General features: G+C 46.3%; 1 protein-coding gene across 1 annotated transcript; it reads right to left on the bottom strand.

The window, feature by feature from the left end:
* Window positions 1–31,356: 31,356 nt before the first annotated feature.
* On the bottom strand, window positions 31,357–71,384 carry TXNDC16 (thioredoxin domain containing 16). Its single transcript, XM_081859964.1, has 20 exons — window positions 71,258–71,384; window positions 65,450–65,650; window positions 63,390–63,472; window positions 60,571–60,644; window positions 58,884–58,958; window positions 57,087–57,208; window positions 56,451–56,538; window positions 55,466–55,622; window positions 53,258–53,424; window positions 51,044–51,104; window positions 50,729–50,879; window positions 47,395–47,541; window positions 46,442–46,501; window positions 42,884–43,052; window positions 42,221–42,333; window positions 40,043–40,127; window positions 38,806–38,938; window positions 36,872–37,032; window positions 35,937–36,130; window positions 31,357–33,790 (listed from the first exon to the last, which is right to left on the bottom strand). The coding sequence occupies exons 2-20, from the start codon at window positions 65,610–65,612 to the stop codon at window positions 33,489–33,491; spliced, it is 2,505 nt and encodes an 834-aa protein (XP_081716090.1). The 5' UTR covers window positions 65,613–65,650; window positions 71,258–71,384; the 3' UTR covers window positions 31,357–33,488.
* Window positions 71,385–71,742: the final 358 nt, after the last annotated feature.

Raw genomic sequence — 71,742 nt, 5'->3', positions numbered from 1 at the left:
CCCAGCAAGCCAGGGGTGATGGGAGTTGTCGTTCTGGAAGGCCAAAGCTTCCTCACACCTGGTTTGGTGGTTTAATAAACTTTGCGGATGGTGTTATCTGCCCAGCAACTTAACTATGGTTTGTTTATTGCCAACAAACTCTGCTCTGAAGCCATGTTTTGTTGTTGTCTCTCATCTGTCAGACAACTTCTTTTAGCTTGCTGCTTATTAAACAAACTGTGGTTTAAGCAAACCATGGTTTAGTGTTACGTGTAAATCAGGACATTATTCAGGAGGGGCACCCAACAGGCTGCTGAAATGCAGGTGGCTGAAATCACAGAATTATAGAGATGGAAGGGACCCAAAGGGCCATCTAGTCTAACCCCTGGCAATGCTAATGCTGTGAGGGGATGGGAACTTTTCAATTCATTAAACTCCTTGCCAATCAAAGCTATTGTTTTAAGATGATGCTGCATAACCTGTATTGCTGTAACACCACTCCGGGGACTTTTAACGGCAAAGGGGAGTGTAAGAAACCTTATAAATGAAATAATTTTGACAGGATGCCATGGTTTGTTCCTTTTGAGATTCTGTTTCAGAAATATTTAAGTAAGAGGTGCAAAATAAAACTTTGTTTCCTCTTGGGTCTTTTGTGGTTTTTTGCTCTTCCTCGTGTTTCCTCCGCATTTCTCTGCTGCTCCCCGTGGCTTTTCGGAAGATAAAAATAGTGCCGCCCTGAAATCTGCCCTCCCAGTTTCTAAAAAGCTCTCTTCCTCTGAGCAAGGGGCCGCCTCACTGATATTATAACTTGAGAATTCATTTGGGGGTCTTGAGTTTACTCCTTAGAGAAAGATTTTTTTCCCCTGGGCGAATTGGGAGGGTGAGGCATAAGGAATAAACTGTTATATAAAAGCCGCCTGGTGTTTTTCAACAACGAAAGTAATCCTGCTAGGATTTCAAGGCGGGACAGAAACAATCCTCTATAAATGCTTCCCGCTTTATAGTGGCATAGCTCCTAGGTTACAGGAATCCAGTTGGGCTGGAAGTTTAGAAATATTACTGCTGCAAAAGGAAACCATCCAACATCTGATGACTCTTAATGGCAAGACTAAGGTCTCCTTTTCTTTAAACAGCTTTCCGCTAAGTGATGTTTTCCAGCTGCTTCGGACTACAGCTCACACAAGCTGATGGGAATTGTGGTCCAACACAGCTGGAGGCCTAGGATGGGAGAGAAATTCAATTCGGTCCACATTTAAAGGCAAACTATACTGCATTTATAAGGGATGCGGGTGGCGCTGTGGGTTAAACCACAGAGCCTAGGACTTGCCAATCAGAAGGTCGGCGGTTTGAATCCCCACGACGGGGTGAGCTCCCGTTGTTCGGTCCCTGCTCCTGCCAACCTAGCAGTTCGAAAGCAGGTCAAAGTGCAAGTAGATAAATAGGTACCACTCCGGCGGGAAGGTAAACGGCATTTCCGTGTGCTGCTCTGGTTCGCCAGAAGTGGTTTAATCATGCTGGCCACATGACCCGGAAGCTGTATGCCAGCTCCCTCGGCCAATAAAGCGAGATGAGCACTGCAACCCCAGAGTCAGTCACGACTGGACCTAATGGTCAAGGGTCCCTTTACCCTTTACCTTTATACCCCATTTATAAGAACCTGATTGTTTAATGTGACAGAGCCAACACTTTGGAACCCCATGCCTATTGAGATCAAGAAGGCGCCTTCGCTGTGCTCTTTTCGGCGCCTGCTAAAAACATTCTTGTTTATTAGACAAGCCTGTGCAGATGCTTAGACAATCAAGGTAATTTTAATCTGTTTTTAGTATTTAACTTTTGTATGCTTGTGAGTTTTCCTTGGTTTTGCTGTTTTATCTTTTGTAAACCGCTTTGAGGTGTTTCTTTTTACAATCAAGGGCTTTATAAATTTTATGAAATAAAAAAATGATTGGTTTGCACTTTCAGAAAGAACAAGGGAAGCAAAACAGCCATCCTTCAAAATTCACACTTCTCTGAACTTTGCAGTGCAGTTTTCCAGCCAAGTATTGTACACAGAAATACATTTCCTGCAGCAACGTGAACATAAAATGCATCTATTTTTGCAGTTCTTGAACACTGTACCCCAGAAGATGCATTACATTAAGGAAAATATTGTATGCAAAACACTGCATACGAAAATTGTATATCTGGAGAATTTTTCCACTAAAATGGTGAAGAATTTTCATGAGGACAAACTGGTGTGGAAATGGAGAGAACAGATTTTAAGATTACAGTGGTACCTTGGTTCTCAAACTTAATCTGTTCCGGAAGTCTGTTCCAAAACCAAAGCGTTCCAAAACCAAGGCGCGCTTTCCCCTAGAAACTAATGCAAAATTGATTCATCCATTACAGACTTTTAAAAACAACCCCTGAAACAGCAGTTTAACATGAATTTTACTATCTAACGAGACCATGGATCCATAAAATGAAAGCAATAAACAATGTACTGCGGTCACACAATCAATCAATCAGTAGCTGAACTGGGTTCCACACAGTCACACACAAAAAGAGCCACAAAAACAAAACGCAAAATAAATAGCAAAAACAGACAGACCTCGGTATAACACTCAAAACAGAAGTGTGGCACTCAAATCAGGAACATAATACTCAAAACTGAGCACGTTCGGCTTCCGGAAAAAGTTCGCAAACCAGAACATTTCCGGGTTTGCAGTGTTTAGGTTCCAAGTTGTTTTGAGTACCAAGGCGTTTGAGAACCAAAGTACCACTGTAGAGAAATGAGAACCTGAAATGGGCAGATTCCTCCCTCCGGCGGTCACCAGGCTGAGGGAAGCCACTTCAAATCATTTTTTGGCGCGACTTACTTACACACGCAGGTGGCGCTGTGGGTTAAACCACAGAGCCTAGGACTTGCCGATCAGAAGGTCGGCGGTTCGAATCCCCGTGATGGGGTGAGTTCGGTCCCAGCTCCTGCCAACCTAGCAGTTCGAAAGCACGTCAAAGTGCAAGTAGATAAATAGGTACCGCTCCGATGGGAAGGTAAACGGAGTTCCCGTGCGCTGCTCTGGTTCGCCAGAAGCGGCTTAGTCATGCTGGCCACATGACCCGGAAGCTGTACGCCGGCTCCCTCGGCCAATAAAGCGAGATGAGCGCCACATCCCCAGAGTCAGTCACGACTGGACCTAATGTGTCAGGGATCCCTTTACCTTTACCTTACTTGGGAGTAAGCCCCAATGATCTCAGTAGGCCTTATCTCCGAGCAAACGCACATAGGCTTACACTGTGAGAAACCGCAATGCCATTTGGAAAAGAAACACTACCAGACACAGGTTGTTCATTTCTGTGCACTGTAAAAATATTTACATCTGTGTGAGCTCTGGCTACCATTAACCTCCAAGGAGGTTGCGACTCCCAAGGGAGACGGTTAATTGAATACACGAAAGCAACGGGCCTTATTGGGAGAGTGCTTTGGCCTCAAGCCAATATCTACAGGATGTACTCTGTAAACGTGGGTGGGCAGGAATCTTGAGTAACCAACGGAGCTTTCTCTTGACTGATTTAATCATAAATGGTTGCTTTAAACTGCGATAAGGGAGAACGAAGTGATCCTCGTGATGTCAGTTTCTTTTTTTTACTATAATTTCATCAGTGGTAGGTCCTGACTCAATCCAGTGACCTTTAGCTGGTGCCTATCTTTATGAGGTTGGGAGAAAGGCTGTACAATATTCATCACAGAAATCCCCAAGGGAAGCTGCCCAGTCCAATAATAATAATAATAATAATAATAATAATAATAATAATAATAATAATTTATTATTTATACCCCGCCCATCTGGCTGGGCTTCCCCAGCCACTCTGGGCAGCTTCCAACAGAATATTAAAATGCAATAATCTATTAAACATTAAAAGCTTCCCTAAACAGGGCTGCCTTCAGATGTCTTCTAAAGGTCTGGTAGTTGTTTTTCTCTTTGACATCTGATATACATTGATATACAGTAATACTAAACCACAGTTGGTTTGTTTTTATGAAATACCTCCCTGAGGACAAAGCTTTGTTATAAGTTGGTGAGTGCTTGTTGTTGTTGTTTTGTTTTTTAGTTGTGTTCGGCTCTTCGTGACCCCATGGACCAGAGCATGCCGGGCACCTCTGTCTTCCACTGAGTGCTAGATACCCAAAATTCCTGGGTCTAATACAGGCATAGGCAACTCAGCCCTCCAGGTGTTTTGGGACTACAACTCCCATCGTCCCTGACCACTGGTTCTGTTAGCTAGGGATGATGGGAGTTGTAGTCCCAAAACATCTGGAGGGCCGAGTTTGCCTATGCCTGGTCTAATAGATGTAAGAATTTAATCCATGCTTGGAGTGTTCAAAGCAGGATACAGCCAGACCCTGGGCGATATCTGGTTTTCAACTTTGTGATATATCACCGTCGCAATATAACTGAGATATCACAATGTCAGAAATAAGGTTGGACCTATGTATTGGCTGGCTTCAGTTTTTCCCTCCTTGCGATTTTTGCATAGTGCTCACTCACTCACACACACACACACACACACACACACCTGGTCAAAAATTATGAAACCAATATCATGGACTTCAAACTGGTTTCGGATGACATATCAATATATCGCCCAGCCCCACCCTGCTTATTAGACTCATGTGTGTGTTTGGCCAGACCTTTTAATTTTTTAATTTATTTTGACTGCGTCAGACCAACACGGCTGCCTAGCTGAAGGCCACACCTGTATGTAATAAGCTGTGTGCTAGACAATGCTAATCCTGTGAAATCAGCATGTGTTAAGGGCAAATTAAGCCAGGCTGGCCTCCTGTGTGAACCTTGGGAGGTGCCATTTGGAGGACACAAGGCAGGAGAGGGAAGACTGTGCAAGGCGGCAAAAGGAGCAGGGCCTTTCACGCCACTGATGAAGCAATGCCAGTGTGGTGTAGAGAGCCAGTGTGGTGTAGCGGTTAACAGTGGTAGAATCGTAATCTGGTGAACTGGGTTCGATTCCCTGATCCTCCACATGCAGCTGCTGGTGTGATGGCCTGGGAATCCGATTCAGAGGCTGAACCGGAGGAATCCCAGCCTGCACAGGAGTCCCCGCCTCCAGGGCCAGCTGAACTGGGGCAGGGCCTTGATTCTGAAGCGCCTGCACCTGTGCCGGATCCTCAGGAGCAGGCACCAGGTGAATCCACTCTGGCTCCAGAGGTGGTTGAGGACTCAGTGCCTACAGGTGAGTCTCCCCCTGGGCCCAGTAACCCTTCAGCCTCTCCTGAACTGCAGAGGCTCAGGGCAGAGAGGCGAAGGGAACTGGTTTCTCCCAGGAGGAGTGCTCGCCTTAAGGCCAGGAGAGGCGGGTCTCCTGGGGGCTGGGACCGCCCCTGGCCTCAGAGAAGATAAAGGCCAGTCAGCCCGGTCCCAGGTTGCGGGAGCAACGTTGTTGATGAGCTGTTTCGGCCAGCATCCAGTCCTGTTTCCCCCAGAGTTCCTGTCCTTGCCCGGCTTCCCTCTGTGGACCCCGCTTCGCCCGAGGAGGACTGTCTGCCGACCCTCAACTCAGGTCCTGGACCTCGCCCCATGGTAACCTCCCCCCTGGACCAGCACAGCTGGGTGACCTTGGGCCAGTCACACTTCTCTGAAGTCTCTCAGCCCCACTCACCTCACAGAGTGTTTGTTGTGGGGCAGGAAGGGAAAGGAGAATGTTAGCCGCTTTGAGACTCCTTCGGGATAAAAGCGGAATATCAAATCCAAACTCTTCTTCTTCTTCTTCAATGCGAGTGAGAAACTTGGGGAGGAGTTCTGTGGTGGGGAAGCGGAAAGGCAGAGGCGAGGCGTCTCTGTGGACCCTAAGTTGCACCCATGGGGCAAGCAAGACGCTATTGGGCTGTAATGCTTGCGTGTTTCCCACAGGCATCTCTTGGGTCCCTGTGAGAACGGGATGCTGGCCTTCGTTGGTGGTTGGCCAGACCCATCAATCTCTTCTTATGTTTGCATGTCTCTGCAATCAGGGCTTTCCTTGACACAGGCCCAGATCCTGCCCCATCCGTAACCCACTTGGCTGACCCTGTTCTAACAACCAGCCTTGGATTTACTTGGCTGGCCCCCTCCGCCTGGTGCTGTGATTTCCTCTCTTCATTTCCTCTCTTTCTATTACTTCCTCCATAAAGCGGCCGCCACCTTTGTACAGCCTTCTGGATATCTCCCTGAGGACTCTTCAGCATCCATCCTGTTTGGGCTATTTACAAGGGGGGGGGTTTGCATCCGCGTCGCGGCTTTGTAACACCTACAGCAGCAGCAAGCACACAGAAAGGCCACGCGAAGACAGGAAAGCCAAGTTGTTCTGGGGCAAAGGGAACGTTACCTGGTGAATAATAATATTTATTATTTTCAGTAAATGAACATAGTAAAAAAAAAGAAAAAAATAACAATAATAAAGACACACAAAGAATAAAAGAAAAAGAAAAAAGAAAAAAAATACATACATCATCTTACCACTTAATTAATTAAAATTAAGTACCATCCATTTTCATAAACATAGTATTTGACTTCCTCAAATCTCTTCCATCTGAATTTATTAGTAATTATATGTAGCAGTTTCCAATATCAGTGTTTCAAAAGACCATATCATAGTCCTAATCATTTTACATAACTTTCCTTATCGTACATTTTCTTATTTATAAATTTAATTCCATTTTTATCCCAGGCCTAATTGTTTCTTTCAAGTGATTACATATCTTTAATCTTACAATATTTGTTCAAGTAGTCTTTAAATTTATTCCAGTCTTCTTGATGTTCCTCTTCTTTCTGGTCGCGGATTCTCCCGGTGAGATCAGCCAGCTCCATAAATTCCATCATCTTCATCTGCCATTCTTCTACCATTGGTAGTTCTTGGGTTTTCCATTTTTGGCTCTGACTCTTCTTGGCTACAGATGGCGGAGAGATTTGGTTCGCCTAACCTAATTCACCCCTTCTGAAACAATATGAAACACGTTCTCCGAAATTCGCTCTTCCCTGAATTTTTCGATATTTCTTTGTTGTTTATTTTTTTACATATCTATGCCACCTTTCCTCCAAAGGAGCTCAAGGTGGCTTATATGGTTTTCCCGCTCCCCATTTAATCCCCCATTTAATCTTAAGAGAGATTGACAGGCCCAAGGTCACCCAGTGAGGTTCATGGCCAAGTGGAGATTCCAACCCTGGCCTCTTGTGTCCTAGTCCGACACTCTAACCACTACACACCGATCAGACTTTCAGTGAAATCCTACACTGGTCTACTTAGAAGTCAATCCCATTGAGTTCACTGGGACTTACTTCCGGGTAAGTAGGCTTTGGTTTGCAACGTGTGTGTTTTTTAAATAAATTTAATAAATTTCAACAAATTATCAAAACAAATCAACTTCATTATTTCCCCCCTTTTCTGCCCTCCCCCCCAACAAACCCTCCCTCCCCCAAAGACTTCCTTCAGTGCCTCTCTGATTTCTCAACTCATGTTGTTCTCTGCATATTGTAAAATTGTATACATCCTTGTATTATCTATCTACTATCTTAACCCTCAATAAATTTGTGTATGTTTATTCAAAACCTGCCAAGGAGTCCAGTTCATCTTGTTGTGGCTTTGGTTTACAACGTTAATCCTTTTTGGTTTGATTTGTTTTTGCTCTCCGCAAAGAAAATGAAAAATGAAATTAATGGATGCTGCACAATAGTGTTCTGGCACATTCATTCCTATGGCCTTGAGCAACAGAACAATTCTCTACATCCATTATATCTCCGAGCGATCAGATCTCTTTGCTTCCTACCTGAGGCCCTCAGGATCTACTGAAGGGCTGGGGAACCTCAGGATAGGTGGAAATATATGGCCACTTTAACCGGCCCATAAGACTGGCCCTAGCCCCGCCCTCTCTCAATAGGCCACGCCCCCTCAGTGGCCCTGCCCTGAACCCTCCTAGAGTGTTTTTGCCTGCCTGGAATGTGTCCTTCAACTCTGATAATGACTCCTGTTTGCCTGAATGAAGGACAGAGAGGTTCGAGTGGCTGTCTAGAAACTACGAAGGTAACATTTCATTAATTTCTCCCCCCACATTTGCTTCTGTCCCTGCCAGAACTAGCATGTGGCCCCCATAGAGTCATGCAGAAGGTAATGCGGCCCTCAAGTTGAGGCGGATTCCCTGTTGCAGGAGATACAGCCGTACCTTGGATCTTGAACGCCTTGGCTCACAAACAAATCGGCTCACGAACGTCCCAAACCCGGAAGTGAGTGTTCCAGTTTTTGAACGTTCTTTTGGAAGCCAAACGTCCGATGGGGCTTCTGCGGCTTCTGATTGGCTGCAGGCACTTCCTGCAGCCAATCAGAAGTCTCTCTTTGGTTTTCAAATGTTTTGGAAGTCAAACAGACTTCTGGAACGGATTCCGTTTGACTTCCAAGGTACAACTGTACCTTACTTTTCCTGCTGACAGGGCTGAATCTTGGAGAAGCTCAAACGAGCAGGAAAACACACTCTTTAACCCACTTACCATACGAATAAGCATTCAGTGAGCCTTGGAACATTTACCAGTAGAATAATTGAATTCCAGAGTTAGATGGACTCCAGAGTCATCTAGTCCAACTCCTTGGAATTCAGGAGAATCCCTGAAACAGCAACAGATTTTTTCTGCATTTCCATCTCCCCTCGTATCCACAGGAAAATCAGATTTGCTAGTGGATAATTTTAACAATCCATATCCACCCAAGCTTCTACTGGCTCTTGGGCCCTTGTGAAATAGCAGATTTTTAAGAGAAGTAGTTGATCACGTAGATGCCTTTGCGTCAGTTTCCTCCATTACGAGTTGCAAACCCAGACCGGAATGTATGATTCCTCCATCGTCGCGGCAGATTAGATCAAACCCAGAGCTCTTCAACCGAAGCTGGGGAGAAGTTTAATGGGGCTTTAAACCCCCCAAGCTAGCCCATTAATGTCAAAGGAGCTTTATTGATTTATGACCCACTGTCTGAGCCAAAACAAGAGTTGAAGAAGATCTCGGAATTAGAGCTAGTGAGAGACTAGAAGGTGGGAGAGTCTGACCCCCATCGATCAGACCGCACTTTCATTCTGAAATCACTGGAGATTGAGAACCTGTGTTTGTTCATTTCCTACGCAGCCCTCCACACAGAGTCTGCATTCCTCCGCACTCCGCGAAAAGTGATTTTTGAGAAACTGGTTTCATTCTGAAAATGAAATGTGGACAACTCAATTTAGATTGGCAAAATGAGAAACTGGCAAATTTGCCCATCGGCCTACTCTCCTTTACAAAGAGAATTTGCCAGGACCTTTAAAAGTCCAAGGCTCTGACCATTTGTGGCTCAAGTACCCTAAATCTATACTGATGAAAAACCAATTGACAGAAATCTCAGAATCACGGACCCCTGAGGAGCAAGAGACCCCGAGAGATCATCCACTACCACCCCCCCCATAAACAAATCCTCACTCTGCCGTGACACTCACTGGATAATCTTGACCAAATGGGCTCTCACAGCCTCACCTACCTTGGGCAATGATGGCCGCCAACTGAGAAGGCTTTAAAAGTAGATTAGACACAGGCCCGTCTTACCCACAGAGGTTAGTGGCGTGGGGCGCCAAGTTCTTTAGGGCGCCAGAAGAGAGTCCAAGGAACAGCGAATGAACGCGCTGAGTGAGCGAGGGTGCATGCGCCGCTCCCGCTGAGCGTCATCTCGGTTTTTTCCCTTTTAGCCTCCAGGCGCCGAATTCTGCAAGGCTCCAGAAGGCTAAAAGGGAAAAAACCGAGCCAACGCTCAGCGGGAGTGGCGCATGCGCCCCCACTCGCTCGGTGTGCTGCCTGCCATGGCCACCGTGGCACAAAGCGGCCAGCCTCCGCCTCTTCCCTGCCAGAGGAGCCGCCCTCCAGCCTCTGCCCGCTTCCTCCAGCCCTAAAAAAAAGTCCAGGCAACACGATGACCATATGTATATGTAATAGACAATCTTTATAGAATTCCTTCAAATCACAAAAAGTTCAAAATGAAATCTTTAGTATCAAAGTCTCTGAAAATCTTTGAATGAAGCAAGGTACCAAACTTTGTACGGTAGAATTCTTTTTTTTTTTTTAATAATATTTATTAAAATTTCAAGAATTACAAAAAGAAAAAAATGAACATACCACGTTAAACAAAAACCAAGCAACACACCACAATATATAAAATAAAAAGGGGAAAAAACAGAAAAATAAAACCCATTAACCAAGAACAAAATTAGGGGGGGAAAGCATCAAATCTCCTTTCTGTTCTTTCATTAGCTTATTTCCTTGACCTCCTCACACCTCCCTTTTTTGTGTTCTAGGTCGACTGTCTGTTTCAGCAAATCCTTTCCCTCTTTTACAATTTTTGTCCTGTAAATTGTCTTAATATAATGTAATTTTACTTTTCCTCCTTTCACCAATTAACAGTCAGTTATTCCCAAATCCTTTATATCCTTCCTGCTAAAATCATATAATATTATTCCAACATCCTTCTAACAAATATTAATTTTACAATGTTTCTGTACGGTAGAATTCTTTGTCGGCGTGGTGGGTGGATATAGAATGCTTCATAAACCCATCTTATCTTGCATGAATGTATATAAATGAAAATATCAAATGCTGTGGAACAGTGCTCATGTAATAATGTAGTCACTGCTGTGAAGCATTCTATATCCACCCGCCACGCTGACGAAGAATTCTACGAAACAGTAGTCAATATCCGGAATTACTGTTCAGTGTTGGACATCCTGTTGAATACAGAAAGCAGAAAGCTTCACAGCTTGTCTTCCACCGTACAAAGTGTTGGTCTGCACAAATCATGTTCTTGCAAAGAAAGAGTTAATGCCTATTTGCACAGTGTGATTTACTGCTGACCGGCTCCTGACAGCCACCCAGGGAGGGAGCAGAAAGGGAAACCCACAATGTGGCCCTGTGAATAATGATCATCCATTGCTTTAACTGGAAGCTGTGATAGCAGAACTTCTATTCTGGCATGCCCAAGCCCCCTTATCTCTTCAGCTACAGATGCCAAAAGTGTTTCCAGAACTCCACTTTCCCTGGTGGTGAAGTTATTCTGGGGTCTCTGCCAGTTAACAAAGCTTTTCTCACGAATTCCCACTCGCAGAACCTGAAAGAGGAACAGAAATCTGGGCAGGGTTGGCATTTTTATAGCTATGAACCTGCCTCGCCTCAAAAAGGATATTGTCGAGTTGGAGAAGGTTGAGAAAAGGCAACCAAAATGATAGAAGGGATGGAGCCACTCTCCCCATGAAGAAAAGTTGCAGCGTTTGGTATTTTTTTAGTTTGGAGAAAAGGGGAGTTAGAAAATAGAAGCTTATTTTTAAAAAAAATTCATGGCATGGAGAAATTGAATAGAGAAAAGCATTTATCTTTCTCTCTCTAACAGCAGAACTTGTGGACATCCAAGGAAGATAAATGCTGGAAGATTTAGGACAGATAAAAGAAAGTTGGACCATGGAACTCCCTGCCACAGTGAGAGCCAAAAACCTCTAAAAGAGCAATAGACAAATTCATGGAGACAGATTAGACAAATCCATTCTTGTTCATTTCGCTTTCTACAACCAATTTGGGCAATTTTGTTTAAAATCCCCAGGTCCCCGGAGACCTTCTCGAGGCTTGCAAAGTGGAGTAAGATTATTTCAAAATGCCATTGTCGCCTAAAGCTTTCATGGCCCTGCGGGCATGGCGCACTTGGATTCAAGCTGCCCTTGTGCTCAGTCATGAGCCACACTTTTCACTGACAAAAAACAATGCCAAAGCAGTTCACAACATAATAGAAATAATATGTAGTTTTAGGGAGGGGACCACACTCTGTAAATGTGTACATGGGACTGCAGTTGTGATGAAAGAGAAGAGCTCTAAGCAAGAATGTGACGCTATACACATGGGGTGAGATCCAACGTTAGACAGGCTCGGAGCAGACCCACCAAAACCAGGTGACATCCACTGATGTGACTGGGTCTACTCTGACCTAGAAGTAAGCATAGTGGAGGCTGATCGATGAGGATTAATGGGACACTGCCAGGCTATGTCATTTTAGAGGGTGAAGCTTAACTTTTGTAAATTACTTCAGTGGCAGGTCTTAAAAATACATTTTTTTTAGTGTGAGGAATTCAAATCTGCTACTATTATTGTGCTTGGACTACATTTCTCTTGGTAAGTCTACGTTTGATGAAGAGGTGCAAAAACTGCTTTCGGAAAGCCAAAGAATTTTAATTTTACCTTCTGAAAATGTCAGGTAATGCTTAATAATAATAGTAATATATTTATATGCCGCCCATCTGAATGGGTTGTCCCAGCTACTTGGGGCATTTCCCAACAAATTAGAAACATTAAGCACCATAAAGCATCAAAGATTAAAAGCTTCCCTAAATAAACAACAACAACAACAACAACAACAACAACAACAACAACAACTGCAAGTACTTGGTAACCATTCTTGATGAATCATAGAATCATAGAATCATAGAAGAGACCACAAGGGCCATTGAGTCCAACCCCCTGCCAAGCAGGAAACACCATCAGAGCACTCCTGACATATGGTTGTCAAGCCTCTGCTTGAAGACCTCCAAAGAAGGAGACTCCACCACACTCCTTGGCAGCAAATTCCACTGTCGAACAGCTCTTACTGTCAGGAAGTTCTTCCTAATGTTTAGGTGGAATCTTCTTTCTTGTAGTTTGGATCCATTGCTCCGTGTCCGCTTCTCTGGAGCAGCAGAAAACAACCTTTCTCCCTCCTCTATGTGACATCCTTTTATATATTTGAACATGGCTATCATATCACCCCTTAACCTCCTCTTCTCCAGGCTAAACATGCCCAGCTCCCTTAGCCTTAGCATATGATTTATATGCCATTTTACACACGTTTTACTTCCCAAGCAAAACTAAATTGGATTTTGATGAGAAAACAGGCCCAGGATTGTACCGCCAAAGCGTTGTGCATTGCCACTGCCAAACGAAACATAGCAATCGCCTTTTCAAATGGATGTGGAAGAAATGAAGTCTGGTCATTTTCAAAGTCACAAAACTTTCAGGCCTCTGCCTTAAAATATATACTTAAAATAAAAATAAACAACCCATCTCCCTTCCACTTGCTGCTTAATAAAATAATGTTGACGTTTTAAATGGCAGACATTTCCCCCCTCTGTGTGAGAAAAAATGCTTGAAGGACACAGTGGAAACGCAAGTTCACTCCAAGATCCAGCATTTGGCTTCCAAGAAACCACTGTTTATTTATGTAGAATTATGCAAACACTTTCCATTCATGAGGTTGCAGTGTTATCAGTCGGAGGCTTCAAAACGGGAGATAAAGAAGCTCAAATCACTCCCTTCAACAACCTCCCTCCATCCACCCACGGAAATTGCTTTCAAAAAGTGCATATTAGACAGTGAACAACAATGCACATCTCAAGATAAGTGCATGCAAAAGGCAGAGGGGTCCCCCCCCCCCCCGCAGACTTCTTAAAAATGTGAACTGATGCAGGAATGGGGCGAATGGAAACAGCAAATAGTTAAATTATGGAACTTGCTTCCACAGGAGGCAGTGATGCTCAGCGGTTTGGATGGCTTTAGAAGTGGATTAGATAAATTCATGGATGACAAAGCTGTGCTCTTCCTCCATGGTCAAAGGGAGCAACGTTTCTGGGGGTTTTTATGATAATCTTTATTAGTTTTTTAGTTACATACTATACATACACATGTAGGGACGCGGGTGGAGCTGTGGGTTAAACCACAGAGCCTAGGACTTGCCGATCAGAAGGTCGGTGGTTCGAATCCCCGCGACGGGTTGCTCGGTCCCTGCTCCTGCCAACCTAGTAGTTCAAAAGCACATCAAAGTGCAAGTAGATAAATAGGTACCACTCCAGCGGGAAGGTAAACGGCGTTTCCGTGCGCTGCTCTGGTTCGCCAGAAGCGGTTTAGTCATGCTGGCCACATGACCCGGAAGTTGTATGCCGGCTCCCTCGGCCAGTAAAGCGAGATGAGCGCCGCAACCCCAGAGCTGGCTACGACTGGACCTAATGGTCAGGGGTCCCTTTACCTTTTTATACATACATACACATATTACATTACATTTTACATTTGTACTTGCTCCTAAGAGCTGAATTCCCTCCTTCCTCCTTCTGGCTTTTTTTATGTTGTCTCTAATTTTCTCATTGTCTTTATCCATTTTGTATATAATTGTTCTTCTTCCGCTTTTGTCCATAAGATGTCTGTAAACAAATAAATATTCTATATATACAATTCTTATTGTTTGCTTTCTTATTGTCTGTCTATATTCATTTACAATACTGTTAGTTACATTGGTCACATTATACATTTTTTACTTCTTATTGTTATTATTGTCCAATAGATTTCTTTGTATTTTCCCATTATGGGGTTTATTTCATTTCTACTGGTTTCACTATTTCACCTTATCTTTCCTGTACATGACATAAATTTTTCCCATTCTTTTTGGAATGTTTCATCGCCCTGTTGTCGTGGAGGGAGCAACGCTTCTGAGTACCAGTTGCTAGAGAGGGAGAGTGGGTTCTTGTGCTCACGTTCTGCTAAAAAAAGCTCCTCTGGTTGGCCACAGTGAGAACAGGACGCTGGACTGGATGGGCTCTTCTTATGTTCTTAGGAAATCGCGGCTGGAAAAATGAGAGATGAGTCCCAATAATGCTTCCCTGTTGATTACATTTACATTGGCCTTTACCAATCGGCCTTTCAGAGACTGTTGGACTACAACTCCCATCATCCACCGTGGTGCGATGGCAGTGGACGATGGGAATTGTAGTTCAACAACCTCCGGAGGGACAGCAGCTTAGCGAGGGCTGGTTTATGCCAAGGGTCTGAAACAGCCGTTGCTTCCTCCAGAAGCAACAAAGAAGCTCGGGCTAGGTGGCCAAGTGAAACTGGAGGTCAGGGTCTGAAAAATAATTGAATCCCAGAATGGCAGAGTTGGAAGGAACCCTGAAATATACTTGGAGTCGAGTGTGAATTTCATGCTCTTTATTCAGCTCATAGTAGCGATGAATGGAACTTTCCCCAAAATTTCTAGCTATATATACATTATTTACACAATGGGCCCCGCATGATTGGCTAATTCGAGGGCTTCTCCTGCAGGCCAATCAGGTTGCTGATTCACCTCACCCAGGAGCCTGTTGGCTGCTCCTGCAGGCCAATCAGGTTGCTGATTCACTTCCACCTGGAGCTGGATTGGCTGGCTCCTGCGGACCAATCAGACTGCTGCATTCTGAATCCTATTGTTCTAGGATGTAGCTCAGTACATAACAAACCGCCAAGGGCCATCTAGTCCAAACCCCTGCAATGCTAGGAATATGTAAGAATCCCTGACAGATGGCCACCCCACCTCTGTTTAAAAACCTCCAACAAAGGAGAATCCACCACCTGAGGTGATCCGTTCCACCACTGAACATCTCTTACTGTCAGAAAGATCTTCCTATTGTTTAGCTGAATCTCATTTCTTTTCATCTGAGTCCTTTGGTTTGGGTCTTCTCCAGGTGGGAGCAGCAGAAAACAAGCTTATTCCATCAAAGATCTGAATGCCTATGATATCATCTAGATCAAGGGAAGTAATAGTGCCACTGTATTCTGCTCTGGTCAGACCTCACCTGGAGTACTGTGTCCAGTTCTGGGCACCACAGTTCAAGAAGGACACTGACAAACTGGAACATGTCCAGAGGAGGGCAACCAAAATGGTCAAAGGCCTGGAAACGATGCCTTATGAGGAACGGCTAAGGGAGCTGGGCATGTTTAGCCTGGAGAAGAGGAGGTTAAGGGGTGATATGATAGCCATGTTCAAATATATAAAAGGATGTCACATAGAGGAGGGAGAAAGGTTGTTTTCTGCTGCTCCAGAGAAGCGGACACGGAGCAATGGTTCCAAACTACAAGAAAGAAGATTCCACCTAAACATTAGGAAGAACTTCCTGACAGTAGGAGCTGTTTGACAGTGGAATTTGCTGCCAAGGAGTGTGGTGGAGTCTCCTTCTTTGGAGGTCTTTAAGCAGAGGCTTGACAACCATATGTCAGGAGTGCTCTGATGGCGTTTCCTGCTTGGCAGGGGGTTGGACTCGATGGCCCTTGTGGTCTTTTCCAGCTCTATGATTCTATGATTCTATATCACTTGTCATTCATCTCTTCTCCAGGCTAAACATACCCAGTTCCCTCAGCCGTTCCTCCTAAGGCCTGGTTCCCAGATCCTTACCATCTTGGTCGAGGACAGAGGAGACTTCAGCACAACGCTTGGTGGATTGGGCCCACGCAAGGGGAGGGGAGGGAGCAAATGGGCAGCAGTAAAGAGAACAGTTTGTTCGAGGGAACTCCAGAATGTGGAAGCACCACTGGCCGGGTGCCTGCCTAAATAATGTATTCCCCCCCGCCCTTTCCAGCTGAATCTCTAATTCATGGAGGAGGTGAAGCACGTTCCCTATCCAAATAAGGCTGAAATTCCTCTCTGGAGATTTGGGGGATGACTTCTTCATGAGGTCTCCCATTGCAAGCCAGTTCGGCCAGAGGTCTCGCCAGCACTACAGGGAATTATTGCCTTGGTCTCTGCAGCAACATCCTTTGCAAACAGTTTTGCTCCCCACCACCTCCCCCTCTGAGATTTCTCATCCTCTGGAGTCCATGTCCGGTCCATCAGCCGAGAGCTGCTTATGGTCTAATTATCCCTCCTCTCTGGAAGCTGGCAGGGAGAGGCACGAATTAGCAAGGATGTTTGTCAACCAAAGCATGGCCCTAATGACATTAAAAGGCTTCTGCAACAGCGGCTGGTGGGCAGCGATGAGAGATAATGATGCCATCAAGGCCGTGGGTAGATGAAAGGGCCGCTTTGCTGGGAATGTGCCAGCCAGCTGGACAGATGGTCCCTGCCTGGCTCCTGCAACTGGGAGCCACTGGCTTAAAAGCAGCTGTGCTTTCAGGGAGTGGGAAGCCAGAATGGAGAATATCCACCATCAGGCATCAGGAATTGGGGAGCAAGCGAAGGAGATGATTCATTAGCACTCCCTGCTGCACTCATTCCTTGCATTTGTTGTTGTTGTTGTTTAGTTGTTTAGTCGTATCCAACTCTTCGTGACCCCCTGGACCAGAGCACGCCAGGCAATCCTGTCTTCCACTGCCTCCCACAGTTTGGTCAAACTCATGCTGGTAGCTTCGAGAACACTGTCCAACCATCTCGTCCTATGTCGTCCCCTTCTCCTTGTGCCCTCCATCTTTCCCAACATCAGGGTCTTTTCCAGGGAGTCTTCTCTTCTCATGAGGTGGCCAAAGTACTGGAGCCTCAGCTTCAGGATCTGTCCTTCCAGTGAGCACTCAGGGCTGATTTCCTTCAGAATGGATCGGTTTGATCTTCTTGCAGTCCATGGGATTCTCAAGAGTCTCCTCCAGCACCATAATTCAAAAGCATCAATTCTTCGGCGATCATCAATTCTTCGGCGATCATCCTTGCATTTATATTCATTTAATTCATGAAATTTACTTTTATTGTAGAAAAAGCCTCAAAGCGGTTTACGAAAAAGATGAAAGTTGTCACTTAAAGATGGACATCCATAATTTAAAACGTACGGAAGCCTATATATATATATATATATATATATATATATATATATGTTTTTTAACATATCATTTCCAACATTCATATAACATAACTTATCTTATACAATATTTTTGACTTCCGTCAACACCTCTGATGATTTTCCGTTCTTTATCACTTATTCTGCATTTCTTTATTTCTCTTTTACCCTTAATTATCCCTAATAATTCTTCTCTTAGTCTTTCTTGTAATATTTCACATAATCCTCCATACAAAACTTCTTGCAATCTTACTAGCGTAATCTGTTCAGTACTATTACTTTTCAAATAATTCATATATTTACTCCAGTCTTCTAAGAATCTCTGGTCCCACAGGTTTCGAATCCTTCCTGTTAATTTATCTAATTCTGCATAGTCCATTAAAACATACGGAAGGTTTAAAGCACAATAGAATAGATTAAAACCAATTGAAACTCCTACAAACTTTCTAAACATCTGGGAAGGCTTGACTTTAGTAGGTGCTGAAAATAATGCAGCAGAGGAACATACCGACTTGGACTTGCCGATCGGAAGGTCGGCAGTTCAAATCCCCACAACAGAGTGAGCTCCCATCGCTCTGTCCCAGGTCCTGCCAACCTAACAGTTCGAAAGCATCCCAGTGCAAGTAGATAAATAGGTACCACTGCAGCGGGAAGGTAAACGGCGTTTCCATGAGCTCTGGTTTCCGTCACGGTGTTCTGTTGTGCCAGAAGTGGTTTAGTCCTGCTGGCCACATGACCCGAAAACTGTCTGTGGACAAACGCCGGCTCCCTCGGCCTGAAAGCGAGATGAGCGCTGCAACCCCATAGTCACCTTTGACTGGACAATTATCCAGGGGTCCTTTACCTTTATACCTATATCAATAGGCAGGGAGTTCCAAAGTGTCAGTTCTGCCACACTGAATGATTGAATACCCAAAGGTACAGTGCAGGTCTTATGTGACACTTGTTGCAGGTAGGTAGCCATGTTGGTCTGCCGTAGTTCATAGAATCATAGAATCATAGAATCATAGAGTTGGAAGAGACCACAAGGGCCATCGAGTCCAACCCCCTGCCAAGCAGGAAACACCATCAGAGCACTCCTGACATATGGTTGTCAAGCCTCTGCTTAAAGACCTCCAAAGAAGGAGACTCCACCACACTCCTTGGCAGCAAATTCCACTGTCGAACAGCTCTTACTGTCAGGACGTTCTTCCTAATGTTTAGGTGGAACCTTCTTTCTTGTAGCTTGGAACCATTGCTCCGTGTCCGCTTCTCTGGAGCAGCAGAAAACAACCTTTCTCCCTCCTCTATGTGACATTCTTTTATATATTTGAGCATGGCTATCATATCACCCCTTAACCCCCTCTTCTCCAGGCTAAACATGCCCAGTTCCTTAGCCATTCCTCATAAGGCATCATTTCCAGGCCTTTGACCATTTTGGTTGCCCTCCTCTGGACACGTTCCAGTTTGTCAGTGTCCTTCTTGAACTGTGGTGCCCACAGTTGAAACAAAAAAAAAAAAATTCCTTCCAGTAGCACCTTTAGAGACCAACTAAGTTTGTTATTGGTATGAGCTTTTGTGTGCATGCACACTTCTTCAGGTACATCACATGACCTTAAGAACTGTGCATGCACACGGAAGCTTTTCGGGATCTCTTTACCAACGATGCTTAACAAAAATGCTTCTGGCTTTAAAAAAAATGTTGTTCCAAAGATTTTTTTTCAGCTCATCATAGACAAGGCCGCAGAATTCTCTTATTTTCCTACACGTCCACCACATGCAGTACATGTCTCCATTACTTTCCCCACACCTCCAACAGATACTCGCGATATTTTTAGACATCCTACAAAGCCTTGACGGGGTAAGATACCATCTATACTCCAACTTTAGCATGTTCTCTTTAATATTGTAACACGCCGTAAAATTCATAATTGTTTTCCCCAAAGGTTTTCCCATTCTGCCAACATTATAGGACGACCAATGTCTTGTGCCCATCTGATCGTAACTGCCTTGACCTCCTCCTCCTTGACTTCCCAGTCAAGGAGGAGTCGGTACATTCTTGAAATAGTCCTAGCTTTATTATTTAGTCATTGCTAATCAAATTTCGAGGGCTCGTTGTCAAATCCGTTCTTTTTATCCAGTTTATATGTCTCATAAATTTGATGGTATTCCAGCCAACCTGAGAGCTGCTTTGAGCAGAATCAGTGTTATGAGATCACCAGGCGAGTTCATGTCTGGGAGATCTTCCAAGTTCTGCAGTCATAGGAAGCTGCCATATTCTCAGACCATGGGAGTCAATTCCTGGTGGGGCCAAGGTCCCTTTGCCCCCTCCCCAATAAAATATTGGCTCCATCTCCTTTTTTTTTCCAGACTAACTTCCTCTGCTGTTCCTCATAAGGTTTGGTTTCAGGGCAGATAAAAGAAAATACCGTATTTTTTGCTCTATAAGACTCACTTTTTCCCTACTAAAAAGTAAGGGAAAATGTGAGTGTGTGTGTTATGGAGCGAATGCAGGCTGTGCAGCTATCCCAGAAGCCAGAACAGCAAGAGGGATTGCTGCTTTCACTGCGCAGCAATCCCTCTTGCTGTTCTGGCTTCAGAGATTCAGAATATTTTTTTTCTTGTTTTCATCCTCCAAAAACTAGGTGCGTCTTGTAGTCTGGTGCGTCTTATAGAGCGAAAAATATGGTATTTATTCACGCAATGCATAGTTGAAACTGTGGAACTCCCTATCACAGACCACCTACCTAAAGGTAAAGGTAAAGGGACCCCTGACCATTAGGTCCAGTCGTGGCCGACTCTGGGGTTGCGACGCTCATCTCGCTTTATTGGCCGAGGGAGCCGGCATACAGCTTCTGGGTCATGTGGCCAGCATGACTAAGCCACTTCTGGCGAACCACAGCAGCACACGGAAACGCCACTTACCTTCCTGCCGGAGTGGTACCTATTTATCTACTTGCACTTTGACGTGCTTTCGAACTGCCAGGTAGGCAGGAGCAGGGACCGAGAAACGGGAGCTCACCCCGTCACGGGGATTCGAACCGCCGACCTTCTGATTGGCAAGCCCTAGGCTCTGTAGTTTAACCCAGGTGGCTTTAAAAGAGTTTGAAGAAAAGAGCTATCGAGGGCTGCTAGCTTTGATGGCTATGATCTCACCCCCACAGTTGGATACAGCAATGCTTTTGAATACCAGTTGCTTGAAGCCGTAGGAGATGAGAGAGCTCTTGTGCTCGGATCCTGCTTGCGGGTTTTCCAACAGAGGCATCTTGTTGGCCACTGTGAAAATAGGGTGCTGGACTACAGTAGATTTGCCATTGGCCTGATCTAGGAAGCTACCGTATTTTTCGCTCTATAAGACGCATTTTTCCCCTTCTAAAAAGTAAGGGGAAATGTGTGTGCGTTTTATGGAGCGAATGCAGGCTGCGTGGCTAAGCCAGAAGCCAGAACAGCAAGAGGGAAGGCTGTGCAGCGCTCCGTCTCGCTGTTCTAGCTTCTGGCTTAGCTGCACAAAGCCTCCGCAGGGCAGTGGGATGAAGGCACCCCACTGCCCTCTGGAGGCTTCACAGGCTGTCCCAGAAGCCAGAACAGTGAGACAGAGCGATGCGCAACGCTCCGTCTCGCTGTTCTAGCTTCAGGGTTAGCGGCGCAAAGCCTCCGCAGGGCAGCGGGGTGCCTTCATCCCGCTGTCCTCCGGAGGCTTAGCGGGCTGTCCCAGAAGCCTCCGAAGGGCACGGGGATGAAGGCTCCCCGTGCCCTGCGGAGGCTTCGCGCAAAGCTAGACCAGCTATCCCAGCAGCTATCCCAGAAGCCAGAACAGCAAGAGGCTATCCCAGAAGCCAGATCCCCCTGGCTGTTCTGGCTTCTGGGATTCAGAAATTTTTTCGCCTTATTTCCTCCCCCCCCCCCCAAACTAGGTGCGTCCTATCATCTGGTGCGTCCTATAAAGCGAAAAATACAATTTTCTTGTGTCCTTCTTTCCGTCTGTCAAAGCTGACGTGACGTCACTGAGTCCTAATGCAGGGAGATCCGAGGGAAATCAACAAAGCTCTGATAGTTTACAGCAGCGTCCGATTATAAATCGTGTTTCCAAAGATTTCTTTATACATATATATAGCAACGATGGGAACAAGTGGGAGCTTTGCTAGGCAGAGCCTGGGAACCGGTCATGTGATGTTTTTAAAAGTGTAACCTTGGGGGTCCCGGAATGAGAAAAGGAAAACTGGGGGAAAGTCATCGGAGTTGAGCCTCTTTAACTTTTCACACGACTCGAAAAGGAGATTGCAGAGCTGGAGAAAGCCTAGAAATCGGGAACCGAAATGATCAAGCTGCTCTCCGCTGAGGGAAGCTTGCAACATCTTTTGCTCAGAGAAAAAGGCAATCTTGTTGGCCACAGTGAGAAACTCCATCACAAAGGACATTTGTGGAATATTTGAAGGGCTCTAAGGAACTCAGACTTTACCAGCTGCATAGCTCAGTTGGTTAGAGGGTGGTGCTGGCAAGGTCAAGGTTGCAGGTTCAATTGGCTATAAAGTACACCTGCATATTCCTGAATTGCAGCGGGTTGGACTACATGACCCTCAGGGTACCTTCCAACTCTATGATTATATGATGGTTACCTTAACCAGGCAAGAGGGAACCAGGCAGAAGGCCTTCTTGGTAGTGGCGCCCGCCCTGTGGAACGCCCTCCCATCACGTCAAGGCAATCAGCAACTATCTTTCTTTTAGAAGACATCATCATCTTGAAAGACCTACATTGGCTCCCAGTATGTTTCCGAGCACAATTCAGAGTGTTGGTGCTGACATTGAAAACCCTAAACGGCCTCAGCCCAGCCCAGGATACCTGAAGAAGCGTCTCCACCCCCATCGTTCAGCCTGGACACTGAGACCCAGCGCTGAGGGCCTTCTGGCGGTTCCCTCACTGTGAGAAGCCAAGTTACAGGGGGGAAAGTCAGAGGGCCTTCTCGGTAGTGGCGCCCTCCCTGTGGAATGCCCTCCCACCAGATGTCAAGGCAATCAGCAACTATCTTTATTTTAAAAGACATCTGAAGGCAGCCCTGTTTAGGGAAGTTTTTAATATTTAATGTTCTATCGTGTTTTTAATGTTCATTTGGGAGCCACCCAGAGTGGCTGGGGAAACTCAGTCAGATGGGCAGGGTATAAATTATGATTATGATTATCATTATGATTATTAACTGTAAAGGACCCATCACCCAAAACATTGTTCAGCTTGCAACAGATTCCCTGGACTCTGCCACAACTGTGCCACTGCAGGAGATTAAGCTGTCATTTCCCGCCCCATTTCATTTCTCTTCTCATGAGGTGGCCAGAGTACTGGAGTCTCAGCTTCAGGATCTGTCCTTCCAGGGAGCACTCAGGGCTGATTTCCTTAAGAATGGATCGGTTTGTTCTTCTTGCAGTCCATGGGACTCTCAAGAGTCTCCTCCAGCACCATAATTCAAAAGAATCAATTCTTCGGCAATCAGCCTTCTTGATGGTCCAGCTCTCACTTCCATACATCACTACTGAGAAAACCATAGCTTTTACTATACGGACCTTTGTTGGCAAGGTGATGTCTCTGCTTTTTAAGATGCTGTCTAGGTTTGTCATTGCTTTTCTCCCAAGAAGCAGGCGTCTCAGCTATTGGGTACTTTGGTAACCTCTACAACTCAGAACAACTGTATTTCTGTACTGGCACTTCAAGCTGCATAACTAGTTCGCTCGCTGCCTGGCAATTTGTGTAAATAAGCATTTTTAATTCCTTTATGATGACATCTGTTGATGTTTCTATACTGGCAGTGCAATAAGCAGCACGGCACATGATGCTTTTGTGATCACACTTGAAGGATGTCAGGGTTACTTGTAAATGCATGAGCAGATTCTTAAAATTCTTTGCCCTCCATTTAAAAAGTTTTAGTGAGTAAGAGGGCGAAACCTAAAGCAAACACACCAGCCCGCTAGTGGGTTCTGGCGCTGTTCACCAGGTGGTGGCTGGCTTTTGTTCAAAAACAAGACTAAACAGTGTTGAGTTAATGTCAACCATTAAGGTTTTACTTTAAATAAAAATTGCACAAGCGACCTGATTTAGATATTGCGCAGGGCTTTGCGAGAGCACTTTGGAAATCACTGTTTAGGTTGGCAGCTGCCAAGGGACCAGCAACATGTGCTGGAAGAAAGGGCTAAAAGGATTTCAGGAGAGAGAGAGAGAGAGAGAGAGAGAGAGAGAGAGAGAGAGAGAGAAAGTAAGACGTAAACACAAGCCAGGAACTGAGTAGCTAGTCTGCCATGCTGAACAAAGCGGGAAATCCAGCTGTCCTCTGATGGGAATCGTAGTCCAAAACATCTGCAAGGCACCATATTCACATATTCCTGACATGGTTTCATTCTTTGGAAACTACAGCAGCAAAACATTTGGGATTATTTTCCTTAGCAGAGAAATCTGAGGGCTCCCTTGGACAAAAAAACAAGGACACCAGCTAGGAATACCAGAACAAAGCAGCAGCCAGTAGGCTTGGTCTTTATTGAAGACTGTCGCGACAGGACTCCCACCTGCCACAAGGTGGAACAAGATGGAAGCCCCAAACAGAAGAGCCCCCAAACTTTTATTAGCTGCTAATCCCCATGTTACACCCTCCCCAAACTACATCACTCAAACATCATTTTTACATCATGAAAGGGGAGGTCTGGTGGCAGTAATCTGAGCATCCTGGACCCTGCCCCATGGTTCTCCTTGCCCTCCACCAAACATCCATCAAGTGTAACAAAAGAGATATTCACATTTCCCTGTTTCCCAGCCAAATTCATCACACACTTTGGTCTTCATCTGGGTTTGTTATTTCTGGAAGGGCTACCTGTCTGGCACTCAGGTATCAGGAGGCCAGGGATTATCCCTCAGGCAGAGGGGCTGCTGAGTAGCTGAGCTCACATGTCTATATGAATTTCTGAAGTTTTCCCAGTGAGCCAGTACATAGATACATTTATCAGTGAATTCTTACATTTGGTATCGTGCAGCAAAGGCCCTTTGAATAGATAGGAAGAAACTGTGATGAAGTGTTTTGTGGGAATAAATCACAAAAGTCACAATAGTGATTGTGATGATTTTGGTAGTGAGCTGCATGTGCATGGTGTCTGCTGGAGGGGCAACCCCACCCCCCAACCTATGCAAAAATTCCTGCAACATTTTAAAAGATGCAGGAGGAAATGTTTAACAACAGGACCCACAAAGGGGTGGAGAGAGGTCCAGGAGATTCCTTGTGTAGTCATCGCACGGGCTATCCACACACACCCCACCAGTCCTCCAGACACCAGCAGGACCTGGGATAGTTACGCTAGGTGTTGCAAGTCACAAGCCAAACGGTCAAAGCTACTGCCACTTCCTTTCCCTGTGCAACCCTCGAATGGGGCTCAAGGAGGAGAACGCCCCTTCGATATTTACTAGGCTGCACAGCCCTGTGTCACTATACCATGACGCAGACAGAAATCCAACAGGTAGGTGTACCAAATGGGTCAGGCACCAGTTTAGCTTCTCCGGGCAAAGGGCACAGAATACAAAAAGGCAAAAGTCCTTGTCCAAATTTATTGAAAAAGCCACTCAGAAAGTAAAAGCTTGCACATTTCTTAAGAGGTTACAAACAAGAAAATAAAAATGTTGTACAGTATAGCTAAACAGGGATGCGGCTGGCGCTGTGGGTTAAACCACAGAGCCTAGGACTTGCAGATCAGAAGGTCGGTGGTTCAAATCCCCGCGACGGGGTGAGCTCCCGTTGCTCGGTCCCTGCTCCTGCCAACCTAGCAGTTCGAAAGTCCCCCTTAATTCACAAACGGATACAGAAGTGTGGAAAACTCAACCGAAGACGGGGAAAATGAACATGAAAACAATCCATCTCTACTAGGGCTGGGCAAGAAATCAATATGGCGTTTGGGGGGGGAATTGTCATTGCGCCACTCCTTGCAGTGTGGAGTGCCTCAGGGTGCGATACTCTCCCCGATGCTTTTTAACATCTTTATGCGCCCCCTCGCCCAGCTTGTCCAGAGTTTTGGGCTGGGCTGCCATCAGTATGCTGATGACACCCAACTCTATCTGTTAATGGATGGCCATCCTGACTCGGCCCCAGACACACTGATCAGATGTCTGGAAGCTGTGGCTGGATGGTTACGTGGGAGCCGGTTGAAGTTAAATCCTTCGAAGACAGAGGTCCTCTGGCTGGGACGGGGCGATATGGGATTGAGGGGGCAACTCCCATCTCTTGCGGGGGCGCAATTAGTGCCAGCACCGTCCGTTAAGAGTTTGGGTGTAATCTTCGATACCTCCCTCTCTATGGAGACGCAGATTACAGCTATAACAAAGGCAGCATTTTTTCATCTCCGCCAAGCTAAGCAGTTGGCTCCTTACCTCTCTCGCCCTGACCTAGCCACTGTGATCCACGTGACGGTCACCTCCAGACTGGATTATTGTAACTCGCTCTACGTGGGGCTGCCCTTGAGACTGACCCAGAAACTCCAGCGGGTGCAGAATGCCGCAGCGAGACTCCTTACGGGGTCTTCGAGACTCCTTACGGGGTCTTCGCTGCGAGATCACATTCACCCGGTGCTATACCAGCTGCACTGGCTCACGGTGGTTTACAGGATCAGGTTTAAGGTGCTGGTTTTAACCTTTAAAGCCCTATACGGCCTAGGACCCTCGTACCTAAGGGACTGCCTCTCCTGGTATGTCCCACAGAGGAACCTACGGTCTGCAAATAAAAACATCCTGAAGGTCCCAGGCCACAGAGAGGTTAAGCTGGCCTCAACTAGAGCCAGGGCTTTTTCGGCTGCGGCTCCAATCTGGTGGAACACTCTGTCACAAGAGACTAGTGCCCTGCAGGACTTGACATCCTTCTGCAGGGCCTGCAAGACAGAGCTGTTCCACCAGGCCTTTGGTCAGGGCGCAGCCTGACTCCCTCCTCTGGCAATCTGCACAGAATTTTGCTTAACAGTTGCCATCAATTTGATTTTAATTAATTTTTATAATGAAATGTTTTTAGAATGTTGGATTATTTGATTGTTGTTAGCCGCCCTGAGCCCAGCTTCGGCTGGGGAGGGCGGGATATAAATACAATTTATTATTATTATTATTAACATATTGTCCAAAACTGCTTTGAAGTCCGTATCATGACATCAGTTTCATAATTGTGGACCTGGCAACATATCACGAATCATGATGTGTGTGTGTGTGTGTGTGTGTGTGTGTGCTGTGCAAAAAAAACAGAATGTGGGGAAAACCATGAAGCCAGTCAATGCCTCCATTCTTATTTCAGCCATTGTGATATATCAGTATATTGCGATGTTTAGCTGGTGATTTTTCACCATGTTAAAAACCAGATATCGCCCTAATGCCTACCCGACTCACAGGATCCATCCCTCGTGGGTTGGATCCTGCCACAAGCCTCAAAGCCTGGCCCAACATACACGAGGAAGTCTAATTTGACCAAAGGAGGCTGCTTCCTCTGAAGCTTGAGAACATCTACAATCTACATGCAGTTTATGTTGGCTGCTGACCCGCTTACATATCCAGCCATTTCAGTTTATTTTGGCCGAGCCCTCCTCTCCTCGAGGATAGATTTGCGTCTCTCTCTCATCCATCCCTATGGTTCCTCCATCAGCAGAAAGGAAAATGTATTGGGCTGAGCGAGATCCCCAGAGCAGATCGAAGGGTGTGCGGAATCAAAGCAGTGTTCCCACGCTAATTAAGTGAAATTCCTCTTTGGTCCTGACATTTGTGCTCCCTGCTTATTTACTTAAGTTTCCGCCTCTGGTTTCCCCCTAATCTTAGTACATCTCCTCCCTCCCCAGCAGATGAACACTTTTGGACTTCCACTTTCTGTGAGTGGTGCGAAGTTCAAGGCCAGCTTTTGCAGAGGAAAGAACGCTGAGGATTTATGGCTCCTTTGGAGCGAACGGCTCTATTTACAAATGTACAGGTTGAGCAGGAATCGTGCGTGTGGGGCTGGGCTGGGGGGAAACAGAGCAAATATATACACCCAGGCAGGATGCTCAAGGTCTGCATCGACGCCCGTCCCAAAGCGGTCCTTGAAACTTGACTTTTCTGCAAAAATCAGCAGGTTCGTTTTTTTAAAAAAATGTTATTTTCAAATTGGCCAGGCTCAGCTTCACAGACCTTGCAGGGAATCTTATAAATGGATCTACAGTGGTACCTTGGTTCTCAAACTTAATACGTTCCAGAAGTCCGTTCCAAAACCAAAGCGTTCCAAAACCAAGGCACGCTTTCCCATAGGAACTAATGCAAAACGGATTAATCCGTTCCAGACTTTAAAAAACAACCCCTAAAACAGCAATTTAACATGAATTTTGCTATCTAATGAGACCATTGATCCATAAATTGAAAGCAATAAACAATATGCTGCAGTCACACAATCAATCAATCAATCAATCAATCAGTAGCTGAACTGGGTTCCACACAGACACAAAAACGAACAAAAAGAACTGCAAAAACAAAAACGCAAAATAAATAGCAAAAACAGACCTCAGCGTAACACTCAAAATGGAAGTGTGGCACTCAAATCAGAAGTGTATCACTCAAAACGGAGCACGTTCAGCTTCCGAAAAAAGTTCGCAAACCGGAACACTTACTTCCGGGTTTGCAGTGTTTGGGTTCCAAGCTGTTTGAGTACCAAGGCGTTTGAGAACCAAGGTACCACTGTACTGTTTTGCTCAGCCATTCACTACCTCCATGTCTTGTTGCTGATGAATCTAAAAGACTGCCAGAGCTGAAAGAGAGGTGGATACCAGGGCAGTCTTGTGCACAAGAAGATATATTGGCTAGAATCTTAAAATTTGACGATTATACACATACACAAGGGGGGAGGAGAGAGAGAGACCCACTCTAGCTGGGCCTGTGTTTTTAATGCTGTGATTTATATTGATGCAAGCCATCCTGGGACTGTCTGGTGTAGGGCAGAGAATGAACATAATAACAAGTGGCATTCAACATCACACTACAGTGGTACCTCAGGTTACAGACGCTTCAGGTTACAGACTCCACTAACCCAGAAATATTACCTCGGGTTAAGAACTTTGCTTCAGGATGAGAAGAGAAATCGTGTTCTGGCGTCGCGGCGGCAGCGGGAGGCCCCATGAGCTAAAGTGGTGCTTCAGGTTAAGAACAGTTTCAGGTTAAGAATGGACCTCCGGAACGAATTAAGTTCTTAACCCGAGGTACCACCGTATATGATAGACAAAGCAATGATACGTACAATTTTATAACATGCAGAGTATAACACGTATAAACAAATCAGAGAGAGAAGCTGAGGGAAGTCTCTGGGGGGTGGGAGAGGGAGGGAGGGAGGGAGGGGGGAAAGGGGGAAATGTAATTGGTTATATTGATTTATAATCCGATTTGTTGAATTTGTTCAATAAAAAAAAAATAAAAAAAAAAAATCAGTTGGATTTGATTGCATTTCTATGCTGCTTTTCATTCAAATGAATCCGAAAGCACCATACAAACAGTAATTAGCAATAACCTGTGGGTTAAACCACAGAGCCTAGGACTTGCCGATCAGAAGGTCGGCGGTTCGAATCCCGCGACGGGGTGAGCTCCCGTTGCTCGGTCCCTGCTCCTGCCAACCTAGCAGTTCAAAAGCACGTTCAATTGCAAGTAGATAAATAGGTAGCACTCTGGCAGGAAGGTAAACGGTGTTTCCGTGCGCTGCTCTGGTTCGCCAGAAGCGGCTTAGTCATGCTGGCCACATGACCCGGAAGCTGTACGCCGGCTCCCTCGGCCAATAAAACGAGATGAGCGCCGCAACCCCAGAGTCGGCCACAACTGGACCTAATGGTCAGGGGTCCCTTTACCTTTACCTTAACAGAATATTACGAGTGCAGCATAAACCATATAAAATAATCAACAAAAACCACAGTCTCCACCAGGGTTAGTCGCCATTCATAGCCACTGTGACTTTCTCTAATCTTTTCAGTACCACTGTATTACAAAGCCCAAAGAGAAGATATGAGTAAGTTTATCCCATCTTCTCCCTGCAGTTCTCCTGCCCACAATGTTCAGTACAGTGGTGCCTTGCAAGACGAAATTAATCCGTTCCGCGAGTCTCTTCGTCTTGCGTTTTTTTCGTCTTGCGAAACACGGCTATTAGCGGCTTAGCGGATTAGCGCTATTAGCGGTTTAGCGGCTTAGCAGCTATTAGCGGCTATTAGCAGCTTAGAAAAAGGGGGGGAGGGAAAAAACTCGCAAGAACTCACAAGACGTTTCGTCTTGCGAAGGAAGCCCATAGGGAAATTCGTCTTGCGAAGCACCTCAAAAGACGGAAAACTCTTTCGTCTAGCGAGTTTTTCGTCTTGCGAGGCATTCGTCTTGCAGGGCACCACTGTAGCAATCTGCCTTCTACTGAGCCCAGACCACGGGACCACCAAGCTCGGCGCTGTCAAAAGCAGTGGCTCTCCAGGACTTCAGGAGGGTCTCCTGACACTCTGGAGAGGCATTTAGGGGACCGCAGGTGGGCCGGGACTCCAGGCACACGCCCTCCTTGATCTTAGGACCGTGGCCAGTTTAAAAGCAATAACAAATGCACTGTTTGCCTACGGCTGCTGCTCACCTTCCCCTGAGCTCTTACAGCCTCCATTCAAGGTGGCATAAAGCACAGCCATATGTATAATGTCGTTCCCCAAGATAAAAATTAATGCCTAGTGGACCAGCGTTCCCCATGAGCTCGTAAAAGCTTTCAGGGCCCCTCTTAGCAAGCTTTATTATTCACGAGCGTCACTTTTACAGGTCCGAGCTCCAGCTGGGCCGGATAACAAGAGCTCCATTAAAACTGCCCACCTATCAGACCCATCTGGAAGCCATCATCTTGCATTTGGTCACGTGAAGAATGAATGCCAGCCAGCGGTGGCTCTTTTACGAGGTGGCAGAATTGTGAAAGCCGCTCTGGCATCACACCCCTGGGCACCCCCCACGGGGAGGGGATTTTACCCATCAAGCAATTCCGCTCTGCTTTCCCCCCAGAGCGCTTTCAATAGGGCCTGATTTCATCATACAGTCGTACCTAGGAAGTCGAACACAATCCGTTCCGGAAGTCGATTTGACTTCTAAAACGTTTGGAAACCAAGGAGCGACTTCCGATTGGCTGCAGGAAGCTCCTGCAGCCAATCGGAAGCCGCGGAAGTCGAGTCGGGATGTTCGGCTTCCAAAGAACGTTTGCCAACAGGAAAAGTCACTTCCAGGTTTGCAGCACTGGGGAGCCAAAATGTCCGAGTACCAAGGCATTCGGGATCCAAGGTATGACTATAAATACCGTATTTTCCGCTCTATAGGATGCACTTTTCCCCCTTCAAAAATGAAGGGGAAACGTGTGTGCGTCTTATGGAGTGAATGCAGGCTCCTTGGCTTCAGCGACAGCAACGTGAAGCCTCCGAAGCGCAGAGGGAGAGCTCCCCCTGTGCTCCGAAGGCTTCGCATTGCTTTCGCTGAAGCTGCCTGAAGCCCCCAGAGCGCAGGGAACGCCCACTGCGCTCCGGGGGCTTCAGGCAGCCATCCGCAAGCCTTCAGAGCACAGCAGGAGTTACCACTGCACTTGTGGATAGCCGCCTGAAGCTTGGAGAGCGAGAGGGGTCTGTGCACACCGATCCCTCTTGCTCTTCTGGCTTCGCTTCGCTGGAGAGGCGCTGCAGTTTTCCCTCTCTGCGCAGCGTCCCTTCAGTGAAGCGGGAGGAGAAATGGAAGGGGCTCCGTTTCTCCTGCTGCTTCGCTGAAGGGGCACTGAGCAGAGAGAGGGAGAATTTCCCCCCCTGTTCTCCCCCTCCTATGGTCCAGTGCGTCCTATAGCGTGAAAAATATGATAACTACGTTCTGCAACAGGAGCAGCATGCTGCTATTTTGGGGCTGGCAAGGGGACAGGGAAAGCACTGCAAAGGGTGGGTGGGTGCTTAATGGGAAGCCATAGAAACACCGAGGAAGCAAATCAAGAAGAATGCTCATTGTAGTGTAGCCACTTTGCAAACAAATCTGAACAAATGCCCGATAAAGACTGGATAAAGGTTGCTTCTGGCTGACTTGCTCATTGAGCATTCGTCCTGATTTGTTTGGAGGGAGATTAGATAACATTGGCTATTTAATGAGCGCTCATACTGGCTTGTTTGCAGGGACGTTAGGGCGAAGTTGCGTCAAAGCAACTGTGATCCCACAGACTTTCCAGCGCATTTTTCCACTACAGTCATACCTCGGGTTGAATGTGCCTCAGGTTGAGCATGTTCGAGTTGCGCTCCGCAGCAACCCGGAAGCAACAGAGCACGTTACTTCCGGGTTTCGCTGCTCGCGCATGCGCAGACGCTCAAAATGACGTGCGCACGCGCGGAAGTGGCAAAACGCGACCCGCGCACGCGTAGGCGCTCCGTCGCTTGTTATGTTCGCTTCAGGATGCGAACGGGGCTCTGGAACAGATCCCATTTGCATCCCGAGGTACCACTGTACTTCCTTTCACACACAAACACACATCTTTTGGAATATTAGGAAGCTGCCTTAAACTGAATCAGACCACTGGGTCCATCTAGTTCAGTATTGTCTACACTGGCAGGCAGCACCTCTCCAGGGTTTCAGGAAAAGGGCTCCTCTCAGCCCTACGTGGAGATTTTGAACCTGCTCTGCGACTGAGCTATGGCTGGTGCATTGCACAAGACCTCCCCATCAATTGTGCCACCTCAATTTGCCAGTATGTGATTGAATCCCACCCAAAAACAGCAGCCGCCTGGAAGTGTCTACAGTCTAAGCTCTGTGAGGCAGGGACAGCTCAGTTGGTATAGCATGAAACTCTTCATCTCAAGGTTGTGGGTTCGAACCCCACATTGGGCAAAAGATTCCTGTATTGCAGGCGGTTGGTTGCCATTAATTTGATTCTGAATTGATTTTAGAATGAATTGATTTTAGAATGTATTTTAGTTAATTGCTTGTGATTTTATGTAAATTGTGTTACTTTTACTGTTGTTAGCTGCTCTGAGCCCGGCTTCAGCTGGGGAGGGTGGGATATAAACAAAAAATTATTACAGTGGTACCTCGGGTTAAGTACTTAATTCGTTCCGTAAGTCCCTTCTTAACCTGAAACTGTTCTTAACCAGAAGCACCACTTTAGCTAATGGGGCCTCCCGCTGCCGTTGCGCTGCCGGAGCACAATTTCTGTTCTCATCCTGAAGCAAAGTTCTTAACCTGAAGCACTATTTCTGGGTTAGTGGAATCTGTAACCTGAAGTGTATGTAACCTGAAGTGTATGTAACCAGAGGTACCACTGTATTATGATGATGATGATGATGATGATGATGATGATGATGACATGACCCTCGAGGTCCCTTCCAGCTCTACAATTCTACGAAAGCTTTGTGCAAGCAAATCAGAATGAGTTCTCGAGGAACAGCTTGCCTGGAGGAGCTGTAATTTCTCTCTCTCTCACACACACACACATACACAAACCTTCCAAAACAAGGCTCCTCCTGGCTCCAGAACTCATGCTCATTTTGGAACAAAAGACCCCAAGAGTTTACAAATGATCTCTAAAAGACGGGCAGGAGGACACACAGGCCCTGGTGATGCTTCAAGAGACGTCAGCTGTCATCCTTCGGCGAAGAAGACAACACCAAGCTACCACCATTGAGGTCGCCATTTTCCATGTCCAAACATCCCTGAAAATGCTCCTTTCACCTGCCCAGAGACTGAGAGGCCACAGTTCAGTGGTGGAACGATATTTTGGTCACACAAGGGTCAAGGTTCCAGCACTGGTACGGAAAAGGCCATGCCCTGGGAGAAAAACCGGCAAATCTGAATATGGTCGTAGGTTAGAGCAGGATTCGGGGGCACCAATGACCCTCCAAGTGGACTACAACTCCCATCATCCCCGGCCACGCTGCCTGCTTCCGGAAAATCCAGCGAGTTTCACAGCTCTGTGTGACGTTTCGCCTGCTTCTCCCTTGCTGCCAGACGGGGAGCTGTTCCTCTCAGGTCCCCTCCAGTCGGCTGGTCTTTCTCCAGCTCAGATACGACGGAGTCTTCCGTGGGGTCCTCTCTTGCCATCCCCGGTGATGCCTTTCCTCTGAAGGGGCCTTCCTCCTCTTCCTTCTGGTAGCTTCCGACGCTCCCACTGCTGTAGATGGTAAATTCCGGCAGCGAGGGTTCCATCATGCTCAGGAAGTCGTAGGCGGGGAGGCGGGGCTTCCACTCGTCACCCGACAGGACAGCTGGGGGCGGGACAGGAAGAGCACATCGAAAAGTCAGGATAGGGCTTACCGTTCTGTTAACAGGTTCTGTTAGCGGAGAAATCTGAGGGCTCCCTTGGACAAAAAACAAGGACACCAGCCAGGAATACCAGAGCAAAACAGCAGCCAGTAGGCTTGGTCTTTATTGAAGACTGTCGCGACAGGACTCCCACCTGCCACCAGGTGGAACAAAATGGAAGTCCCAAACAAAAGAGCCGCCACTCACCACCTACGTTGGCTTCCTCGGCCAATAAAGCGAGATGAGCTTAAGGAATGTTAGAAAGATGTTGGAATAAAATTATGTGGTTTTAGCAGAAATGATATAAAGGATTAAGTAAAAATGAATTGGTGAAAGAAGAGAATGTAAAATTATAGTATATTAAGATAAGGTATCAGGATAAAAACAAAGCTGGGAAGGATTTGCTGTTTTATTTAATTGAACTAGTATACAAAAAGGGAGGTGTGAGGAGGTCAAGGAAACAAGTAAAGGAAAGAAAGTTAGGTAAAGGTTTGATGTGTTCTTTTTTTCTCTTTTCTTAATTGCTTGTATTTTTTTCTTTTTTGTCTTTTTCATTTTTGTCTTCTCTTTGTGAAGATGTTTGTTATATTTTTTCTATTGTTCCCATTGTTTTTTTTTTCTTTTTCTGTAACCTTTAAAATCTTACTAAAAATTTATTAAAAAAACAACAACAATAAAGCGAGATGAGCGCCGCAACCCCAGAGTGGGTCAAAACTGGACCTAATGGTCAGGGGTCCCTTTACCTTTACCTTAGCAACAGGGAGTCAGTAGTGGGGATAGTGAGGCAAAAGACCCTGGGCCCAAGCACAAATGCATATTGCATAAAGGTGCAAAGCCCTTCTTTCGCACCCTGTGAAACATAAATGCACAGAGTTTTTAAAAAACTGGCCGCCCGCCCGCAACTCCCGAGCCTCCCCCGATCAGTCAAAACAAAGAGGGAAGGGGGCAGAAGATCTGTACTGCCGGACGTCCCTGGTTCCCCTTCAGTAGTGGCAGCAGCAGTGAGCAGCCCGGAGCCAGCCTGGTAGCGCAGTTGGCTCTGGCTGGCTTCAGGAGCTGCTCGCTGCCGGCTGCCGGCTGCCATGGTGCCCGCCATTTTTCCTCACCGGCAAGGAATAATGGCGGGCACCATGGCAGCGGGCAGCTCCTGAAGCCAGCCAGAGCTGAGGCTGCCGCTGCCATGTAATTATTATTATTATTATTATTATTACTAATTATTTATACCCCGCCACTCTGGGCGGCTCCCAACAAAATATTAAAATACAGTAATGCATCAAACATTAAAAGTTTCCCTAAACAGGGAATGTTTCCATGTTTCCTCAGGACAGATTTGCAAATCTGGGGACATTCCGGGGACGGAATTTGTCTGGGGACAGATTTGCAAATCCAGGGACTGTCTCCGGGAATCAGGGACGTCTGGTAACCCTATGCTAGAGAGCAGTTTTGCATGATCTCAGAATCCTTTTTAGTAAGCAACGTGACACGTTTGCTAGCGATAGCAAGATATCTCTACTGGGTGGTTGTTATCATTTTTGTTTTAAAATTACCAGTAAAAGCATCCTTTCGGTGGTTAGAATTTCCCAGTGAGAGCGTAAGAGAAGTCAAGTTCTTAGCAATGATGGAGGACCTGTAAGCTTGAGGGAAAGAAAGCCCAATGCAGAGGGTATATTTTTTTTGGAGGGGGTGAAATCTCATCGTCAGAAGCACGGAAGCAGACCAAAGATGTCTGGTTCATGCTTTTTGAATTTTCTCCAGATCTCCTTCCACCTTCGGGCACCAATGACACTGAGCGCCAGCAGGAGGAGAGTCCAAGACATACTGTATTTTTTGCTCTATAAGACGCACCAGACCACAAGATGCACCTAGTTTTTGGAGGAGGAAAACAAGGGGGGAAATATTCTGAATCTCAGAAGCCAGAACAAGAGGGATCGCTGCGCAGCGAAAACAGCAATCCCTCTTGCTCTTCTGGCTTCTGGGATAGCTGTGCAGCCTGCATTCGCTCCATAAGAGGCACACACATTTCCCCTTACTTTTTAGGAGTGAAAAAGTGAGTCTTATAGAGCAAAAAATACGGTATTTGGTTAAGAAGGGACAACTTTGCATACTTACTGCTTGGAACTTCTTGGCCGGATTTCAGCTTTTCGATCCAAGCTAAGACGTTCGCTTCAGAAACTGACTGATCCGGTGGAAAAGCAAACACTTGTCCCCCGGAATGGAGGTTGATCCAGAGGAGGAGAGGCAGCGGAGGGAGGGAACTCCCGAAATAGGCCTTTAGGATTCCTCTTCCCGCAGGGGTGTTTTTGCTGCGATTGGAAAAACCAGGAGATTAAATGATAGCACTTAGTGAGTGGAAAAGTAAACAGCTGCGCTCTAAAGAGCCACTTTAAAAGGACCCAGTCTGAGCTCCCTGTCAGATGCAGATGCCGTTAAACTGATTTTGATCTCCAGAAGCATTTGGGGTTGTTTTAAGCCGCAACTGCAGGCTCTGGATCACGAAGGCCGCAGAAGGCCTTTGCCCTGGATTCTGGGAAATGGCACGCTCTCGTGGTGTAAATGGATTCGTTAAAAACAAAGCAACAGCACAGAGAGTCAAATCTAAAAAACCTTTTGGGGTAAAAGCTTTTAACTCACATGCGGAATAAAAAACAAGCAAATTCTAACTTGAGAAAGAGCCCAGCGACAATATATTATTCTTATTATTCTTATTATTCTTATTATATTTGTATACTGCCCTATACCCGTAGATCCCAGGTCAGTTAAGATAGTAAAATTCATGTTAAATTGCTGTTTTAGGGGTTGTTTTTAAAAGTCTGGAACAGATTAATCCATTTTGCATTACTTTCTATGGGAAAACGCACCTTGGTTTTGGAACGCTTTGGTTTTGGAACGGACTTCTGGAACGGATTAAGTTTGAGAACCAAGGTACCACTGTACTACACTGAAATGCTGAAATGTTCCTTTGACTGCCCTCGAATCTTCCCACTACGCTTGCCATCCCCTCCTGCCACACCCTCGGAGAAGCACCGCCCTAAGATGTTGCTTACAGGTTCATCCAGCAGGGAACGAACTCTTCCCGGCGTTCTTCTGTGGCCAAACGCCTCATTTCTCCTTCCTGGCTTTCAGCCAGGGCCCCATCACTGAACAGGAGGAGCAAAGGTTTCTCCAGCTGGAAGTACCTTGGGAGGTTGCCCACTGTGATTTCCGGCTGCAACAGGAATCAGTCGGTCAGTTTTATTGCACATAGCCAAAGGCTGCCGCAATGTACACAGAATGTATATACCGTATTTTTCGCTCTATAAGACGCACTTTCCCCCCTCCTAAAAAGTACAGTGGTACCTGGGGTTACATACGCTTCAGGTTACATACACTTCAGGTTACAGACTCCGCCAACCCAGAAATAGTGCTTCAGGTTAAGAACTTTGCTTCAGGATGAGAACAGAAATCGTGCTCCGGCAGTGCGGCAGCAGGAGGAGGCCCCATTAGCTAAAGTGGTGCTTCAGGTTAAGAACAGTTTCAGGTTAAGAACAGACCCCCGGAACGAATTAAGTACTTAACCCAAGGTACCACTGTATACTGAATTGATACAAAAAACTTAAAACATTTATATTATCAATACATTACCTACTCTAAACAGAGCTATAAAAGTACCTTAATATACAAATTAAGACATTAAAGAATAAAATTTATAAGATAAAATTATCACAGGGCCACTAATATATTAAAAAAATAATGTTAATTAATACAATGTGCAATTATATTCAGAGTTTGGTGATTATCAAAGATAGAATAAAGGTTGATGCAGATAGGGTCAAATAAATTGATCTCCTTTACAGTTGGTGGCTATATTGGCTATATAATTTGCTCTAATTTTCCTAGCAGCAGTTGCAAAGAGTGCTACACGCCAGGTCGCATACTTATGTATGTTTGCGAGCAGATATAAAATCATGTCAGAGGGGTTCTGGCCAGGGGACCTTGTCATTATAGGTGCTAAAAATCGTTCCCTTGCTTCATTATATATGGGGCAGCGCAAGATATAATGCATAAGGTCCTCTACTTCAGGACATCCCCTAATGCAAACACGTTCATTTGTTGGTATGCCTCTGCGTCTCCCATCTCTATAAGCAGAGTTTATCGTATTTAATCGTAACTCTGCAAAAGCTTTCCGAAGTCGTGCTAAAGTCAATTCATTAAAATAAGATGTGTGCTCCTAGGCCTCTCTAAGTTTAAAATACAGTGGTGCCCAGCAAGATGAATGCCTCGCAAGACGAAAAACCCGCCAGACAAAAGGGTTTTCCGTTTTTCGAGGCGCTTCGCAAGACGAATTTCCCTATGGGCTTGCTTTTCGCCCCCCCTTTTTCTAAGCCGCTAATAGCCGCTAAGCCGCTAATAGCGCTAATCCGCTAAGCCCCTAATAGGGTTGCTTCGCAAGACGAAAAAACTGCAAGACGAAGAGACTCGCAGAATGAATTATGTTCGTCTTGCGAGGCACCACTGTACAATGGGGCGCATGTGGATGTGTATATACAGTTTAGATCGTTTTTAGTTGCCACTGCCCTTATGGTTCGTTTAAAGATATTTTTCTGGGAATATAAGGGAAGTTCTTTTATCTCGGTCACTGAGAGGTCATATTTGCCCATCAGTTGGGCAGCGTGATGTACCCAGTTTTTAAGGGGTAATCCATTCAATCAGGCATTTTTTGGGTAGCCTAGCGTTGTCCATCTGTTGAACTCTAAACCAGTAACAGAGAATTCTTTTATCTATTTGGCTCTCCAGCAACAGGAATCAGAGAAAAGTGTAGAGTTGCAAAGGACCTAAAAGGCCATCCAGCCTGACCCCGTGCAATGCAGGAATCCCAGGAGAGGGGTGGGCGGGCAGACAGGACAAGTATTGCAAGGGAAGGAAAGGGTGCCAGTTCCGAATCCGAAAAAAGGAGCTCTGCATCTTTAACACTGAGATCAGAAGCCGAAAACGTGCTTACAAAGGTTTCCAGTAATGCACGGCGGATAATTTCAACCACGTCTTGCATGCTGAACTTTGAGAGATGGATGACCGTCCTCGCATCAGGCCTAGCCAGCAGCAGAGCTGGAAGAGGCGCCTTATATTTATGGGACCTGGGAGGAAAAAACAGAAAGAAACACATTTCAAAAACTCTTTTGAAGATACAGCCGTCCCCCGATTAAAGGAATCTTAGCCAAATCATTGCACAAGCTTTTTACAGCTGGTTTATCAACTACCGTATTTTTTGCTCTATAGGACGCACCCGACCATAGGACGCACCTTGTTTTAGAGGGGGAGAACAAGAAAAATTCTCCCCCTCTCTGCGCAGCGCCCCTTCAGCGAAGCGGCAGGAGAAACGAAGCCCCTTCCATTTCTCCTGCCGCTTCGCTGAAGGGGTGCTGCACAGAGAGGGGGAGAATTTTTTTTTTCTTATTCTCCCCCTCTAAAACAAGGTGCATTCAGTGAGTTCAAGGTGCGTTCAGTCGCCTTCATTGAAGGCAACCCAAAGCCTCCGGAGTGCAGCAGGAGTTCCCACTATGCTCTGGAGGCTTCAGGCAGCTACCTTGGAAGCCGGGAGAGCGAGAGGGGTCGGTGCGCACTGACCCCTCTCGCTCTCCAGGCTTCAGTGAAGGCAACCCAAAGCCTCAGGAGCGCGGCGGGACCATTGGCTTGAATAAGTATAAGGTAGCCTTCCAGCTTCCTTTGTTCCCTCGTCCTAGCTCATCACTCAAATTCAGGGGTGGAGATTCTGGATTTGGCATTCTGGATGATGCAGCACTCCAACTCCCATCAGCACCAGACAGCATGGCTGACAGACATAGATGATGGGAGTTGTAGTCCAACAACAAATTTGGGTGGGGGGGCACAGGTTTCCTATCTCTGCTCTCTCTGCTCTAACCACTAGGCCACAGGGTTTGCAATGGCTGGTCTAGACTAGGGGTCGGCAAGGTGGGCCAGACTGCACATGCTTGTGATTTCCGGCGCCTGCACAGACGCGATTTCCAGCGTCACAGAAGCAAGTCCCCGCGGAGCGCTACACCAGTTTAGCGCAGCTTGCGGGGACTCGCCAAGCGGGCGGCTCGGTTTGGGGGCCACTCGGGGGCCGGTTAAATGACCCCCGTGGGCTGCTTATGGCCCATGGGCCTTAAGTTGACGACCCCTGGTCTAGACCGAGTGAGTCGCTCAACGAGTTCAGAGCAAGCTAGCAATCCACCTACAGGATCGGGGCATCCTCTTCGTGATAGATTCCTGTTGTGACGTATCCACTGAGGACTCTCCCGGCTCCAACGAAAGCTTCTCTTGCTGTAAAAACAGATAACCCAGTCTGTAAATCATTGAATCACAGAAGTGTAGGGTTAGAAGGGAACCCAATGGTCATCCAATCCAACCCCCCTCCCCCGCAACGCAGGAATGTCAGCTAAATATACAGTGGTGCCTCGCAAGACAAAATTAATCCGTTCCGTGAGGCTCTTCGTATAGCGGTTTTTTCGTCTTGCGAAGCAAGCCCATTGACAGCTTAGCGGATTAGCGCTATTAGCGGTTTAGCGGCTTTTAGCGGATCAGCTGATAAGCGGCTTACGGCTTAGGAAAAGGGGGGGGGGAGGGAAAAAACCCCGCAGAAACTCGCAATACATTTTCGTCTTGCGAAGCAAGCCCATAGGGAAATTGGTTTTGCGAAGCGCCTCCAAAACGGAAAACCCTTTCATCTAGCGGGTTTTCCGTCTTGCGAGGCGTTCGTCTTGCGGGGCACCACTGTATGGGAACAAGCAGGAGTTCTTGAAGCACCAGAGGATTTAAATGCAGAGAGATCCAACTCAGAAGAAGTTTTTCTCTCCCTGGTATCAGCTAAGCTCCCCTTCCCTTTAATGCTTTTCTCATTATTATTTTTGCAGATAATTAATTATCAGATTAAATCAAAACAGGTTTGCTGGTGTTTATCCAGCCACCCCGGTTCAATTTCCTGGAGAAAGCTTAATCCAATAGGTTTATCGCTTTGTGGGAAAACACAGACCTTGCCTCGAGAGACGAAAGCTCCCTGTGTCCCGTCATATATCATGTCAGAACCTAATGATAAGGCTCAGCACCCTGCAATTAGACAGAGGCCACCTCACAGATGCTCCTTTTTATTGTCCAATCATTATGATTTGCACTTGCGACGCTATCAGGACAGTCACACACGATCCTGCTTTCAAATATCGTTTTGGGGCAGACTGCATTCCCATAATTTATTATTTGTACCCCGCCCATCTGGCTGGGTTTCCCCAGCCACTCTGGGCGGCTTCCATAGAAACCAAAAATACACTAAAATATCACACGTTAAAAACTTCCCTGAACAGGGCTGCCTTAAGATGTCTTCTGAATGTCAGGTAGTTGTTTATCGCTTTGACATCTGATGGGAGGGCGTTCCACAGGGCGGGCGCCACTACCGGGAAGGCCCTCTGCCTGGTTCCCTGTAGCTTTGCTTCTCGCAATGAGGGAACCGCCAGAAGGCCCTCGGCACTGGACCTCAGTGTCCGGGCTGAACAATGTGGGTGGAGATGCTCCTTCATGTATCCTGGGCCGAGGCCATTTAGGGTTTTAAAGGCCAGCGGCAACACTTTGAATTGTGCTCGGAAATGTACTGGGAGCCAGTGTAGGTCTTTCAAGACTGGTGTTATGTGGTCTCAGCGGCCGTTCCCAGTCACCAGTCTGGCGGCCGCATTCTGGATTAAGCTGCCACAGGACCAGTGGATTAAGCGTGAAGGACCAGTGGTCAGGGATGATGGGCATTGTAGTCCCAAAACAGCGGGGGACCTAAGTTTGGGAAACCCTGTTCTGGAGAATCCCAGAGGGAGGCAACTGACCAGGGCAGCAATTTGTGTCTTGATACCATCTCCATAAGGGACACGGGTGGCGCTGTGGGTTAAACCAGAGAGCCTAGGACTTGCCGATCAAAAGGTCAGCGGTTCGAATCCCCGCAATGGGGTGAGCTCCCAATGCTCGGTCCCTGCTCCTGCCAACCTAGCAGTTTGAAAGCATGTCAAAGTGCAAGTAGATCAATAGGTACCGCTCCGGTGGGAAGGTAAACGGCGTTTCTGTGCACTGCTCTGGTTCGCCAGAAGCGGCTTAGTCCTGCTGGCCACATGACCGGAAGCTGTATGCCGGCTCCCTCGGCCAATAAAGCGAGATGAGTGCTGCAACCCCAGAGTTGGCCACGACTGGACCTAATGGTCAGGGGTCCCTTTACCTTTACCTTTACCATCTCCATTCCCCACCGGTCAAAATTAGGATGGCAGAGGGCCTACCTGGCAGGGCTGTTGTGAAGGAAAGCAGGATAAGAAACACGTACAACGGTTTCTACGGGTAAAGGGCAATAGGAAGTATTATCATTTCTGGTAACCAAGGGAGGTGTCTACCTTCACTCATGCTGGAATCAAACAGTCCCAAAACAGAAACTGAAGTTTTGATCCTTAAATAGTCTTCCACCTCTTCGGCCGTGGTCAACTTCACCGGACAGGAGGTTCTGCTTCTGCAGATGTAAGAGGAAACCAGGGGAAATAGTTTCAGGCCTGTCTACAAGGTCTTTTTCGATTCCTTCCTACGCTTAATGTCACTACCTAAGATTTTGGATACCCCAAGTCTCACCACCCAGGGTGGGAAGAAGGGAGATTGGGACCTACTCAATGTGGGACAGATCAGATTCCGTCTGCACTGAAAGGCAAAACCTTCCCGATACAGGGCTGCCTACAGACATCTTCTAAAAGTGAGGTGGTTCTTTATCTCCTCGACATCTGAATGGAGGGCGCTCTACGGGGCGGGTGCCACCACCGAGAAGGCCCTCTGTCTGGTTCCCTATAACTTCACTTTTCGCAGTGAGGGAACCATCAGAATACCCTCGGAGCTGGACCTCCATGTCCGGGCTGAGTGATGGGGGCAGTGATGACAAAAGACTGCAGAATGCACATTTAAAGCAGAAATCTGTTCTCAGAACAGGTTCTCCGAATTCTCCAGAATTGCGACCTCAGACCACCCACCTTCCATGTGCACCTTAGAGCCAAACACCCCAGGAAGATACTTACAGCTCAATGAACCTTAGCATCTCCTCGACTCCCCACATCCCAGAGTAGGCCAGCCATCTCTCCGCTTCCACATACATCTTGATGGTCGGAAACTGAGTGACGTTTTGCTGTGCACAGAGGTCTGGCCAGTCCCAGCAGTTGACCCTCGCAAGCGTAATCTCAGGGGTCCCTGTAAAGTATTTAGGAGAGCAAAGCGAAGTGGAAAATTGTGCACATCTCATCAGCACCTTTCTAAAAGCCACACACTAAATATACCGTATTTTTCGCTCCACAAGACACACTTTTTTCTTCCTAAAAATTAAGGGGAAATGTCTGCGCGTCTTATGGAGCGAATGCGTGGTCCCTGGAGCTGAATTGCCCAGGGGCAAAGAGCAGATTTTTTTTGAAAGAGGGAAGGGGGTGTTGAAACATAGCTGCTGATAGGCAAGCGATCGGGAGGGAGATAAGGGACGCTAGCAATAAAGGAGGCTGCCTGGGAGGGGAGAGGTAAAGACAGCAAACTTGCAAGGAGAGGAGACAGGAAGACTAAAGCAATGAGGAGAGAAATGAGAAGAAAAGGAGGATCAAAAAACTGCTCCAGCTAAGGAAAAGACACTAAGGCAAACAAGAGGGAAAGGAGTGTTGAAAGGAAGCAGCTGATCGGAGGGAGATAAGCAATAAAGGAGGCTGCCTGGGAGTGGGGAGGTAAAAGCCCATGGATTCTCAGGATTTTTGCAATGAGTCACCCCAAATTCACCATCAGATCACATAGCATGTCCATGGCTACAGCCTACACACACAAAAAGCATGTATCCACTGTTTCGTGGGGCCACAATGGCGCAAAAACGTGGTTACAAAGCACGGATCCACATGGATCCTAAGGATTTTTGCATTGGGCTACCCCAAACTGACCGTCAAATCACATATCATGTCTGTGGCCACAGCATGAACCACAAAAATCATACATCCACTGTTTCATTCAAAATATTTTTTTTTCTTGTTTTCCTCCTCTAAAAACTAGGTGCGTCTTATGGTCAGGTGCATCTTATGGAGCGAAAAATACAGATATTTTTTTTGAAGTTGTTATCCTTGGGCAACCCATTGCACCGACCCACTCAAATCCCACAAGGGTGGGTTGAAAAGAACTGGGCGTGCTCACCCAGGAGAAGATCGGCAGTTAAGGGGAGATGTGCCAGGAGCTGGAAAATGCTGCCTCATGCCGCGCAGTTAACCTGTGGAACTCCCTCCCACAGGAGGCCGCAATGGGCACCAATTTGGACGGCTTTAAAAGGGGATTGGACCAATTCATTAACTGAGAGGGCTATCGTGGCTGCTAGCCAGAATGGCTCTACTCTGCCTCCACAGTCAGAAGCAGCCATACTTCTGAACCCCAGTTGTTGGAGACCAGAGGAGGGGGAGAGTTGGTCTTGAGTTCAAATCCTGATCGCTGTTTCCCCATAGGCATAGGTTGGTCACTTTGAGAACAGGGTGCTGGACTAGACAGGCAGGTTACTTGAGAGACAACCTTGTCTCTTATGCACCCAACCACAGCTTTCCAAACTTTTTCAGGCTTTTTAGACATGCGTCATTTCACAAGACAGTAATTCAGCTTTACTAGCAAACCGGAGCTCACGGTTTGGAAAGCTCTGCGCCCAGATTTCTGCGGTCCACGGGAGTTTAATAGGCTGCTGCCATCTAGCGGCCAGAATATTTCCCTTGCAATCCAGCCTCTGTTGCCTTGAAAGGGGGAGAGGTGAGAGATACTAGTGGAAGACCACAAGCTCAGAATCAGGCCCTGGCTCCCTGAATCATATGGGAGTCAGACCATTGGGCCCACCTTGTCCACACTAACTGGCAGAGGCTCTCCAAGTTTTCGGGAAGGGGTCTCTCCCTGTCCCACCTTGATGGACCTGGGACTTTCTGCTTGCAAAGGAGATGTACTGAATTATGACCTTTCACTGGGATGCTGGTCAGAGCATGAAGCTCCAGGGCCATTATTATTATTATTATTATTATTATTATTATTATTATTATTATTACTATTATTACTATTACTATTATTATTATTATACTGCCCTCCATCTGTAGATTTCAGGGAGGTTCATAACACAGAATACTCCCTTCTCCAGAAAAGAAACGCAAAAACCAGTTGTTGTTGTTTTGTTACTACGGTACACATTTTGGGTTTTTATAGTGCAAACAGCTTCGTGATCCTCAGGTGAAGGGAGCTAATGTTGCTGTTGTTGGCCTCCAGCTGTCTCAAGAGACAGAGCCTCGGGGGTAAATTAGTCCTACTTGGGCCAGCGAGGAGACCAGGGGAGAATTAGCTGTGGGATCCCAGAGCAGATAATCTTCATAAACCTACTCTGGGGTTGTGGCGCTCATCTCACTTTACTGGCCGAGGGAGCCGGCATACAGCTTCCGGGTCATGTGGCCAGCAGGACTAAGCCGCTTCTGGCGAACCAGAGCAGCACACGGAAATACTGCTTACCTTCCCGCCAGAGCGGTACCTATTTATCTACTTGCACTTTGACGTGCTTTCGAACTGCTAGGTTGGCAGGAGCAGGGACCGAGCAACGGGAGCTCACCCCGTCACGGGGATTCGAACCACCGACCTTCTGATCAGCAAGTCCTAGGCTCTGTGGTTTAACCCACAGCGCCACCCGCGTCCCTTAACTGTTGCGTTAGCGACACCCAAATGACCTCTCTGGGGTGCAAGCCTGGTCAATGTGTATGGAGGTCTTTGGCCGGGGAGTTTCCAGTCTGCCACTACTGGCCATTACAAATACCCAAAGCCACTGTCCTCCTGCAACCACCAGGGAATTCTTCTTCTTCATCATCATCATCATCATCATCATCATCATTTATTCATACCCCGTCCTTCCCGGTTCAGAAAACCGGGCTCAGGGCGGCTAACAACAAATTTCAAACACTTAATTGAGGCAACAAAAAAATAGCATAAAATACAGCCTAAAACGTGAGTAACAATAAATTCAGAATTCAAAAATCAATTTAGGGGGGAAACCATCCAATAAACATTAGATGATCACCAGGGCTAGCTGGCTAAATTAGTCCTACTTAGGCCAGCGAGGAGACCAGGGGGGAATTAGCTGTGGGATCCCGGAGTGGGTAATCTTCATAAAAAGGGGAAGGGGGAGGGAAGGAAGGGGAATAAAAGTTCAAATTGAAAGCCAGGCGTAAGAGCTCTGTCTTACAGGCCCGACAGAAGGAAGTTAAATCCCGCAGGGCCCTGGTCTCCTGGGACAGAGCATTCCACCAGGTCGGAGCCATCACTGAGAAGGCCCTGGCCCTGGTGGAGGATAGTCTGACTTCCTTAGGGCCCGGGACCTCTAAACTCTGATTATTCACGGACCTTAAGGTCCTCTGCGGGGCAGACCAGGAGAGGCGGTCCTGTAAAAATTGACCTCCTGCCAGCTGGCCTGTTGGCCCAAGACAGTCACCCCACTTGTGTGCCTGAGCAGAAGGCTATAGGGGAAGCCCTACATCACTCTGGGGGGGGGGGTCCTGTGTGTGAGCTGCAATCTGTGTGTCAGTGAAATCACTAGCTGGCCTCCATACCTTGCAGACGGGCAGCCACTTCGGCATAGGACTGCATCACGACCAGGGAGACGGCTTCCCCTGAGGCCAAGAGGAAAAAGAAAAACAGATCCTGTTATTCCAGGCCCCCAGAAATTCCCCAGCTCTGCTCTGCAGGCAGGCAAAGTTCCATACAAATGGGAAGTCCATACCAAAAGCGTACAGGAATTTTGCAGCCTGGATAAATTGTGCAATTGACTCCAGCAAAACTTTACCAGAAGAAAATAACAAATTCAGACAACTGCTGGAGATGTGGGAGTAAAAATGCGAACTTAGTACATATGATGATTAACTGCCCGATGATAAGATCATTTCGGTGCGAGGTGAGGATATTTATAGCAAGAGTAATAAAAAGAAATTGTTATTTAGGGGAATTTAATTTAATTCTAAACTATATTCCGGAAACGTGGGAGATTACAAGGGGTCAAAAAAAATTGGATGTACCGTGCTATATCAGAAGCAAAAAAACTTGTTTTGATGAATTGGAAGAGCCGCAAAAGGATTCAGTTGAGCCCATGGATTGATAATATGGACAGATTAGCTACATAGCATGTCAACGCAAATTAAGGCTGGATAAATATAAAGAAATCTGGAAGGAATATTTAAGCGATAAGGCGGATAGTGGTTTGAAGGAGGGGGAGGAGAGAGAGGTGGGGAAATATTGTTAAAAAGGTGTAGTCATAGGTATATCAGTGCATTCAAATCTGAATTGTCAAATTCTGTTACTAGTGTTATTATGGTTTTTGTTCAGAAAATACAGCAATACCCAGAACATTTGCTGGGCCCTGGAATTCCAAGGATGCTGGATTTCCACGCCAGCGCCCCATTCAACATTTGCGCTAGAGGAAAGGTCAAACCTAAGGAACAGCAGCAGAACAGAGAGAGATGGTTCCTGGAAAGGTGAAACGCGGAGCTATTGGGGGCTGTTTACTTACAGCTGGCATAGAAGAGCACGGCCGTGGAGTTGGTCTTTGCCAGAGCAGGGGCGAAGGAGTCTTCCGTCAGGGTCTGGATGTGCTCAAGAGGAAGTTCACGCTTCCGGTCCCTGACGACCGATTCCACCACCTCGTCGTCCTGGATCTCTGCAGGGCAAAAAACACAGGCTCTTTCTCAAGACAAGGAAAACACCCGCTGCATGCTTTCGGCAGGGTTCAGAAAGCGCCCCACGACTTCATGGAGGGTGAAGCTATCAATTACTTTTACTGCGGAAGCAATAATATAATACAAATTATAATTTATTATTTCTACCCTGCCCATCTGGCTGGGTCTCCCCAGCCACTCTGGGCGGCTCCCAACAGAGGACTAAAAACAGAATAAAACTTCAAACAATAAAAACTCCCCAAAACAGGGCTGCCTTCAGATGTCTTTTAAAAGTAAGATAGTTGCTTATTTCCTTGACATCTGATAGTAGGGCATTCCACAGGTGGGTGCCACCACTGAGAAGGCCCTCTGCCTGGTTCCCTGTAACCTTGCAATCAGGCCCTCGCCAGAAGGCCCTCGGTGCTGGACCTCAGTGTCCGGGCAGAACGATGGGGGTGGAGATGCTCCTTCAGGTATCCTGGACCGAGGTCCTTTAGGGCTTTTTCAATGTCAGCACCACACTTTGAATTGTGCTCGGAAACGTACAAGCAAGCATACTCTGGAACTCTCTGCATATTGATATCAAGCAGGCAACTTTGCCATCATCTTTTCAGCACCTGCTAAAGACAATTTTATTTAGATAAACCTGTTGGTTGATAGATTGATTGATTGATTGATTGATTTGATTGACTGATTGACTGAATTTATATACTGCCCTATACCCGAAGGTCTCAGGGCGATTCACATAAAAAGATCACAGTATATAAAATAAAAATAAAAGCACTAACCCAATAATACCCCACTCCCCCAAAAAGAGCCACATTTTATTTTTATTTTTTTAAAATAATATTTATTAAAGTTTCCAGAATAAAAAAGGAAAGAAAAAAGAAAAGGATAGCGTTTACACTTAATTTCATTGACATCTTTCCAGGACTCCCCCCCCCCCCTTGTATTCCATTTCCATTAGATTCATTCCACAAATTCTTACCCCAAATTTTAAAACCTTGTTATAATTATAATTAGCCCATTTATTCAAAATTGATTTATCTTATTTAACCATTTCTCTTTATATTTTTATACTTCCCTAAGATCGACCCCAATTCCCTTCCACGAATTCCCCTATTTTTCTCACACAACAAGAGAAAATGAAAAAAAATAAAATAAAAAATATATAGTTTTACAGCCTTTGGATTCCAAATCTCTCCCCCCCCCCCTTTCTCGGTTTCGATCCCCAAAATCCATCCTTCTGTCTACTGCCAGACTGGAGATCCCACGTCCATGTCTAACCCTCTCTCGAGTCCGCTTTGCCGTCTTTTTGGTAGCTTTTAATTTCAAAAAGTCCAATCTCGGAGAAACTCTCAGAAAAGATCATTCTTCTTCCATCCAGACCTCTATATTTAAGAGTATAACTCAAATTCTGTTTCTTGATCCTTTTAAAGTCTGGATGTCCCAAATGTTCCAACTTCGAGTTTAGTCCAGCTCTTATTCCTCAGGTTTCTTTTCCCTGTTCTGCTGCAAAAACCTTCTAATTCAGAAACTTCTGGTTCCTCTACAGAGGCTTTATTTGTTCAGGAACATAAACTTACGTCAAGTCCCTTCCTTTCTTCAATAGATAAATCCATTGTCTCCTTTAGTGTGGAAACCTCTGTAGACAAAATAATGCTTCGTTTTTGCAGCTTTCCCAAGAGATAACAAATCCTGCTCAATTTCATAGTAATTTTCCATTTGCTGCCACTGTTGCAATGTCCCAGAACTCCCTCTAGAGGGAATATGGTAACTTAATTTCTTTCCAGATCAGACCCAGAAGACAAATAACTTGTTGCCTTTGTTTTCAATAGTTTATGTCCAAATTGTAACGAATTTAGCCAGCAAAGCCATCGTAACAAAGTTCTCTTTTATTTTCCTGCTTTGACAGCTACTTTGACAGCTGTCAAAATTTCTGTGTCTCTTCACCAATCTCTCATAACGGATCGCTCCAGGTTCCCGGGGGGTTACATTTTAGTTCTCACCAATCAATCTTCTCCTCCAGCACAATTACTTGTAATTTCCCTTCGTGAAATTAACTTTTTCCGAATAAATAAGTTCATCTCTCGATCTTAATTGTTAAATCCTTGCGTTAAGACCTCTACAACGGGGGGGGGGGGGGGACTTCCTTTTTGCACCTCCCCCGCTCGCTCCAAATTCATAAATCAGATTTTTCCTTTTAAGTCCGGTAAATTTACTCACGGGTTATTCTTTTAAGTCCAGATTTTCAATAGAAGAAAGTCGGTGCTCTCCGCCGGATGGCATGCGGCTTCGCTAGGCAGGGGAAGCAGTGGACTCATAGCACCACCACCCACCCCCCGTCACCCGCTCCGCAGCCTTTAAAAAGGCTCCTTCGCGGGTCGGGGGGGCGCAAACGGTGCCCGCCGAGTCACCAAGTCCATGGGCATCACCGCCCATGGTTTTTTAGGGTCCCCGCGTCGCCGGCGCGGCGGGACCCAACCCCTACCCAGCAGGCTCCCTCCGGAGCTCAGAGGGAGTCCGCCATTCGGCGATGGCGCCGACCTGGAAGTCAAAAAGAGCCACATTTTAAAAGGGTATAGGACGTTGATCAGGTCAACCAAAGGCTTGGTTAAAAAGGAACATTTTTGCCTGGCGCCTAAAGGTGTACAATGAAGGCGGCAGGCAAACTTCCCTGGGAAGAGCATTCCACAGACGGGGAGCCACTGCAGAGAAGGCCCCGTTCTCGTGTTGCAACCCTCTGGACCACTAGAGGAGGCACACAAAGCAAAAGGGCTTCAGAAGATTATCTCAGGGACTGGCTAGGTTCATATGGGAAGAGGCGGTCCTTGAGGTATTGCAGTCCTGAGCTGTTTAAAGTTTTATAGGTCAAAACCAGAACTTTGAATTGGGCCCAGAAACTAATTGATAGCCAGTGCAGTTGGACCAGGATCGGTGCAATATGCTCAAACCGTCTTGCTCCGGTGAGCAGCCTGGCCGCTGAAGTCTGCACCAGCTGAAGTTTCCAAACCGTCTTCAGACATGGAGAATGTTTTCATCTGTTTAGTGCTGATTTTACCTTTTGAATGTTTTGAGAGTTGTTTATATTTATTGCCTTACTCTCTCTGTAAGCCATTTTGGATTTTTACTTCAACCATCAAGTGGCATAAAAATTTTTTACCAAATAAAATGAATTAGTAAATCTACCTTGTTCGTAGTTCTCACCATCTTCCTCCTCCTCCTCCTCTTCTTCTTCCTCCTCCTCACGTTCCTGTGTGGGTTCGCTCTCCTTGCCATTTTCCACCAAGGCTATGATCTCATCCACGTCTTTCAGAACCAAGTATTTAACAGGCACACCCTGCGGAAATACCAGATCATTGAAACCAGTCAAAGCTGCAAGCCTGAACACATTTACCCGGGAGTAAGTCCCATTTGCTGCAATAGAACTTGTGACTGAACAGGCCCACTGCAGGTGGCAAAACAGAGAGGGAGTCTTAATGACACCAGCAACAACGAACTAACCTCTTCAGGTGTCTTGAGGGCGACGTTACACCGGGGAAGAACATCCAAGCTGATGGAACTCCTTTCAAGATAAAAAAACGAGGCATTAAAACCTGAAATGAGGCATTGTAAATAAGACTGGTGAGTGGGGGCGGCCACCGAGACCACATAACACCAGTCTTGAAAGACCTACATAGGCTCCCAGGACGTTTCTGAGCACAATTCAAAGTGTTGGTGCTGACCTTTAAAGCCCTAAACGGCCTCAGTCCAGTATATCTGAAGGAGCGTCTCCACCCCCATCGTTCTACCCGGACACTGAGGTCCAGCTCCGAGGGCCTTCTGGCGGTTCCCTCACTGCGAGAAGCAAAGCTACAGGGAACCAGGAAGAGGGCCTTCTCAGTAGTGGCACCCACCCTGCGGAATGCCCTCCCATCAGATGTGAAAGAGATAAACAACTACCTGACATTCAGAAGACATCTTAAGGCAGCCCTGTTCAGGGAAGTTTTTAATGTTGACATCTTAGTGTATTTTTGGTCTTTGTGGAAGCCGCCCAGAGTGGCTGGGGAAACCCGGCGAGATGGGCGGGGTACAAATAATAAATTATTATTATTATTATTATATTATTATTATTATATATCTAAGGGCCAGCTCTCCTGTGGCTGGACTGGACTGCTCTACCATTGAGCTGTGGGTTAGAAAGTGGGGGAAAGGTTGTGAACACTGCCCAAAATGGCTAAAAACGCTCACATTTCTAGAGCTAACTCTCCCCTTTCTACCTAGCAGGACTAGAGTTAAGAATTGGTTTTAACAGCCAGTTGTGGCAGCAAACCTCTCAAAGGCACGGAGAGTGTGTATATGAACTTAATATTGTTTTACGGATTATAAATGCCCTGCTGATTTGATGATATAAAATGACTGCTGCAACTGTGGTGTTTAGCTTAATTTTTTAGTTGCTACTGTTCCATAGATTGTTTTATTGATGATTTGTTCATTATTTTGTGTGATCTGTGCTGTATTTGTGATGTTCCATTATGTTACTTTTATTTCTTGTTTGTAAGTCAATTTGGGATTCATCTGAATGGACAGTGGCACAGAAGTACAATAAATCAAATCAAATCAAAGGCTGTTATCATCGCTCCCCCTGTTGCACCTGCCAATCTACGACCTGCCTTTAAGAACCTAAGGAGAGCCTGGCCGCAGGATCAGGCCCAAGGAGGCCCATCTAGTCCAGGCACACCTTCAGTTTATTGTCAGGAAGAACTCAGTGGGACTTTGTTGTTGTTGTTTAGTCGTTTAGTCGTGTCTGACTCTTCATGACTCCATGGACCAGAACACGCCAGGCACTCCTGTCTTCCACTGCCTCCCACAGTTTGGTCAAACTCATGCTGGTAGCTTCGAGAACACTGTCAAACCGTCTCATCCTCTGTTGTCCCCTTCTCCTTGCGCCCTCCATCTTTCCCAACATCAGGGTCTTTTCCAGGGAGTCTTCTCTTCTCATGAGGCGGCCAGAGTATTGGAGCCTCAGCTTCAGGATCTGTCCTTCCAGTGAGGACTCAGGGCTGATTTCCTTCAGAATGGAGAGGCTGGATCTTCTTGCAGTCCATGGGACTCTCCAGAGTCTCCTCCAGCACCAGAATTCAAAAGCATCAATTCTTTGGCGATCAGCCTTTTTTTATGGTCCAGCTCTCACTTCCATACATCACTACTGGGAAAACCATAGCTTTAACTATACAGACCTTAGTTGGCAAGGTGATGTCTCTGCTTTTTAAGATGCTGTCTAGGTTTGTCATTGCTCAGCGGGACTTACTTCTGTGTAAATGTGCATAGCACCGGGCCCTTCATGCGTCTGTGCGGATGGTCAGCTCCCACAGTGAGAAGATATCTCAGAAATTCACCCATCTCCCCCCCCTTTTTAAACTGAATTTATTTACAACATAAACACATAAAAAGAACAACAACAAAAACAAACAACCCCCCCCCAAAAAAATACAAATATACCATATTTCCGTTTTTCTTTCCCTCTGTTTGACTCCCTTCATCCTTTACACGATTTTCTTTTTCACTTCTAGTAAACTGTCTCTTTCATACTTTATTGTTACCCCCTTTTTTGACAGACTTGTTTCGATTAACTTCTGCAGGATTGATTGGTGGCGCTTAGGTTATAAATTGTTAAAAAGAAACCCACCCATCTTCTTCTCCCCTTCCCCAAATTAAATACCTCTTGTCCTCAAATACCTTGACAGCAGGAGGACTCCAGCCTTGCCCAGCAGCTCCCAGGCCACAAACTCTGCAATTCCTTTATCTGCCTCCAAGGTTTCCTCGTGAGCCAGGATGAAGATCAGCGGGAGGCCCAGCTGGAGGTGAGTGGTGGAAACCTTTTCTGGGTCTTGCGTAGCCTCTGCCTGCAGGAGAGAGGCCATTTCAGGGTAAATACACCAAAGATTCCCAAATTTATTTGGCTACTGCCTGCCCCCCCCCCCAAGAAGTAATACAGTGGTACCTCGGGTTACATACACTTCAGGTTACAGACTCCGCTAAACCAGAAATAGTGCTTCAGGTTAAGAACTATGCTTCAGGTTGAGAACAGAAATCGTGCTCCGGCGGCGCGGCAGCAGCAGGAGGCCCCATTAGCTAAAGTGGTGCTTCAGGTTAAGAACAGTTTCAGGTCAAGAACGGACCTCCGGAACGAATTAAGTACTTAACCCGAGGTACCACTGTAATACTGTACTCAGTGCTCCCCTGGAAATCTACCTTCTTTGAGCAAACAAACAGAAAAACGCAGTGGCAAATTTGAGTTCTTTGAAGCAATAGTTGGCTGTACTTTTACTGTTCAGATATGTTAATAAAATTGTACTAACAGAAGCCTGAGAAGTCAGACAACGCCTCTTAACTGCTGCCAAAATTATCATTTGTAAAATCTGGGACGTTGTACATATGTATGTATGTATGCATGTGTTGCTGGTGTTTATTAAGTTTCTATACTGGAGGATCACAGGGCAGTTGACAATATCAAAACACAAAAATACACAACATAATACACAACGCAAAAATATACAACAGAAAAACAAAGAAAAACAAAGAAAACAACAACACATGCACACTCCAGATTAAAAGGGCAGGTTGCTTAATTAGCCAAAGGCCTGGGGTAAGAGGAACATTTTTGCCAGCCACCTAAAGATAAAATAGTAATAATTTATATTACCACTACTATTACTAATAATAATTTACTTTATGTACCCTGCCCACCTGGACTGGGTTGCCCCAGCCACTCTGGGCGGCTTCCAACAGAATATAAGAAAACAGAACAGAACATTAAACATTAAAAACTTCCTAATACAGGGCTGCCTTCAGATGTCTTCTAAAAGTTAATGTATTTCTCTATCTGCTTGACATCTGAGGGAGTTCCACAGGGCGGGCGCCACCACCGAGAAGGCCCTCTGCCTGGTTCCCTGTAACCTCACTTCTCGCAGGGAGGGAACCGCCAGAAGGCCCTCGGAGCTGGACCTCAGTGTCCGGGCTGGACAATGGGGGTGGAGACGCTCCTTCGTGAAGGCGCCAGGTGAGCCTCCCTGGTTGTATGGCTAAGCTTACTTAGATGGTGGGAACCAGAGAGGAAAGACAACAAGGTCTTGCCTTCACTGGGAAACGGAGCCTTTTCATAACGTCATGGAGTCATGGAGAATGCAAACCCATTTATCTTCTCTGGAACTCTGCGATAGGAATTTATTGTGTTTGATCTTGGTGTGGAAACCTGTTCCTATATGCTTAGTCCCAGATACAGTGGTACCTTGGGTTAAGAACTTAATTCATTCTGGAGGTCCGTTCTTAACCTGAAACTGTTCTAATGGGGCCTCCAGCTGCCACCGTGCAATTTCTGCTCTTATCCTGAAACAAAGGTACTATTTCTGGGTTAGTGGAGTCTGTAACCTGAAGCGTATGTAACCTGAAGCGTCTGTAACCCGAAGTACCACTGTACTCGCCTTACTTTTCTTTTGCTTCATTTGGCACCTGTTATTATATTTTGCTATGTTTCCTTATAAATAAATAAATATATACCGGGCAGGTTGGGAATTGCTGAAATAAATAAAAGACTAGATTATTTGAAAATAAATAAACAAGTCTGTAGTCCTCATGATTCTGAACATAGGAGCTTTGTAGCGAAGCGGGGGATTTGAACTTTGGCCTCCCGGGTCCCGATCCAACATTTTTCGGAGAGGATGCTGGGGGGGGGGGGACTTGGCAAGGATAGACAGCTGCTTCCCATGTCTCCTTTTTAAGCAGAGGTTGGTTGGTCATCTGTCATGGATGCTTGAGCTGAGATCCCTGCATTGCGCGGGGTGTCCCTTTGCAGCTCTATGATTCTATAATCCAATAGGCCTTTGAAGAAAGCTCAGGATAAGTGGGTGAGGGTGAAGGGGGGAAGGAGGCCACCCGCAACCGTACCACGAGGGGCTCCGCCATCAGCTTCAAGAACCTGTGGATGTTGAGGGTGGTAAGAGGCTGGTCCATCAGAGTCCTCCGGCACGGCTTGTCCAGATCCGTGGCCACTTTGCAGTGGCAGAAAAAAAGCTTTGAGCTCGGCACGTCCGGCTCTCCGCTGCTGCAGGAGGGAGAGACAAGAGAATCAGTACAGGATCCGGCCTGGCCTCCCGTGAGCTTGCATTCCTAAATGCAGACATGCCCAGAAACACAGCCAGGTAGCATTTGTCCACCTTTGCAAAAACACCAAACTGGACCCAGAATATGATACAATATGCAATATACAATATCTTTATTGTCATTGTTCCATGCAGAACAATGAAATTGAAAAACTACATAAAACAATCAAAACCCCCTAAAAACTCTGAAAAAAAAAAAAAATAAAAACTCTGAAACCCCATTTTAAAGTCCACTATACCCCTTATGCTGCGTTTAGAACCAGAATTGCATTTGCGTAGAAACTGTTTCTCAGGCGGCTAGTCCTAGTCTTTATAACCCTGTACCTTCTTCCGGAAGGCAGAAGCTGAAAGAGATCATTTCCGGGGTGTGTACTATCCTGCGCTATCTCTGCCGCTTTCTTATGGCACCTGGAAGCGTAGATTTGATCTAAGGTGGGAAGAGTGCACCCAATTATTCCAATTATTTGCTGATGCAAAAGGAACACAAACTTTTTCAGCAGGGGGCCGGTTCACTGTCCCTCAGACCTTGGGGGGTGGGGGCGGACTATATTTTGGAAGAAGAAAAAATGAACGAATTCCTATGCCCCACAAATAACCCAGAAATGCATTTTAAATAAAAGCACACATTCTATTCATGTAAAAACATGCTGATTCCCGGACCATCCATGGGCCAGATTGAGAAGGCGATTGGGCCACATCCGGTCCACGGCCTTAGGTTGCCTATCCTGCTACAAAGCCTCCCTTTGTGTGTGTATGTGTCAAATACATACCGAATGCTCCTCAAAACCATCACTTCAGTGGTTAAGGCAAACTTGAGAGAGTCGTAGACGAAAGCAGCCTCCATCAATGCTCTGTGCTCTAAGAGAAAGACATTTGCACTTAGGGACTCGTATTTACAGCTGCATTCAAAATTCTTCAACCCCCATTGCAAATCAGGTTTATTATCAAAATTTCAAGACTTTGAGCTGTTTGCAACGAGCAAATCAAAGAAAAGCAATTGAGATGCTTAAAGTGGTTTCCGCAAAGGCCTGTCGGAATAAAACAGTCTTCACCTGCCTGCAGGAGGACAACAAGGGGTGGGGAGCCAGCTTCTCTTGGGAGGGAGTTCCAAAGTTGGCTGGAAAGAGCCACCACCGAGAAGGCCCTCTCTTGGCTCCTCCAGGAGGGTGGAAAGACTGAGAGAGGGGCCTTCCCTGAAGATCTCAGAGCCCAGGCAGGATCGTAGGGGACAAATACGGCCTTTCAGATATCCCAGACCATCCTCATTTGGCTCAAAGCGGTTCAACCACTGCCTTTATAACGAAAAGCAAGGCTCTGCAGCAGCTGATTCCACAAACTTTGGAGCTGGAGGGAGGAAACAGACAAGGGAACCCTCCACGGCCGAGCAAAGTTGCCCAATTTATTACCTGCCGTCCCAACAGCCTGCACATAAGCAAAGACCAGGTCCCAGTGGCCCTTCAGAGAGTCTTCCAGCTTCTGGAGGTCTGCCACAGTGGCGACGTATTTCACTTCGTTGAAGAGGAGAGCGCTGGGAAGGAGACACAGCGAGCGACGTGTAAACCAGGGAAGCTTTTTCATATCGAGGGCCACATCTGCTTCTTGGCAAGCCCCTGAGGGCCACATTCCAGCGGTGGGCAGAGGCAAAGGTGGGCGGAGCAAAACAACCTACTTTTTACCTTTGTGCAGAAATTATTTTCTGCATGCACACACTGCTCTCTATTCTCTATCCGGGTGAGCAAAATCAATTATCGGACTTCTAGGACACGTTACAGCCAGGCCATAAACACTCGAGGAAGATGAGGGAGGGCAGGTTTTGGTTGTATTTGTCCCGTGGGCCTGAGGGTCACCCATTTGAGGCAGCTGGGGTGAGAGGGGCTCAACAATCAATCCTGCTTCGCAGGGAACTCTGGGAATTGCAGCTCTCATCACTTTTATCAAACTACAGCTCCCAGAATTCCTTTGGGGACACCAGGACTGCTTGAAAGTGGTTTCGTAGTGCTTTAAATGCATGGTGGGAATGTGGACTAGGCCGTGCCGGATTTACGTATAAGCTAAACAAGCTATAGCTCAGGATGTACATTTCCAAGCTAAACAGGATGTACATTTCCAAGCTAAACAGGATGTACATTTCCTGAGCTAAACAAGCTATAGCTCAGGATGTACATTTCCAAAATATAACATAAAAACCAAATAAAATAAAACCTACACCCAGCAACAGTGTTTTGTGTTGTGTGGGCTCCTATGATGTAAGTCATGGGCCCCGCCTGCTAGCCTGCTCCCTCAAATATCACTGGTTTGCTCATTTCTATATACGGTGGTACCTCAGGTTACATACGCTTCAGGTTACGGACTCCGCTAACCCAGAAATAGTGCTTCAGGTTAAGAACTTTGCTTCAGGATGAGAACAGAAATCGTGCTCCGGCGGTGCGGTAGCAGCAGGAGGCCCCATTAGCTAAAGTGGTGCTTCAGGTTAAGAACAGTTTCAGGTTAAGAACACACCTCCGGAACAAATTAAGTACTTAACCCGAGGTACCACTGTAGAGGGTGCCTACATTCTGCATGGACTGGTTGCATGGCAACATGGGCAAATGGCTTGAGATACCTATCAGGTCCATCAATTACCTTATAGAAAATATTCAACGCAAAAAACAGCAACCATTTGTTGTTGACAAAGGGCAGCTGGACACTGAAAGAGCCCCATTACCTTCAGTAGCTGAGGGCCTCATCAAACCTAAATCCGGCCCTGGGACCAGGTGCCCTGCCACAGAGCTTTGGGCCAATGGAAGACAGAGCAAGCTTGTTTTCTGCTGCTCCGGAGGGGGGAACCCAAAGCAATGGGTTCAAATGACAAGGAAGGAGACTGCGACTAAATATTACGAAGAACTTTCCAATAGGAAGAGCTGTTGGACAGTGGGACGGACTCCCTCGGGAGATGGTGGACTTGGAGGATTTTGAACAGAGGTCGGATGACCACCTGTCAGCTTTGAGTCCTGATTTGCTGGGAGTTAGACTAGAGAATCCCTGAGGTTCCCTTCCAATTCTACAGTTCTCTGATTCTACAAGTCGGTCACCTCCAGTTCCCCCACGTGCAGCTGTCACTGACTCAGAACAAGTCTGCTGTCACAATCCTCTTTCCACACAAAAAGCAGGCAGGTGGCTGCAAAGGAACAGACACCAATCAAACAGATGTCGAAAGGACTCACAAGAGCACGTTGGCCACAATGGCATCCACACTGAACAAGGCGTCCGTGGGGAGCTCACGAAGCAGCGTGTGTCCCCTGGAAGTAGGGAGAAGAATGTGAGAGGGAGATAAAGGTAAAGGTAAAGGGACCCCTGACCATTGGGTCCAGTTGTGACCGACTCTGGGGTTGTGCGGCGCTCATCTCGCTTTATTGGCCGAGGGAGCCGGCGTACAGCTAAGCCGCTTCTGGCGAACCAGAGCAGGGCACGGAAATGCCGTTTACCTTCCCGCCAGAGCAGTACCTATTTGTCTACTTGCACTGTGACATGATTTCAAACTGCCAGGTAGGCAGAAGCAGGGACTGAGCAACGGGAGCTCACCCCGTCACGGGGATTCGAACCACCGACCTTCTGATCGGCAAGTCCTAGGCTCTGTGGTTTAACCCACAGCGCCACCTGCGTCCCTCCTTAATAACTTAAAGGTAAAGGGACCCCTGACCATTAGGTCCAGTAGTGACCGACTCTGGGGTTGCGGCACTCATCTCGCTTTATTGGCCAAGGGAGCTGGCGTACAGCTTCCAGGTCATGTGGCCAGCAGGACTAAGCCACTTCTGGCGAACCAGAGCAGCGCACGGAAATGCCGTTTACCTTCCCACCGGAGCGGTACCTATTTATCTACTTGCACTTTGACGTGCTTTCGAACTGCTAGGTTGGCAGGAGCAGGGACCGAGCAACGGGAGCTCACCCCGTCGCGGCGATTCAAACCGCCGACCTTCTGACCAGCAAGTCCTAGGCTCTGGGCCTGATACAGCCAAAGTCAGAGGTTCTCAAACTGCTTTCGGCGTAAAAATTTGCTCGAGCCGAATTTGAACAACAAATACACTGGAAAACGAAAAGAAAACAAGGCCCAGCAATGCTTGATTTATAAGGCACCCTGGGGTCCATTACCTCGATTCTGGACCCTTTAAAATATTTTTGTTACAAAAGTTGGGTGCTGTCCCAACTCTCTGCTGAGCAATGGCAAGATCCTGGGGGGGGGGGGGGCGTGTTCACCCAGGGTCTGTATTCCTTTGGAGAATTGAGACACGGCAGAGACTGTCATAGCTTTAGGAAATGTGATTTATTCACCTATTTACACCTTCAGTATGCATGGAGTCCAGATCTTATAGCAACAGCGTCTTGGCATCCGCAGCAATGCAGCCAGCCTTCAGCCAGCTGGCCCAAGATGGATCCCAGCCTTTCTTCTCTCCCCTACTTCTTCCCAGAACGCCCTACTAAAAACTCTCTTTTCCTGTCCCTTCACACACCCCATCACCTTGGCAACAGCTGTCTGCCAAAGGATTCCTCTCAGATGGTCCATAACCAACACCCTTTGTCATGTGAACAGATTTTTTCTTCGCTAGGCCAGCCAGGGCGGTTTGTAGAAGCTAGCCTAGGGATTCCTTGTCTGGCACAGTTCTGCAGCTTGTACTTTCATCCACATCTCAAATAATCAAAATCCTACCATTTATTAACTTCTAGGGTTTAGGGTTTAGGGTTTAGGGTTTAGGGTTTAGGGTTTAGGGTTTAGGGTTTAGGGTTTAGGGTTTAGGGTTTAGGGTTTAGGGTTTAGGGTTTAGGGTTTAGGGTTTAGGGGGGGTCCCTCCCCAAATCTATATCAATATGCAGAGCCATCATTCTTATTCATTTGCACTCAGATCAACCACTCACCTGAACAGGTATGCCTTCCCCTCTGAGCTGTCATCTCTGCAGTAACTGGATGCTTTTCCGCTGTGACAGTTGACCTGTGGGGAAGAAGTCAGGCATGCTCAGGTCTTCGCTGAAATAACTTAGGCAAAAATGTCTGGAATACACTTGCACTTACGAGCTTATATTAACTCTTATTATCTGGACAGAATGATAAATAGAAGAGTGACTAGTGGGGTGCCACAGGGTTCTGTCTTGGGCCCGGTCTTATTCAACATCTTTATCAACGACTTGGATGATGGACTCAAGGGCATCCTGATCAAATTTGCAGATGACACCAAACTAGGAGGGGTGGCTAACACCCCAGAGGACAGGATCACACTTCAAAACGACCTTGACAGATTAGAGAACTGGGCTAAAACAAACAAGATGAATTTTAACAGGGAGAAATGTAAAGTATTGCACTTGGGCAAAAAAAAATGAGAGGCACAAATACAAGATGGGTGACACCTGGCTTGAGAGCAGTACACGTGAAAAGGATCTAGGAGTCTTGGTTGACCACAAACTTGACATGAGCCAACAGTGTGACGCGGCAGCTAAAAAAGCCAATGCAATTCTGGGCTGCATCAATAGGAGTATTGCATCTAGATCAAGGGAAGTAATAGTGCCACTGTATTCTGCTCTGGTCAGACCTCACCTGGAGTACTGTGTCCAGTTCTGGGCACCACAGTTCAAGAAGGACACTGACAAACTGGAACGTGTCCAGAGGAGGGCAACCAAAATGGTCAAAGGCCTGGAAACGATGCCTTATGAAGAACGGCTAAGGGAGCTGGGCATGTTTAGCCTGGAGAAGAGGAGGTTAAGGGGTGATATAATAGCCATGTTCAAATATATAAAAGGATGTCACATAGAGGAGGGAGAAAGGTTGTTTTCTGCTGCTCCAGAGAAGCGGACACGGAGCAATGGTTCCAAACTACAAGAAAGAAGATTCCACCTAAACATTAGGAAGAACTTCCTGACAGTAAGAGCTGTTCGACAGTGGAATTTGCTGCCAAGGAGTGTGGTGGAGTCTCCTTCTTTGGAGGTCTTTAAGCAGAGGCTTGACAACCATATGTCAGGAGTGCTCTGATGGTGTTTCCTGCTTGGCAGGGGGTTGGACTCGATGGCCCTTGTGGTCTCTTCCAACTCTAGGATTCTATGATTCTATGATTCTATGATAAATACCGTATTTTTCACTCTGTAAGACGCACCAGACTATAAGACGCACCTAGTTTTTGGAGGAGGAAAACAAGGAAAAAAATATTCTGAAACCGAAAAGCCAGAACAGCAAGAGGGAACTGCCTTCTGGGATAGCCAGGCGAAGCCTCTTCAGGGCAGCGGGATGAAGGCTCCCCCAAGAGCCGCGCTCCCTTTAAAGAGCGTGTGGAGTGTGTGTGCAGGGGCTTCCCTCTTGGGGGCTTTTCCCCAAAGAGGGAGAAGAACAGCCCTTCTCCCTCCTCGGGGAAAAGCCCCCAAGAGCCGCACACATGCTCCACACAACTCTTTAAAGGGAGCGCTGAGCAGAGCCTCCCGCCTGCATTCGCTCCATAAGATGCACACACATTTCCCCTTACTTTTTAGGAGGGGAAAAGTGCGTCTTATAGAGCAAACAATACGGTAAGCATCACAAACAGGTGGCTCTTAAGAGCAAATTCAACTGTACAGAATGTAAGGTCGGGCTCCCATTGCTTTCCCTCCAGTAGGTGTCTGAAAGCTATGCGCTTGTCATTGTTCACACAGCATTATTATTATTATTATTATTATTATTATTATTATTATTATACCACCACCCTATACCTGTAGGTCTCAGAGTGGTTCACAACACAAAGTCACAGCACAAAATATGTAATAAAAATAATCAAAACAATTAGCAATACTGATGTAAGCAAACGAATAAAATATACACTCCCCAAGAAAAAGCCCCTAAAAAATTTCCTGCCCCACAAAAATCCAAATCGACATATAACATTTAAAAACAATTTAAAACAACCCCACCCCCTAAGAAAACAACACCCACCCAAGTCAAAACCCCATCCCCCATTAAAACAATTTTAGCACTAATTATTATTACAGTGGTGCCTCGCAAGACGAAATTAATCCGTTCCGTGAGGCTCTTCGTATAGCGGTTTTTTCGTCTTGCGAAGCAAGCCCACTGACAGCTTAGCGGATTAGCGCTATTAGCGGTTTAGCGGCTTTTAGCGGATCAGCTGATAAGCGGCTTAGGGCTTAGGAAAAGGGGGGGGGAGGGAAAAAACCCCGCAGGAACTCGCAAGACATTTTCATCTTGCGAAGCAAGCCCATAGGGAAATTCGTTTTGCGAAGCGCCTCCAAAACGGAAAACCCTTTCGTCTAGCGGGTTTTCCATCTTGCGAGGCGTTCGTCTTGCGGGGCACCACTGTATTATTATTAATAACAACAACAACCAACTTTGCATACCACCCTTCATCCGTAGATCTCAGGGCAATCCACAGCATAAAAACACAAGATCAAAGACACAAAATGTGTAATAAAAACAACAATGGACCCCCCCCCAATAGTTGATGAAGGCTGAACTATGCAAGGCTGAGCCAGGCAGACAAATGCTCTAACTTGCATAAAACAGCTTTCTAGATCCGTTTCTTGTTTGGAGCAACAGAGAAAAACTTTTGCCAGGAATCTGCGGGCAACCTATGGCCAAATAAGCCCTACGGAACATTTGCAACAAGAAAGACACCAGTTAGTCCTTCTAGGGGCTTGAAATAAATGGAAAGACTTCCTTGATTGTTTACCAGGCGGGGGGGGGGGGGAATGACACTTCCTTGTACCTTGAGGACTGAAATCCCATAATCTCGGAGCGCTTCTGTGGATTTCTCCAGCTGTTCCAGGAACATCTCAGCAGATGGAGAAGCTGGAAGATAAACAAGAGCCTGCTCTGCTTCACAAGAACAATTGCGATTATTGCTAAAACATTTCTGGGACGCTGTTTAATGTGCGCAGGGCTTCACGGGGCTTTCTGATGCAGCGAGGGGGGGGCTGCCACCAGCTCCCCAACCAAATGTAAATTAAATGCAAAAGCAGGAGTCAAAATGCAGCACTCGCCGCAAGAAATTATAACTGAATCTGAAATCCTCGCACTAATGCAAAAAGGACAGTGAGATCTTCCCAGTCACAAGGTGGTTTTGCCTTGTAGTACAACCATCAAGGCCTTGTAGTTGCAACCATCAAGGCTCCCAAACTTGATCTGCTTTCATTGCCCATCTGCTAAGTCCATGTTTCCACATTTAATAGGTACCGTATTTTTCCCTCTATAACACGCAGATTTTTTCTCCTAAAAAGGAAGGGGAAATGTCTGTGCGTGTTATAGAGCGAATGTGTGGTCCCTGGAGCCGAAAAATCAGGCAAAAATCAAATCGCGGCACTGCACGGAGAAGCGAAACCTGAAAAGAGGAAGCGGCTGCTTTCCTGCATTCTGCCTCAGGGTCTTACTGCCCACCCTCCTCTGTTGCCTGGGGCTGCAATGGTGCAAAAACGTGGTTACAAAGCATGAATCCACAGGAATTCTCAGGATTTTGGCATTGGGTCACCCCAAATTCACCATCAGATCACATGTCTGTGGCCACAGCATGAAGCCCAAAAATGATATATCCACTGTTTCATTCAGAATGTTTTTTCCCTTGTTTTCCTCCTCTAAAAACGATGTGCGTGTTATGGTCAGGTGCGTGTTATAGAGCGAAAAATACGGTATATTACAGGGGTCAGCAAACTTTTTCAGCAGAGGGCCGGTCGACTGTCCCTCAGACCTTGTGGAGGGCCGAAATATATTTTGGAAAAAAAAATGCACAAATTCCTATGCCCCACAAATAACCCAGGAAGAACCTCTCTTCCAAACCTCACTCCCAGAGCTCATATGTTGTGAAATTCTCTCCCAAGAGAAGTTATAGATAGGTAGCCGTGTTGGTCTGCCATAGTCAAAACAAAATAAAAAAAATCCTTCCAGTAGCACCTGCATGCACACGAAAGCTCATACCTAGAACTAACTTAGTTGGTCTTTAAGGTGCTACTGGAAGGAATTTTTTTATTTTGTTTCTCCCAAGAGAAGTTAGACTGGCTGCCTCTTTCAGGCTAAGACTTTCCTGCTCAGACAGGCCTTTTAGAAACTAAAGTGCACATGAGGCTGATCACTGGGTTGCTGTCAGGGCAAACTGGATTTTAATTGCTGGTTCTGATTTTCAGCTACTGTTTTTAATACGTTTCTTTTTATTACTTTGTATTTTATAACATAGTTTTTAAATGTTGCAAGCTGCCTTGAATCCCGGCTTGGGAGAAAGGTGCGATACAAATCCATTAAACTGCAGCAACAAACCAACCCTACTAACCAAATGCAATAAAAAACGCAGATGGGAGTTGATGGAAGAAGACTGGAAAATTTAAAGTTTATATATAGAAATATCACAAAATTAGTGAGTGATAGAAAAATGGTGGATTGATATTTTATGGATTTAGCAGAAATGTTATAAGGAGTTAAGCATATATAAGTATTTTAGTTTTAATGTTAAAATAAGGTTAAAAAAATATGTTATTTATAATATGATAGAGAATAGAGAAAGAGTATCGAAAAGGGGGGATGTATTTTTTTTTAAATAGTTTTTGTATTGTTTTATTTAGGGTTAGGGTTAGGGTTAGGGAGTGGGTTTGGTTTAGTTTAGTTTAATGTGTTTAGTTTAATGGGTTTAGGTTGTGTTTTGTATTGTTTATATATTGTATTGTATTGTCTTTTCTCTCTCTCTCTCTCTTTTGTTTTTTCTCTTCTGTCTTTTTTCCTTTTAAAAGTAATAAATATTATTTTGAAGAAAGAATAAAAACGCAGATGGGGAAAAATACTCACTGTCCCTCCGAAAATAAACCAGAGACGCTTTGGATGGTTGCAAGCTGCTGAGCTGTTCCAAGGGCACCATGTCCTCTGCCTGCCTTGTTGCAGACATGTAGGTAGCCCATAAGAAGAGGAGAGAGAAAGGGGTTGCGCACCCATTCATTTTTGGCCATGGCATGACTTCGGTGGTTTACAGCTGGCGCAGGGAGCCCAGACCTTGGGGAGAAAAATAGTTACAACCGTGGATTAAACAGAGCGCCAGATCTGGAGAGCTAACAAGGTTCAGAAAAAGGCAACCGTAATGATCAAGGAGCTTGGAGCAACTCCCCTATGGGGGAAAGGCTGCAAAACTTTTTAATTCAGCAGAAAGGAACGTAACCCATCTGGACCCTGCGCTCATCATCTGAGGCCAGGTGAGGTCCAGAGGGTGGCAACCCAAGAACAGGGCCTTCTCTGCAGTGGCTCCCCGTCTGTGGGATGTTCTCCTTGTGAAGGTTTACCTGGCGCCTTCATTACATACTTTTTAAACTAGAGGCAAAAAGGTTCCTTTTAAATGTGTCTATGGGAAAGGGGGGGGGTTGCTGTTTTGTTTTCCATATTTACTTGTGTTTTTATCTTGTACAGTGGTGCCCTGCAAGACGAACGCCTCGCAAGATGAAAAACTCGCTAGATGAAAGGGTTTTCCGACTTTTGAGGTGCTTCGCAAGACGAATTTCCCTATGGGCTTGCTTCGCAAGACGAAAATGTCTTGCGAGCCTTGCGAGTTTTTTCCCTCCCCCCCCCTTTTTTCTAAGCCGCTAATAGCCGCTAAGCCGCTAATAGGGGTGCTTCGCAAGACAAAAAAACCGCTAGACAAAGAGACTTGCGGAACGGATTAATTTCGTCTTGCGAGGCACCACTGTATTTTATTCTGTGAACTGCCCTGAGTGCAGATTTTCGTTTATTACACTGGTGAAACTTTTCACAAAGGAAGACAAAAGGAGATTTCCCAAGAACGAAAAGACACCGGTTGAGGAACAGTTGAGGGGGTTGGGTATGTTTAGCCTGGAAAAGAGAAGGCCAACAGGTGACACGAGAGCCATCTTCAAATATCTGAAGGGTTGCTGTATAGAAGATGGTGCCACCTTATTTCCTGCTGCTCCAGAAGGCAGGACACCAAACCAATGGCGTCAGATGACAACAAAGGAGATTCTGACTAAACATTAGGAAGAACTTTCTGAAGGCAAGAGGTGTTCAACAGTGGAACAGATTCCCTCAGGAGGTGATGGACTCTCCTTCGCTGGAGGTTTTTATGCAGAGGTTGTAAGATCATCTGCCAGAGATAATCTAGCTATGATTCCTGCAGTGCAGGGGGCTGGATTAGATGACCTTTGGAGGGCCCCTCCAACTGCATCACTGCCAAAATTCCAAGTTTGCGGCATTCACTGGTACAGTGGTGCCCCGCAAGACGAATGCCTCGCAAGACGGAAAACTCGCTAGACGAAAGAGTTTTCTGTTTCGGAGGTGCTTCGCAAAACGAATTTCCTATGGGCTTGCTTCGCAAGACGAAAATGTCTTGCGAGTTCCTGCAGGTTTTTTTTCCTTTTTCCCCTCTTTTTCTAAGCCGCTAAGCCGCTAAGCCGCTAAAAGCCGCTAAACCGCTAAGCTGTCAATGGGCTTGCTTCGCAAGACGAAAAAACCGCTAGACGAAGAGACTCGCGGAACGGATTCTTTTCGTCTTGCGAGGCACCATTGTACAGTCGCACCTCGTGTTGCGTTTGCTTCATGATACGTTTTTTCAGGTTGCGTCCCGCGGCAACCCGGAAGTACCAGAAAGGGTTACTTCCAGGTCTTGCCGCTCACGCATGTGCAGACGTGGAAAATAATAATAATAATAATAATAATAATAATAATAATAATGATAATAATAATTTGTACCCTGCCCATCTGGCTGGGTTTCCTCAGCCACGCGCATGCGCAGACGTGCAAAATAATTAATAATAATAATAATAATAATAATAATAATAATTTATTTGTACCCCGCCCATCTGGCTGGGTTTCCCCAGCCATGCGCATGCACAGACGCGGCGAATCGTAAACCCGTGAAGACTGCGTTCTGCTCATGTTGTGAACAGGACTCCAGAACGGATCCCGTTCACAACCAGAGGTACCACTATACTCCTTTTGCCACCCAATTTCAACAGAAAGGCAGCTGTGGAGCAGGAGGTTCAGGCTGCTCACGCTCCCCTAACCAGGCTATCAGGGAATCCTGGGGAATTTTTCAACACCTTGTCAGAGGGTGGGGGATCCACCAGATCTAGCCCTGTGCACTTATCTGCTGATAAGATTACGGGCTTCTTGGCAAACAAATCCGTCAATTCAGGAGTGTGGTTTTCTTCATACTTAAATGAACTTGCTACACTGCTTGCTTGAAAGAGGGTTATTAGTCTCTTCTTTTCCATGCTGCCCATTTCCCAACGTTTTCCTCCATCCGCTGAAGGCACCTAAAATTTTGGTAACCACGGCCGATGTTAAAAATTAACCAGTTGGCTGAACCTATGACCTGCTGTGTCTGTGTCCAAGGAAAGGACCTTCATTGTGGTGGCCCCTAAGCTGCGAAACTCCCTTTTCCCAGAGGTGTGCCTGGCACTTTCGTTGTATAGCTTCTGGAGGATTAATTGCACCACAATGAATGGTATGAAATGGCATGTACCAAGGACTTGTCTGGGCATGTCTGCCAAGGTTAAACTAGTGTAACCCCTGTCTAAAAGGTAAAGGGACCATTAGGTCCAGTCGTGATCGACTCTGGGGTTGCGGCGCTCATCTCACTTTATTGGCCAAAGGAGCCGGCGTACAGCTTCCGGGTCATGTGGCCAGCATGACTAAGCCGCTTCTGGCGAACCAGAGCAGCGCACAGAAACGCTGTTTACCTTCCCGCCGGAGCGGTACCTATTTATGTACTTGCACTTTGACGTGCTTTCGAACTGCTAGGTTGGCAGGAACAGGGACCAAGCAATGGGAGCTCACCCCATCACGGGGATTCGAACCACCGACCTTCTGATTGGCAAGCCCTAGGCTCTGTGGTTTAACCCACAGAGCCACCCGCGTAACCCCTGTCTACCTCTCCCCTTTTGTGACATGTCAGTGATGTAGCAATGATGCCATACGAACTGTATTCTGGGATATGGTGGGAAAGTTTAAAAAGTCCTGGTCACCCCATCCTCAGGGTTCAAAATTCCTCTTTGAACCTGTTGTGCAATAAACTTTGGTCTACAGCTATTTGCTCCGGTTGGTGGCTGGACTCCTTCCTTTATTCCGCAGGGACCCACGGGCTCTGCCCAACCAGCTGGGGGACTGAGCAGCCTCGCACCTAGATTTTTCCGTAACAAAGGAAATTGGCATATGAGTTGTGGCATAAATGTAAAAAGAATTATTAGAACAAAAGATACCGTGGTGGCTTTCTCCACTTGCAGCAAAACCGGTGAAAAAAATAAATATGAGGAATGACTGGGTAACTTATAAAGAATTATTAAAAGAGGTAGATCAAGATTTAAGATTAAGGCAATATGAAGAAATAAGAGGACTAATAACCGGTTGGCTGCAGTATCACCAGCTTAACAAAGTATTTAAGCTGGATAAAAAGAAAGGTTTTTTATATAAAACCTCCCGATTCGAAAGATAGGTGTTGGAAAATAAAAAGAAATTAATTTCTAAAATGTATAAACTTCTATGGGATTGGCAAACAGAAGATGAGCAGGTCAAATCAGTGAAGATAAACTGGGCGAGGATTTTGGTTATAATATTGAGTTAGCAGCGTGGGAGAGATTATGGACTGCAGATCTGAAATTTACAGCATGCTACACTATATGAAAATTATGTACCTTTGGTATTTAACGCCTTGTAAATTAGCTAAATAATAATATATGCTGGAAATGTAAAGAGAAAGAGGGCACCTTTTATCACAAGTGGTGGTCATGTAAAGTGATAAAAGCTTTCTGGGAAATGATACATAATGAGTTGGGGAGGAATGTTGAAAATAACCTTTTCTAATAAACCAGAAGCTTTCGTTTTAGGAATTTTAGGTGCGGAGATCCCAAAAGACCAGGAGAAATTGACCACATGTGACCACAGCTGCCTGAACGATGCTGTCCTGGAGATGGAAAGAAAATTCAGTTCCGACCAGAGAGGAGCGGCAGTTAAAACGAATGAGCTATGCTGAACTGGCAAAACTCACAGGAAGAATCAGGAGCCAGGAAGAATCAAACTTCAGCAAAGAATGGGGGAAAGTATAACATGTAATTGAAAAATTATTGCAAACAACTACACTTATTAGCAGGTTTGACAGAAGACTTGTAGCAAAAATCTGAACCATGAACTGATTAAGGATTTGTAAGAACTGGAGTCAGTGATAAGATGCAGAATGAAAATGTAAACAAAGATCCGCAAAAGAAGGGAAGGGAAGTCAAAGCGGATATGATATCTGTATTTTGTTTTTGTTTTTTTGCTGTTATGGTATGTAAAACGGAAAGCGTAAAAATATACAGTGGTACCTCTGGTTGCGAATGGGATCTGTTCCGGAGACCCGTTCACAACATGAGCATGTCACAATTCGCCGCTTCTGCGCATGTGCGCAACGTCATTTTGCGCATCTGCACATGCGCGAGCGACGAAACCCGGAAGTAACCCTTTCCGGTACTTCTGGGTCACCACAGGACGCAACCTGAAAAGATTTAACCTGAAGCAAACGTAACAAGAGGTATGACTGTATTTTTAAAATAATAATAATAATACACACAGCCAAGTGCAAATGCGTATTTTTTATTTTTAGCATCAAGAACACAAGACGAGCCTGCAGGATCAGGCCAGTGGCCCACCTAGTCCAGCATCCTGTTCTCACAGTGGCCAACCAGATGCCTGTGGGAAACCCGCAAGCAGGATTCGAACACAAGGGCCCTCTCTCCTCTTGTGGTTCCCAGCAACTGGTATTCAGAAACACTGCTGCCTCTGACTATGGAAGCAGAGCTAGTAGCCCTTTCCTCCTCCATGAATTTGACCAGTCCTTTTTTAAAGTCATCCTAGTTGGTGGCCATCCCTGCCTCCTTTTGTTGTAAACAAAAATCTGCCCTTTTCCCCATATGGGGTATCCAAGAGCCCATATAGAGTCCTTATGTAGGCTCCCTATTGGTAGGAGAAAATAACAGAGGCCAACTAGAGAATATTGAGAAGCAAAGCAGCTAGTAAGCCTGATCTGTATTGATCTGTTGCAACAGGGTGCTCCCCTCACACGCAGGAAAGGAGGAGGAACCCAGAACCAAGCTGTGCCCGCCCTTCTATTGATATTTTAAATTCCCTGCCCTGGAGCTCAAGACCACCCCTCCATACTTCATACATACATCACAGAAGGGGTGTAAACCCAAGACCACCCCCCAGATACATCATACCTACATCACAGAAAAGGCGGTCTATAGCAGAAATCTGAGTGCATTGTTTATCTTCTGTCTGGCAGGTTACTTGTTAATGCTCACTTTATTGGATACCCTGGGGAGCCTGGCCAGTCTTTTGCAATGACAAATACTTAGTTCCTGAGCCAGGTCACAGGCTCACCCTATTCATACACAGACATACCCTTAAGACAGGATTTGTGAAGGAAAAGACAATGGGGAGGCTTTTCCATTTTCCTTTGACCTTGCAGAGAAAGCATTTGGTCAGTTTGGGAATCAAAAACGGTTTCAGGTCGGATGTTCCACAGTTTAACTACACTCTGAGCGAGGACCTGAATCTTCCGACCGTTCAGCAGCATTGGGTTACTCACAGCATCACTGTGCCAAAGAAACAGCAACTCACCTCCATGCGCAGCCATTGCCTTCCAGATGGCTGCTTGCCTCTCCCCCAGTTGCGAATCTGGCAGGTCCCAGTTGCCTGCCTCTGCTAAATATTTGGGGGCCCACGTGGCACCATTGCCTCCCAAGCAGAAGAGTCCGATGACTTCATGCTCAGCGCCAGAGTGCTGCCATGTTCTGAAAGGACCCAAAATGTCCCACTGCAAAAGGGGGGGAAAAGCAGCCATTGATCGTCAGCCTTTGAGCATCATTGCCCTACAGCAGGGGTCAGCAAACTTTTTCAGCAGGGAGCCGGTCCCCTGTCCCTCAGACCTTGTGGGGGGCCGGACTATATTTTTTTTGGGGGGGGGGAATGAATGAATTCCTATGCCCCACAAATAACCCAGAGGTGCATTTTAAATAAAAGGACACATTCGACTCATGTAAAAACATGCTGATTCCTGGACCGTCCAGGGGCCAGATTTAGAAGGCGACTGGGCCGGATCCGGC

The sequence above is a fragment of the Podarcis erhardii genome, assembly GCF_964252035.2.
Source record: "Podarcis erhardii genome assembly, chromosome: 1".
NCBI classification, from domain to species: Eukaryota; Metazoa; Chordata; class Lepidosauria; order Squamata; family Lacertidae; genus Podarcis; species Podarcis erhardii.
The sequence above is the reverse complement of the archived record's forward strand: the minus strand, read 5'-3'. Positions and strand labels throughout refer to the sequence as shown.

Excerpts from the sequence above, each read along its gene's own strand:
- TXNDC16 (XM_081859964.1), bottom strand. The coding sequence starts at position 65,612 with ATGCCATGGCCAAAAATGAATGGGTGCGCAACCCCTTTCTCTCTCCTC. Across the intron at positions 53,425-55,465 it reads TGATGGCGGAGCCCCTCGTG|GCAGAGGCTACGCAAGACCC; the intron begins GTACGGTTGCGG and ends TCTCTCCTGCAG. Across the intron at positions 50,880-51,043 it reads CCCTCAAGACACCTGAAGAG|GGTGTGCCTGTTAAATACTT; the intron begins GTTAGTTCGTTG and ends GTATTTCCGCAG.